The sequence below is a fragment of the Symsagittifera roscoffensis genome, chromosome 9 (assembly GCF_963678635.1).
Source record: "Symsagittifera roscoffensis chromosome 9, txSymRosc1.1, whole genome shotgun sequence".
Taxonomy (NCBI): Eukaryota; Metazoa; Xenacoelomorpha; order Acoela; family Convolutidae; genus Symsagittifera; species Symsagittifera roscoffensis.
This window is the reverse complement of record NC_087070.1, coordinates 49,654,904-49,726,992: the sequence shown is the minus strand read 5'-3', so window position 1 is coordinate 49,726,992 and position 72,089 is coordinate 49,654,904. Positions and strand designations below refer to the sequence as shown.

Below are 72,089 nucleotides of genomic sequence, written 5' to 3'. Positions count from 1 at the left end.
GTTAGTGTCGATGCTGAGTGTATATTGTTCCAGGTACATGACCGATTGGGACAGATATACTCCACAGGTGATGGGAGCTTACAATAGCACGCAACAATCCACCACCGGAGTTAGTCCACACATTATGCTAACTGGACACGAGAAGTATTTGCCCTTGACTTTCTTTTATCCGGAGTATGAGGGGAAGAAAACATCACCACAAGTCTATGTAAGGGATGTAATTAGACGTCACCAAGAGTTAAACGACTTGTGTAGACGGAAAACTCAGCAGGCACAGGCAAGGCAGAGGAAAACATTCGATAAGAAAGCAACTGGTACAAAAGCGTACTCGGTAGTAGACTATGTATGGGTATTTCAACGTCATACCACCGAAAGGAACGAAAAAGTTCCTAAACAAGTAGAGGGGACCCTTCATGATTACGGAAGTGCACCAGGAGGGACGATTTTATAGACTGAGTACAGGCAGAGCCACTCACTATGAGAACATCAAGCCACACAATCCATCGACAGAGGACTGGTGTATACCTGCAGACATGGAAGAGAGGGATTATCTGATGATGGACCCTGCTTGTGAGGTCAACGAGAAGGGCACCAGGGGAAAAAAAACGATGGAAATGAGGTCGTAGAGGAAGGAACAATTCCACCACTGGACCTATATCCCAACGAAGTCATCGAAGCAGATGAAGAAACCTTACCCTACGCATAGGAGGACTGGCAAGACCCCGAACAAATGGAGGTCCCCAAGAATTTGAAACCGGACCTTCCATTTACGATACAGACTCAACAGAGTGACAGGTCAAGACACACGAAGAAATATAAACCTTACGAAGACAAGATCCGTAGTGGACAGGATAGATCTAAAGAAGATAGTGGAAGAAGTAGTGGGTCAATAAGAAATAACTGTGTCATAGCACATTGACATAGTCGATGATCACGACGAGGAGTGGGTCGATGACCGGTCCAAGACCGAAGTAAAATTCGACGACGAGCAACAGCAGTCATATGAACAAGACTTGTCGAATTTGCGTGTCTTGGAATGGCTGAACGAAATGACGTCGGACCCAAAGGAGACCAGTGTCACCATTCAACATGTAGATCGTGGAAGCATGAAATACGTAAAAACCGAAAGGGATGATCCCTCCTGGGCCATTACTCATTCCGGCTTCCAACCTCAATTGATATCCGGTATGCAATCGACGGGGACGTCGATGGATATTTTGTCCGGGGAGTGGGGGTACGACTTACCCACACTGAAAATTTGTTAATAAAAAAATTAAGAATAGCAAGAGAGACAGGTGATCTAGAAGCAGAAACAGACGAGGACCCTAAGAAACTGGACATAGAGAGGGTAGTTGAGTCATATTTTAGCTTACCAAATGAATACTCAAGTAGCATAACGTTGACAGATGGTGATTTTATACTCACGAATAGAACATGTGCGATAGCGATCACAGCAGACATGAGTTTTAAGACAGCGTAAGCAGCGGATTTTAAGAGAGAATATAAAAACATAGAATTCCTTTGGAAGCAGAGGCCAGGAATAGGAGGCCGGCGGCGTCACAGATACCGGGAAAGTGCTTATGCTTCTTGGTGACGAGGGCGTCGGAGAAGCGGCACTTCGACCCGGAAAATCTAATCTTGTCCTTGACGAGATTGAGAGACTTCCTGGTGGAAAGGGAAATGAAGGAAATCTCGCTTCCAGTGTACGATCCCAATCGAGGACGACTGCATCCACGGTATCTGTGTGCACTGATACACGTAACCTTCTCCGATACTAATATACAAGTATACTTACATAAGAAATATTAATTAAGTATAGGCTGAGTTTAGGTTGCATGCAGGAAGACGTCATACTAAAAGTGTTTTGTGTCTGATATGTGTGTTATGCTATGTCATGTGTTATGTTATTAAGACCCTGGGTAACGAGGAATTAGTGACCATGAATAACCGAATGACAATCTTAGGAATAGATCCGAAGTTTGGACTGTCCATTCTTAGGTCAAATTCCAAAATTTTAGCAACGAATTGATTTTAATAAATTTTAATACAAAATGAATGTAAAGTTGACAATTGTGACATTCGCGACCTCTTTTCTGGATCCTGATTGATCTTTTAATCATTCACTTGATTTCAGTTTGTCAAACTGGTAATACGGCGAACGAGCCTGGATTGGGAAGTTCGAGGACCTACCAACCAGGTGAGATGCCTTTGCCCACCAAGCCTAGGCCTGGATTGAGGAGAATGCATCAAGAAATGAACAACGAGGCTGCCTCGTCTCGTTCACAATTGAGAGCAGCTGTGCCAACAAAGAGGGCGAAAGTAGAGGAAAAGGTTCAGACGAACGAGACTATGCAAGATCTTAATGGGACGACAGAAGAACTGGAGAAGTCCAGAAGGGAGCTGGACGAGATGACCAAGACCATGCTCAGTATCGAAGAAGATAGAGACATGTGGAAGAAATAGTTTGAAGATTGTAACAAGAAGCAGGGTGAAGAAATAGAGCGCTTGAGGCGAGATTACAAGCAGCAATCGGAGCGTCTGGCGTTAACGACAGCCGTGGAAAAAGTAATACCTACCGATGAAACTTTCGACGCCTCGAGAGTTGAGACAGACGACGGAGACGCAACTCCCGGCCACAACCGGTCGAGTGACAATCCCGGACCCGAGTGACACCCTAGATGACCCAGTCGTGGAGCAAACGGTGAGAAAATTGATATAGACAACTTGACGATTGGTCGCTAATAGGAAAGCGCCAGGTTCCGGGCTTTACTGCACCCTACGGAATAATAGATGACACGAGCAGAGTGCAACTGTCCCAACAGATGATGACGAGAACGGGAATTAGTGATACAACGTTACCGACAAAGAGCTCCAAGGTTCCAGGTAGAAAGATACGAGAAGTACCACTGAAGAAAGTGTCCCGAGTGATTGACGTGCAGAAGAACAATCAGTTGAAATTTAGCTTCATGGGAGTTCCGGACACTGATTTGCGAGCCTACTTCAATCAATCAACTTGAAACCCAGCAGTAAACCTGAAGCAACCCCCCCCCCCTTGGGACATCACATCTGATACTGGGTGACAGTCTAGTCAGAGTGCTCCAGAATTTGAAGACCTCCTGGATCACTACGGTGATGGCCTTTGGAGGTGCAACGATAGCCCAGCTATTTCAGATGGTGGAGCTGATGAAACCAGGGAGGATCCCTAACATAATTATCCTAATGGGGACGAATAATTGTCAAGAGGCTCAGATGAGAAAGAGGCACTATGGGAGTCAATGATGGTGTGCCTATTTACTACTCTCTGGGATAAATTCAAGTGCGCGGTGCTGATTGTCTGCACCGACCGTACCAATGAGCACCAAAACGTTGACAGCGACAGGAAGAAGACATAATGAAGGAGTCATCAGGTGGAACAACATCCTGAGAAATCTTGCGAGTCGGAATGCTGGACGGTTGATCCTGATAGACATTGAACAAGAGCTGAGAGCCATGGATCAGGCCAGACTAACCACTGATGGGATCCATTTTGACAGCATTGAAGGACAAGCCTGGTTGAACCGAGTCTTTCAGGAGCGTTTGGATGAAATGGAAGTTGAGCTCTTTGACACGGGAGTGCTGAAGAAGGAGGAAACTGCGAATGAAACGGCGATTTTCCTTTGTGCCCCCTAATTTGGAAAATCGTTTGGGAACGGTCCCAGCCGTGACGACCTATAAGCCGCAAAGCTTTAGCGAGCCGGGGCAAAGGACAGACGTACAAGATTGACTGGAGGAAGCACAGATGAGAAGAACCATCCATCGTAGGCGAAGATTAGGACCTGTCAATACGACTGCGGAGACGACCAGCACCTCTAGATCGGATATAAGGTCAGAAACGACGAGCACCAGTCGAGAGGAGCGAAGCCCAAACAGGAGCTCTTTGATGTGGTCGAGACCCACACCTTCTCCTTGGAATATGTACAAAGAGGATCTGATGAAATTGAACCTTCAGACGATGAGCTTTGCAGCAGATGCCATGATGATGTTGAATGGAGCGAGATTGTCTGTCAATGGACTGTACTCATTAACAGGCTTGGACTGGTTAATAGCCGCTGGCATAAACTTCAGCTCTACAACCACCTTGAGATTTGCCGATTTAGAGGGACTGCCCTCAAACAGTACAATGGGTCTAGTGAAAGCAAGACCATTGCAAGATGTGAAAATGAACCACGATGAAAGAAATTGAGAGTAAAGACCCGGAAGATTGCTGACGACGAGGGCGCCGATAGGACAACATGTAAAGATAATCAGGCAGGTGAAAACAACCCCAGGACTTGTAAAAGAGAAAGCGTACCCGAAACAAGTGAATCAAGAAGGTGATGTTCCGAGATACGGTGGATTGAAGGCGATCAAGAAAGATGAGACAATCTTTGCTGCGTATGACAAGGCAGAAATGAGGAAGGCAAAGATTGTGGTAGTCGCGAGTTCAGACTTCGTGTATACCTCCAAGTCTCTGTTTTGGTCTGATGTTGTAATGTTGGCAGCGGTCGACCTAGACCTAATGCAATCTGTGTCAATGACAATCGGGGTACAACGGCAGACAGAAATGAACCCGATCACAAATGTATTCGCTGGCATCAATGACCATCTACATAGTAGGGGTTTCCTGAGCAGAGTCAGAGAGCCTACGACAGCCGAACCTGCTGTATGGTCAGCTATAAAGGATATCCTCGAATCAATGGGTGAAGTAGTGGACACGCTGAAAGAAGGTGCCTTCACTAAAATTACACCGAGAGCCGTGTTTGCACTGTCTCCGGAATATGCACATCTCCCGGATGGACTGAAGTTCGTGTATGCAATGGTGGCTTTGCTCTTGGAAGGGAAATATGATCTAATCATAAATGCCCCAAACCGCGGAATAGGGATGGAGAATCTGCGGCCACTCAGGGCTGAACTACCTGGTGGGGTCTGAAATCTCGAATGCGATGCGAGGATTTAAGAACCATTCACTACACATGTTGGTGTTAGACGAAGTGCTGGGTTTGGAACTGTCCAACTTCAGTCGACAACCCAAACTGAAGCCGAGAATTAACGATGACCATCCAGTAATCATAGCGATGTCAAACGATTTATGGTTCCGAGGAATGGAAGTAAATGAGGAAGGAGAGAGAAAGAACAACTCGTAGGAGACTAGAGCTCATCTGGAGCCATTTGTTTTTAGAACGAAACCAGAGGCTAACTAGTGGCTGCACTTAACCCCTAGGATAGCAGCTTTGGGTGCAGATGCTTTCGAAGATCAGGAAGATCCATGCTTATTTTGTGAAGGAGGTAAACCTGGCCGAAAATGCTGAAGAGAAATGAGCCGAGTTCGTGAACAGAGTGTGCCAAGTAACCCTGGTGAATTTCTGGACACAGAATGTGAAGGGAGAAGAAGGCTTTGAACGAACTGACAGGTTGTTGGAAGGGCCAGGAGCCGGATGGACAGCGTCCTTCTTGGCGAAAATATACCCTTCACTTTCTCGATACCTGATAAAATAATTCCTCCAAGTAGTAGTAGAAGTATCAATTGTTGAATTACTAGCTCTATTTGTGACGTTTGGAGCGGAAATTTTGTGAAAGGACCAGCGATACTGCTCACTGAAGGAGTACAGAATTTGCGATTGGATGGACTTCTAACGTTGATTGCGATAACGCATGGAAACATGGGAGGGTTGGTGAATTTGACACGCTACCCGGAGCAGAGGAGAGAGAACGTGAGGATGTTCGACACGAAACGATCTAAGGATTCTTGGAACAAGATAAGAGATTTGCGACTTACTCTTATCCAGTACCTCCTGCAGCAGAATCGCTTTAAAACAGGAGAGGATGAAGCGATTGAGAGGGAGGAAGACGTGCGACGTCATGCTGGGGGCATGCCCCTACTAACTGATCTGAGCTTAGCTATGAGGACGGATCCCTTAGCATTGATCAGAGGGGCCACGGAGTTTTTGACAGTGATCTATGGACCAGCAGTCACGTTTGCGTTCACTGATGTTAAGGTGGAAGCGTACAGGAGGTCGGTGCTGCACCTGAACCTCATATCAGCAGTGGACGGGAGTGTGCTGAACTGGCGTGAGCAGCATGTTTTGCGAGAGCTCATGAGTGAAGACCTATTGTTTGCAAAGATATCGGAGCCAGAGATGACGGTCGTCAACTTTGATGATCATTTCCGTGATCGAATGGGAGAAGTGGACAGGGGACACTTGAAGTTTTCCCTAAACTCTGGAATCTAAGACCCCATGACAAAACAAACGGAGAGATCACAAGAATTCCTCGACTGACTGCAGCATATCACAAGGTGAGAGAAGAGACGAAGGGTTGGGGCGATTATAAAAAATTGCCGGAGGGAATCCCTGAATTCCCTGATAAGAAAAATGTTGCTCGGAGCAGTCTCCGCAGTGCAAACTCCTAGGTTGAGAGGAGCTTTTGAGACCAATGAAAGGAGGATGGCGAAATTCTTGGAATTGGTGGACCCGTGTTTTGTGGGCAGAAATGCCGCAGTGCTGCAGTATACGCAGTTTGCTTACACGGATGAAGCAACGAGAAGACGAATGAGCAATGAAGCGACTCTAAAGCCTGGGAGGTTTGATGAGGAATGGGCGAAACTGAATCTAGCGGCTATGGTGATGAGAGGCCAGGCTGAATTACCAGAAGCCTCCCTAATCGTAATGAGCGTAAAGCCAGGGTTAACGGTGGGAGGAACCCTACAGACCAGAACCATGCTAGCACCCTTCGGACACGAGGAAGTCAAAGTAGTTCATGGAGAAGAGGAAGATCAGTCAGCTGGCAGGCTAATGGTACCGAAATTTCCTGATGGGACCAGGAGTGAAGAACAAGGGCCCTCAAGGTCAGGTAAGAACCTGGAACGAGACGATGGGCAGGGAGGAAGCCGTCGATCCGAGGAACCTGTGCAACGGGATCCCGATCAAGCTGGGAAAGAAGACGATAAGGCTTCGACAGCAGGAGTATCCAGCCTAGACTTTGAAAATATCCTCAGTGATTTTGAGAACGGCATGGACGCGATGGAAGTGATGAGTGAGCCAGCAGATGAGGGTACTTCCACGCTCTAAACCCCGTCGGCCTTTATGGGAACGAATCGGAAATTGCCGGAGAGCAGCTCTTCGAGCAATTCTAAAAATACCGAACAAAAACTCTTGATGGAATCACCAAGGAGCAGAAGAATAGAAGGCGCTGCCAGAGTACCTTTCTTGGGAATGTTACCCGAAGAAGAGTGGGAGGTGCATCATAGAGAATATAAAAATAGGACGAGATGCAGAATGGATAGAGTGGCCTCCATGGAAGAGATTTGAAAAGTAGTTCAGAGCTACGGAACCCAGTTAATTTTGAAATTAGGTCTCAAACAACCACTGATATGGGAATTCCCTGACAAATTCGACGAGTGTGAAGGGAGATTGAGCGAGTTGTTGATCGACTCGGCCACTGACGAAAGTGAGGCAAACTCTCCTATCAAGATGACGCCGCAAGAAGACAAAGGAGAAGTGGTATATCTGTCAAGAACCCGAGGGGGAACGATGTGATCAAAATTGGTGATTGACAAAATTAAAGAAATGAAAATGAAACTGGGCAGCAAGGTGACATTGAGGAAGGCGGGAAAGACAAAGGTGGAATCCGAAATCTCGATGAAAACTGTCAATTCAGCGAAGAGAAAACGCGTCGAGGAAGCTATGGACTTGGGACAGGGTGATGATCGATTACCTGGCACGGACAGGATGTTGACTGATGTAGCGATGGTGCCACCCATTCTCATGGCAGGAATAAAATCAACCGGTTACAAAACCAAGAGGAGTGACTGCACTCTGACTGTAGCGACGTTAGAAATGGAGATACTTAGCCAATGTGGAGAGAGTACGCTTAAAGACTTTAAACCGTCTCCCATGAATCACGGATAGTGGAATATAGTCCCAGTGGAATATAACGTACTGACAGTGTCGGAAACTGTATCGATTGACGATCCCGCCGTACATGGAGAGGTTAGAGTACAGAAATTCGGCCAGAGGACACTCAATGGCTCTAGAAGACAAAAGCGCCTTGGAAAGTTACTTGGAGGTGATGATGCAAGGCACCACCCTGAAACAAAAAGCATACGGGACTTTGGTATTGTCCAAAATGCACGCAGAAACGATCGAACCGTTGGTGAGCCTTCCATGGAGAGCGGTAGTGTTGCGGTACTTTGAAGAAGAGATGAGAACCATGCCAAAATTACACGCTCTGATAGCAATACCTTACGTGAGGACAGAGCTATAACTGAGGTTCGCTTGGTGTATGATTGGACTGACTCGCAGGGAATATGATTCGGAAGAAAGAAAAAGATCGAAAGAGGAAAAGTGTTCTTAATGGCGAGTGTGAGAGATCTGATGACCCAAGAAGGAGCAGCAGTAGCGTGCGCAAAGCGGAGAGACGCTCTCTGTTTCGTTCGATTTACGATAGAGCAGATTTCAGTGCCAGCACTGAGCACTTGTGTCAAGATGCTAAGAGAAGGCGATGAACGAGCAAAAGCCTTGCTCTTGCTAGCATTTTTGGATATATATCAGAGCAAACCAATGCGAGTAAACATGAAAGAACCCGTGGAACTAGAACCGATGAAGAAAATCGACGAAATATGGAGGTTCTCAAACAAGGAACTGAGGCTCTGGAAAGAATCTATGGGAGCACTGCCGAAATCCAGTGAATACTGTGGACCAATCAGAAAGAAATCGTATATTTACGTATCCGGAACCATAGGGATAGCGTACAAACCTTTCTTGAATGAAGACATACGCAATTGCTTCTTTGATTACGAGCAAGCAGTGTTGCTAAGATTCTGGACGTCAAGAATTGCAAAGATAAGAAGCGCTGCTAATCAGCAGACTAAGCTGGGACTGGTGTTGGAAGAAAAGGTGACAGCACCTTCAGTGCCAAAATCGGACAATCGAGTGGAGTTTGGATTGGGATTCTCAGACGAACTGCTGAGAACGAGTTTAATGGTAGTGTTGGAACTAATGAAACAATCATGGTGTCCGAGTCCCAATGCCGATTCGATATTACGAGCGACACAAGATGTGCAGAGGGAACTGAATTCAGACTGTAACTTGCGTGACCTGAACATCATCCATAATCTGATGACAACAGCCTCTAAGAGCAACGGAGAAGACAAGGTAGAGTTGCCTGGCTGGGAACCAGTGGACTGGGTCAAACCTGGTAGCTGTCTGACAGAAGTCTGTGGACTAGAAGGTCACATATGTGGCGGTCTGGACTGCGTAAAGACCCTGGAGAGGCAACACAAGCAATTGATGATATTGTTTGGGAACATTGTGATGAAGGCGAAAACAGAAACGGAACTGATTGCAGATTGCCATGGAGGGACCGAGGTGAATCTAGTGACTGCACTAGAATTCTGCAACATTTTTGGTTCTTTAGAGTCACTATTGAATCTAGATCAGAAGCATGAGATGGTCACGGCCATCAGTGTAGAAGTGTTTCCAGGAGTTTTGCAGACTGAGCAAAAGCACATAGGAAAGTGGAGGGAAGCGATGGAGGCGGAAATGAACATCCGGCACATTGAAACTTATTGCAGACTGTCAGGAGCGCGATATTTGGTGGGATCGACATTGACTCAAATGTGCAAAAGCAGATACCCGGCGCATTTCGTAGCGGTGGATGTGAAGAGTACGAGAACGATCGTGGATCAGGCCTTCTCAGTGCCAAAATGCGTAAGACTAGCAAGAATGTCAGAAAAATCTGACGAGTTACTGTGCAAAATGTTCTCAGCAGTTCCGGAGAGAACCAAAGAGGAGTTAGATTCGTTACTGGGAAAGAAGTTCATGGGATACGCCAGTGGGAACTTAAGTGACTTTGAAAGACAGAAGCAGAAAGGATCAACAGTCACGGATTACAATGCAGTAGATGAGAATGATGAAGTCCATCTGTGCCATTCTGCCAGATGACACAGCATAACCTTCCCGCGACAGAAATAAAAGTGACTAAAGGCCTTATGAACAGAAAAGTGTAGCGACGGAGGGTCAGAATGTTCTAGAATTTTTATTTTTAAAATTTCGATCGGAAGAAGAACATTTCTGAGAAATAGAAAAAAGACGGCCATTTTGAATAGAAAAGCCGAAAATCAGAACCACGATAGAAATTGTGAAGAACGGTTGTATCAGAGACAGAAAAATTACGGAGCCTCTTATCGTGGCAAGAACACACGATAAGGACCTTAGCGACGGATATTTGTGGAGACGGAGGCTTCAGTGGGGGGAAGAGAAATACCACGGAACCCTCCCGGGACACGAAATATAGGAGATAAGAGTGTTATCTCAAGAAAATCACGGGAGCGGAGGCTTGGTCCCCCAGAGACTGTTATATGTGAAGGGACTGGGTAAACTAACTATAACAGCTGCTGTAATGTCCTAGATCGTAATTAACACCGTTATTATTTAATATTTCAGAGCATGAGTAGATAGAAAAAGGAAAGGGTCAATCCATCTCCAATGGATTTAATATAAAACTGTCACACAAAAACATAATAAAATAGGTTGTTCGAGCCGTGTTTTTAATGACAATCACGTAGTCTGAGGATCCGAGACTCAGCTATGTGGTTGTGTTCGCATGCAAACGAAAGCTGATCAAAAGTCGTTTGACTGATGGCCTAAAAATGGTAACTTTTTACTTTGCCCTAAACAGACCAGAAAATCAACTGGCAAGGTCGAGACGGTGAAAAACGAGTAGAATTAAGGTAACTGACGCCTGCCAGTCGTTGATAGGTACTTTTTCTACGCTCCGTCGCTGTGTGATATTTGGGCGAATGTTACAATCGAGTGATGATGGAAGTGGAACCACTACTGGAAGCTTTGGGAAAACGTAATTGGAGGAGCATCATGTCAACACATGATGAATTTTTACCTGCCATTGCTTACTGCAAACATGGTGGTACCCCGGTCGTAGTAATCTGGTGTTGATCTGGGACTGTGGAAGCTGCTCTCCATGGGTTTACCAGACTCATCAAAGCCCATAACGATAGTGATAGTGGGAGTTATGATGGCGATACGATGGCTGGAAGCTCATGTAAAGGAGAACAATAGACAGCAGACGCCGACGAGAGAACAGTTACAGGATTTTGTCTAGAAGATTTGGATCTTTTTGAAACTACGTGCAAGATCTTGAACATTCCGATGGGAGTGAAAGAGATATGGGCCAGAAGGAGACTGATGCTATGGTTTAGAGCCAACATGAGTGCATGGTTGTACGAGTATGCCAAAAAACATATGTCAAAGCATAGCAGAGTGTATAGTGTATATCTGCTGGACATCGGAGCAGGAGCTTTCAAGCGAGTAGTTGTAACCCATCGGAATGCAGTGATCACCGCCGTGAAGAGAACTTCTGGAACAGGTGAATGTGACGGAAGGGAAAAGGAGGAGATGTTGAAGGAAGACTTGGAAAGAAACGTGACGTTGTGTCTCTACAATAGCTTCTGCCGAAACAGAGAATCCAACGTTGATCTTCTACCTTGTTGTAAACAAAGAGTAGGAGAGCAAAAGTGCTGGATGACTGCTGCCAACAGCGTCAGAATAGCTACCGACGTGTTACAAGACACAGAGACTGAAAGTGCGGAGTCAATGTCGCAGGAGGAGGAGATGGAGCATTGACAAATGGCCGAAAAACAAGATGCAAGAAGAAAGAAAATTAGAAGAATTTAGCATTTTTAGCACTTCTAAACGAAGAACAAAGGAAGAAACAAAGAAGCCGCGAAAGAGAAGATGTTAAAACTCAGAATTATTTTGTATGTGACGAAAAACTCAAAAGAGAAACAAAGCAACTAAGTTTGCAAATGAAACTAAAAAGAAAACATTTAGTTGAGTTTTGAAGATTAAAGAATTTGTTGCATATATTATTTTGCATTTTGATTTTAGTTAGTGGCTTTAGAGACACTTAGTATTTATTTAGAAAGGCTTGAGTGGAGAATATATTAAAATATTCCAGCCTGAATTATTGTTTTTAATCAACTAGGACAACTGATCACTTTGTGGTCACATGAATGGCTTGGGTAATCTCTTGAAGAGGGAGATTATTTCATTATTCCTTCTAACCACAGAGTTCCTTAGTTTAATATTCAGGAACACTAACAACTAAATTTCCGAAGGGAAGAAACATAGTAGGAGAATTTTAGTCTGTGGGTTGGCAGGACTGTCCTGCGTTCCTAAACTTTCTAAAACTAGGAGAAAAAATTTTAAATCAGGACATGGGCGTTGGAAGTCTAAAAAGATGTTTTATCTTAAGTCATATCCTTGAAAGTGCAGATTAGTGAAAGAATTTGGAAGGCTATAGTGATGTAGTATGATGCCATTTATATTCTGCAGTGAGTCGATGTGACGTGGATAAAAGTGATTTCGTGCATTTGGTAAATTCTGTTCAATGGCACTGTACCATTTGGATGACGACTGCGAGACTCAAAGAGGACATTGACCGGGATGTCTGGGGAGTATGTGACATTCGACCAGAATGGAAAAAAAATGCAATTTCGATTTCATAGCCGCTGGCCTGGAAGATTGACGGTTTTAGCAGATTAACGACGTTATTTAAATGATTAGGCGAATCGTGAAGGTCAAAAGCTTCTGGAGTTTTTAATTTTTTCTTTAATTTTTGAATGATGACGTCACACTTCTGAGAAACGTCGAAACGGCCACTTTTGGAGAAAAAAAAGCATGAAGAAAAACACAACAGCAATAGTTGCGATAGAATTAACGACGAGAAAATAACGAGATACAAATGGGAATTATCAGAAACCGCTACAATCGTTACAGAGCAATTCACGCGAAAGGGGAAGGGTGTTGGGACAGCGTGCCCAGCCTTCCCGAAGGAAAAAAAACGTTATTTTCACTGATTCCAAAATCCGGAGGGGTCTCGAGACCTGAACTCAAACTCTTTTATACAAACCTTTATTTTCCTGGTTATGTCCTGAATTGAATTTAATAACATCCAGATTCATTCTCAGATAAGGAGAAGCTAAGAGTTGAGGGAAAGGGTTGATCAATCTTCGATGGAGATGATGATTTTTTTCTTTTGAACAAAAACAATAGTAGTATAACAAATAGTAGTAGCCCTGTATTTAGGAGTGACCTCGTGGTCTGGGGATACTGAGACCCAGCCATGAGCTCACTATTCTTGCATATAATTAAGTTAATTTGAGTGTTTTGATCGAAGCCGAAAGCAGTAACGTTTTTGTCGACCCGATGTTAGAAAGATCACCAAAAAGAACTGGCTTTGGCAAAGACGCTGAAAAGCATGTAGAGCTGTGTTTAGACGCTAGCCAGTCGTTTTAGAACCTAGCTTTTTTTCCGTCGATATGTACTTCCTGGCGAATGTTACAGTTACGCTGTGTCAATCCTGCGGATTCTGGATTCCGGGGAAATAACGTCCTTATTTCTTTCCGGAAAGCTGGACACGTCGTCCCAACACATTTCCTTGTTCTCGTGAACTGCTCAGTAACGATTGCAGCGATCGTTACAACTCGGAGTGGTTTCTGACAATTTCTAATCACAATCTCAATCTTCTGCCGTTTTTTCGTTGTTGTCGTCACTAAGACTACTGTTGTTCTCTACGAATTCTGTTGTTCTGATTTCGCAGTTTGAGTGTGTGCGAAATAATAAAAGGTTACGTGTCGTTCACGTCCAAATCGAAATTTTAAAATTTAGCATGTCAGTCAAAACTAACCTTTCCCAATTTGTTTGATCATTCAAATAACATCACTAATTCATCAATACCATCAATCTTCTCGGTTAGATGTTCCAATAAAAAATCGAATGCGAAATTGCATTTTGACCATTCTGGTCGAATGTCACAAAAAAAACTCCCAAGATTTTTTTTGACTGCAAAATATGATGACAGATGCTTGATGTATTTTTTCTTGCCTTGCTGGCATGACTTTCTAATTTGTTTTGAGTCAGTTTTGAAAAAATAAGAAAATGTGGGTATTTCTTGGGAATCTCATACCCAAACTTAGCAGCCAAAAGCTAGAAAACTGGCATTTCTCTTCAAGAACTTTAATTCTTCTTAATGTCTTGAATTATTCAACAGTCTAACATAAAAACATGTTTTTTCAATAGTTTACTGTTAGTTTGCTATTTTCAAAAATAACATACAATTGGGCAACCCTGTGTCAAAATGATATTTAAATATTCCAGATAAGCTCATGACTGAAGGTCATAACATCACAGGTTTCAAGCCTAGTGGCGGTGGATTTGGAACACGTAAAGGTCAATCTGCGTATGCAAACAATGATCCGGAAATATTTGAGCTGGACAAATTACATATCCAAAAAATTGAACCATCAACGACAGAGGTGGGCTTGATAATTCTGTTAAAACATTGGATTAAACATAGAAGATTTGTCGGAAACCTGTTTAGGAAGAGTTCACGAACTATGTTCTTCAAGTGAGCGGAGTGAAGCCAGAATCGACCAAATTTATCCATAGAGACGGAATCGACTGGTGGTTCTGGTAAATTTTTCATACCTTAAAATGTGTTTTAAAGCTAAGTTGGTTCAGGTTTGCTTTGGTTACCTTGCGGGAGAAAGTGTCTTGTAATCACGAACAAGTATTTTTTCCCGTTAAACTAATTTTCTTACTAATCTGTAGGAAATGGAACTTGATTTAATATTGAACCAACATCCAGTCCCCTTCCACTTTGTCTGGAGGTAAAACTGGCTGCCTTGTATTGAATGGTCTGGCGTTCAAGTCCCGACCGTTGCTTGTTTTTTTTTCGGTCTACATGATTTGGTTTTCATTTTATTGGCTTAATACTTTTCTTTCTCATCATTGTGAAAAACAAGATAATGAAACTTGTTTATTTCGGAGTACTTTCGGCTATACAGCCATCACCAGCACTGAAAAACATGAATTTTGACATAAAGCAAACCACAAAAACCAAACACATAGAAACAAAATACAGAAACACACAGAAGAGATTCCAGCCAGATGACTCTGGGACAAAGAAACTCGAGTTGCTCACAGCTTCAGCGTCAGTTGCCTGCTTCTGTACTCTTTATTGGCTTAGTCTTATTTGTCTAGCTCGATTGGCAAAAGTTGATGATTATTTAAAAAAATATTTCAAATCGACTGTGGTTTATAAGTGTCAATCATTCAATTTTTTTTTGGCTCAATGGCCGTCCAACCACGTATTGTAGGCTTAGTGGCCGCTTGGTAAATACTACAAGCTTTTTTAAATGCAGGTAGTGGTAATTCTCGACATTTTTCTGAAGTTGATATTTGCATCTATTCTCAAGCAAGTTTGCATTTTTTTTACTTCATTGTTGTTCTCAATACACGAGCAAACGCTGGTTATATTACGAATTCATTTTTTTCCAGCCTATCTTATACATTAGTATTCAACAAGTTCTCTCTGTTTTGCTGCAGATTCTTTTACCGTTATCAGTTTAGCATGAGTTTGTTGCATCCGCTTTATTGGTAGCAAATGTTGGAAGTTGGTGAGACCTTAAGCTTTTACATTAAAGCTTTTCGCTACACGAAATAGGTCATTTCTTGTTTTCAAAAATCAGTCGGTTTTGAAAAGTCATCTACATTTCTTTATAAATGTATTCTTGTAATGGATGTGTACTTTTATGAACAATCACGCAATTTTTGTCTTCACATTTTTCAGCTCCTGTAATTGTTGTAAAACTGCAGTGCCAAGATTCAAGAGAGGTGTTATGCTTGAGCCTATAATCAAATTTTGTGTTTCATAGGAAAGTTTAAAAGCTTAAAACTCACAGATATTTTTCAGAGATATGTTTCAATATCTATAAGATTGAAAGAAAAAAGTCTTAATTGAGTCACCATTCCTGGTTTTATTTTTATTGAGTCTTATTTTTGAGTCTTATTTTTGAGTCACCATTCCTGGGACGGTGCTGGTCCAATGTTAATGTTTTAGTGAAGGAATGGGAAATTTGGTTCAAGAACCTTTTACCCCTAGCAGTACCCATTCGCACACGTCACCGCGCATCTCTGTCGCCATGGATATCCTCAAACACCTCGTATCATTTGAAAAAGTTGAGTACTTTGAAGCGAAAATTGCCTACTAGTCACTCAAAAGTTGCCGTAAAGGAACTTGAATGTGTTAGGCTAATATCAAGAGACAAGCTGGAATACCAGATTTCATTGGCAGACAACCGTAACACAAATTCCTTGTTCAAGTATTACAGGTCGTTCAACAAATCTGCCTTACCGTCTAAGATTCATTTCAATTCATTAATAGCTCAAGGTGACTCAGAACAAGCTGACTTATTCGCCAATTATTTTTCATCTGTATATAAGGTTTCTACAGAATTTGACCCAAGCTCATTGTCATTCGAATCCGAACTGCCAATCGTCGACAACATTATTTTTGAAGACAGCAACGTAATGCAGATTTGTAATGGCTTACATGTTAACAAAGCAAGCGGACCTGACTCATTGCCGGCCTCCATATATAAGCACACATCTTCATCTATCTCAAAATCTCTGTCAGCTGTTCAGGAAAATACTACAGACCTTGTATCCTACAGCGTGGAAATTAGCGCATGTAATCCCAATATATAAAAAAGGTAGCAAGGCAGATGTCAAAAATTATCGGCCGGTATCACTGTTACCGATTTGTTCAAAAATATTTGAGCGTTGTATCTTTATTGATTTGTATAATCACTACAGTGGCTGGTTTCATGACGCACAGTTTGGTTTTCGGAAAAATAGGTCACCTACCATACAATTGATAATTTATCTGGACACCGTTTACAAATTTGTCAACAACGGTCAACCTGTAAACGTTATTTACACTGATTTTGAAAAGGCCTTCGATCGTGTAGACCATGGAATCCTACTACGCAAACTGTATTCAACAGGTATTAGAGGAAAGTTATTGTCTTTGCTACAGTCATATCTTTCTAACCGCACTCAAGTTGTCAAGGTTGGGAATTCGCTTTCAAAGGGGATTTTGATATCCAGTGGATTACCACAAGGAGCACTTTTATTAGCACTCCTTTTTCTCGTTTTCATTAACGACCTTCCGAGCTCGTGTTCCTTTTCATATTCCTTGCTTTGTGCAGATGACGCAAAGTTTATAAGTTTCGACCGCTCCCCTGAAGCATTCCAAAGTGATCTGAACTCTGTCTTCGACTGGAGTATACAGAACAAAATCCCTTTTAATTTACAGAAATGCTCTCATTTATTGTTCAGTGGCTCCTATAGTGGTATTTATTTTGATGATAATGTTATTCCTCCTGCTCTTGTACATAAAGATTTGGGGTTAGTCATAACAAGTAACCTCGACTGGACACTCCACATTACTACTATAATTAATAGTGCCATGCGAGTTTTCCAAATGGTGAAACGTAGCTCACCTTTCTTGCCGGTATTCAGTAAGCTGAACATCTACAAGAGTATGATTCTTCCCAAGCTGCTTTATAGCTCGAGTGCATTCGGTCTTAACGTTACAGGAATGAAGCGAATTGAAGGCTTTCAAAGAAAGGTATGCCGATGGATAACACCAGGCATGAATTATAAAGACGCTTTGAAATTTCTTAATATCTTACCTTTGCCTTTCTTTATTCAGCTTAATGACTTACTGCTTTACAACAAAATTTTAACTGGTCGTTATGATTATGATTTTTCTGATGTAATATCACCATTGTCTACCAGAAGCTGTCGGTCCGCTTCGTTCCAGGTGACTCGGCCAAGGAGAAGACAATGTGAACACAACTTCTGGTTCAGAACTGCACGCTTAATTTCTCTAGCACCGCCTATCATTGACGTCTTCAACAGTGACGGGTTTAAGAGTCGCTGTCTCAAATGGATGTGGCGCTACTTTGACCAATATTTCAATCCTGACAACTCATGTACCTGGAAACTCTACTGTGACTGTACCCGGAACAACTGTAGACTCATTTCCAATCGACTTACTTAGGGGAAAACCCCTTGCAACTCTGTTGCTAAATCTATAATAATAATAATAATAATAATAATAATAATAATTGAAATCAGTTAAGTACAACTGATTAACAAATACATTTACAAATTGTAGTTTCTCATGGAAAATTAATTAGAATCCGAAATTTCTGATGCAAAATTTGTTTACAGGCTGAAGCATAAAATTTTGATTGAATTTGATTCAGAAGTATTTTCATACAGGGGCAAATACAACCCTGAAAAAGTAGAGGTGCTGAAAAATATGAGAAAAAAGCGTGATTATTCAAGGCGATACAAATATAGTATGAAACATCAAGTTTAGATGATTTCTTAATACAGTAAAAAGAGCTTTTAAACATTATACAGACCCAAGTTGCAAGCTGCGGTTTTTGAAATTATTGATGCTGATAGTGAAAATAGTGACATTAAAATAGTGTTTGCGAAGTGCAGCTTCGCCTCTGTGTTTAAATTTGATAGTTGTAGAAATTGCTCCGTGCCGTTATTGCTATTTAGTGTTAATTACTTTAGAATACAATTTCTGAGCTTATTGCACAGCAACCGGCTACTCTTGCTTACTTAGCGATCAGCAAGGGTTGCTAAATTGTGTGATGGTTTTTCTGTTGTTATTTTATCGTATTTATTTTCTAATCCAATTTTCTCATTTTTTGACCAAATGATTTCCATTGGCTCGTGTGCCTAAAAAGCCCCGATAAAACCCAGTTTGTTTGGTAATGAGTCGTTGGTGTTTCTCTTGAAACTTTTCTCATCAAAATTTAAGAAAAAGTGGATTGCAGCAATTTTGTCGCAATCATTTATTCTTTTCAACACTGACATCCTTACTCTATCTTTCTGTGATGAAAAAGTGTTTTAGCTTCCAGAAGTTCGAGAATGATTCGGATGCGGCAACTGCTCTGGGGGTGCTCAGAGATCACAATTTCAAAGGCATGATTTTGAATGCGATGTACTCGCGACGCAGAGAACACATGAGATCGTGAGTTCCAATTTATGCCCTTGTTTTCAACCCCGCTTATGATCCTGTAAAATTTATATCTTGTTGGGTGAATATGAAAAAAACTGTAACTGAGTTGTTTTCAATGCACATAATATACCCTTGCTTCTTCGAATGCTTTAATTTGAAAAAACAAATTGAGTTTAAACACAACAAAAAAAAGAGTTTAAAATCAGATATAATTTAAGCGCAACGTGCATCGTTGGGTGCTAGTTAAATAGGACGACAGCAAATCAAGACATGACATTAAGACATGATGTATGCGCATTGAAATATTTAAAATGAACTGTTTGAACAGCTGTCGTCTGATTTGCTGGACACCACATGGTTTAGAATAATGAACAGAATTTTTTAAAGAAACCCCCGTATAATTGTATTGTTTCACTTATTTGCGCAATTTTTTTCAAGTCAAACCTTTAAAAATGCCCAAAAATGACATTATCGGCACATTTTCATTAATATCGTTCGTTGGTCTCTTAGTTGTTCGATCAAGTTTTCGCCCCTCGCCAATACTTAAAATTGAACTTGAAATTTGCAGTGTTAAGTTTGAAAATTGATGCAATATAATATAATATATCTGGAAGCTGCTGAAACTCCCAAGCTTGATTAATTTCTAACTTAACAGGAAACTGCTTGAAACATGCGAAGCATCGGTATTTCATGATTTTCCTTTTCTAGCAGCTAATGTTGCTAAAATTTGTTTAAGGCACCGCGAGAAAATGAAACAGCAACAACAGTATCAATGTCAAAACCAGTTTGAAAAGCCAGCTAATAATGTAACAGCACAGTACCAGGATTATTATCAAGACCAGTCGTTACCGCACGCTGGATGTATGCCCCCCGCAGCAAATAAATTCGGAAGAGGTGGGGCTAATCAACATTTCAACAGGGGGGATCAGTTTCACAGAGGAGGAGGAGGTTATCATAACTCATTTGGCGAGACAGTAAACAGAGGCGGTGCTCATCAGTATAAGACTATGTCATCAGGTGGCAGACCCTTCGATAGAGTTGGCAGAGGCGGAGGCGGTGCTTTTAACAGTGCTGGCAGGGGAGGCTACGACAGTGCAAACAGCAATCGACCAAGTAAGATTCCGTTGTTTTTGGAAGGGGTGAATCTGTCATTCGTGAGCATTTTTTACACTAACTAGTGTAGTGGGCTCTTTTTCCTTTCTCTCACCTGCAAATTTTTATTATCCACATTGTCCGATTGTTCTGAATTGACATGCAGGCTAATTAGCCCATGAAAAACATATTTGGTCTTCATGGCCAACCTTGTAAAACCACTCATTACATTAATGCTCGTGTAAGGTGGGGGAGGGGTAACCGGGTAGTGTGTTAGTATGACTCTACTTTTTTCAACCTAGCTCGCAAGTAAAATTATCATTTTGTGGCACTTGCTATAATCACAATCTGTAGCATCAGAAATTTCATAGCATCAGTTCTCTGCTTTTTTGGCTTGTGTTTGACCATTGCTAAGCGTCCGTGGCTGAGAAGGAAGGACGTTTAATCTCGAGGCAGCAGGATCGAATCCGTTACTTAGTAAATTTTTTCTTTATCAATTCGAGGCTAATTTCTGGCGTTGGCCCCCACCTTTCATTTTTTCAGTCGAAGAGTAATAAACGTAGTTATATAGGTCTTGGTGATTTTTTGTTTTCTTTTTCAGGCGTAATTTTTTTATGAATGCACTTAGGTATATATGCAATTTGGAGTTCAATTGAAACTCATCTGCTGAACGTTACGTAAACAGCACTCTCCAAATACGAACGTTGAAATGACGCGAAAAGGCGTGAAAGATTTCTAGTTTTTAGTTTTGAGCGAAAAGGCAGGAAATATTTCTAATTTAATTTTCAGAAGTTTAATTAAAAGATTTTAATTTTCAGAAATTTAATTAAAAGATTTTCAGAATAACAACTTTACCTATTGATCCATTTTTCTCAAGTTGGATTAATGTTATCAAAAAAAGCGCTAATCATAAATTGTTCTGGAAATTCAAAGAACTTAAAGGGCTTCTATTTTTTTTTCAAAATTCGATTTTTTTTTTCAAACAAAGTCCGTATTTTTTTTCAGTTTAATTGCGTTCATTAATCTTTTCGAATTGTCAGTTGGCTACGTTTTTTCTGTTGTTTTACTTTTAATTATGGCTAAACGCGTTAAGTTACGATGAAAGATATGATAAACAAATCTGTTACCAATAGTCGGGTTTTTCACAATGCCAAGTTTTATTGCAAGTTTTTTAGTGTATTATTACGAACCTTCTTTTTTTCCAACCCAACTCGCAAATAAAAGTGTTCATTAAAAGTGTTCACTTACTTTCACTGTAGCATTAGAAATTGCATAACACTTGTTCTCTGCTTTAATTTTGGCTAGTGTTTGGTGTCTATTAAGCTTCGTAGTTAAGACGTAGTGAACGTAGTGAAGACTCTTATATAGGTTTTGACATTTTTTTTGTTAAGAGTCGATGAACGTAGTCGCGATGATTTTTTTTGTTATTTTTCAGGAAGTTACTGTCGCTCAGTTGTCGAGTGTAATGGTATAGCTTATATTGATGCAGGCCTAGAAATATACTGGCATAAATTTCATCTGCTTAAAGTTAAGTAAGTTGCGCTCTCCAATTACAAAAGTCTAAAGGTCACGAAAAACGAGATCGACTTATAGTTTCAAAAATGGTTTTACAGTTTCGGATTTCCCAGCCGAGTAAAAACACCTGTTCTTCAAATCGAGTTAATTTTTTCATAGAAATTTCCATCATTTACATTTTTGCGGTATGACTTTGGGTTGCAAAGTTTAGTTCGTTTTCTTAGTTTAAAGGGAAGCAAACTCCACTATCCAACAGCAAAAAAGTAAAGGTCACGAAATACGTGATCGACTTCGTTTTCGAAAACCGAATTTAATCATCATGTTTCCCAGCGAAATGAAAATTTTACCTATTGGTCCACTTTTCTCAAATTGGGTTAATTTTTATCAAAAAGTGTCAAGCATGAAGTGTTCTTGAAACTAGGGAAGCTTTGGGGTCATTTTTTTTCTGTTTACTTGCGTTCATTGACTTTTCTAACTGTCTTGTTGGCTATTTTTTTTATTTTTGTTTGCTACTTATCTTTTTTAGGTTTGTTTTGTATCGCTCCGCTTTTTCTCTGTGTTTGAGTTTGAGGGTCGATTCAAACAGATTTAAAGTATAACGGAACCACTCGCTGCGTTTCCTCGATTTTAAAAAAACTAATCGAATGATTATTTCTCAAATTATTTCAGTGGTCTATTCTGGTATGCAGTCTCGTCTTGGACCACCTGCCAATCAACGAGAAGGAAGCTCCAAGCCTCATCAACCTAAAGCTCATCGAGTAAAGTTAGTTTAACTCGTCTAAAATTTGAATTTTTGAGCCGCATTGAAAGAAAGTTTGGAATTATGTAAAATGAAACCTTGTTATTTACCGTTCTGTTAATTAATGAGTCAATTTAAATGCAGATTTTACGAATCTTAACGAGTAAATTTTGAATTTAATGGGTTTATGTTTTCTGTTAAGGAAAGAAAAGCCGACAGCTGCGCGTGAAACTGGCGACTATTTCTGCATTTCGGATCTGCACTTCGTAGATGTTCGGAAACCGTTCAAGGCCGAATGTGTGCGAATTAACTCCCACAAAGACCTCATTCTACAGGTGACGAAATTGCACAACGATGAAATTGTTCACTCGGAAGATTTCAGCGTCCAGATGCAACAGAGCTTCAATTCTGCCGGACAGACAGCTGAAAAGTGAGTATCAAAACACAGGATTTCATTTGTGTTTTATCCCGATTTAGTGAACGTTTTTGCGCGCATAGAGATTCATGATGGAAATCGGTTGGGTTATGATAAAAAAGCGTTTTAGATTAATTAATCAATGTTTAGTTATACTTAAGTTATATTTATTGTTTAACTCTGTTTTTAACATTAATTAACAATTTTAACGGTAAAATCTGTTAAAAGTTCAGAAATTTTTTCAAAAACAAGTCAGATTTCGTTTCTTTAGATGCCTTGACTCAGTATATATTTTTCGTTTTCTTTTCTTTTTTATTTGTTTGCCTGAGGGTGAAAAGGTTTCGGATTATACGATATTGGCTTAGAGGTCTCTTTTTAACTAGTTAGAGCAAAAAAAAACATTTCTTTTGTCGGCGCATCGTGTTTCTGCTCAAGAATTGCCTGCTTTGTTACCGCTTTGAAGTGTTTTATCGATGCTTTTTTTTCCATCAATGGTCTCGCTTATTGCCATTTTTTCTTCAAAGGAATTTTTTCAAGAGAAAGATAGGAAAATTTTTGGTTGATCAATTTTTCAATTTTAAAAAAATCGAATTGTTTTTCTGCGGTTTTCATCTCTAATTCTTTTGGTTGGTTTGCCATGCTATGTATGTGTTGTACAAATCCTCGCTTTGCCTCTGTGTTCAATTGATACTTGTGAAACTAATTTTTAATGAGGCTTTCCATTTTTACTTGGTTGTCATGATAATTAAATTTTATTGAAGTTTTTAGTAAACCTCCTATTTTAGCCTTGACGTGCTTACAGCTGGGACAGTTTGCCTCGTCAAAACTGAATCAGACTCGGGCGAAGATCTGTTCCGTAGAGCTGTCATCATGTATTCGCCGAGTGAACAAATCTCCTCTTCCGCTCCAGCTCCGACTGAAAATGAAAAGGACGGAAAAGAGTCGAGTGAAATTTCGGTTGAGTTGATCGATTTCGGGGAAGCGAAGAAAGTGGAGCCTTCGAAGTTATTCAAGATTGCCCATAGCTGTATTGTGAAGTACCCGGTGTCGCTGTTCCATGGTTGCTTCTCTCATATTGAGGTTCTTTTTCTCGCATTATATCATAGTTGACTGATTCGCTTTATTAGCAAACGTAATCAACCAGAAGAGAGAGAGAGAGAGAGAGAGAGAGAGAGAGATACATACAGATTCAACCATTATAAAGGGTCGTGAAAAGCAGTACATGAGAATCGCAGAAAAAAATGAATTCCTACATTTAATTATAGTTCAGATTTGCAGTTTTTCAAAGATAAAGTATGCGCAAACTTTTCTCAACTTTTCTGGTTCCTTCGGAGCTATAATTTTTACTCTTGTTTCAGTTTAGTTCTCGATTTTTTCTCTCTGGCGACTTAGTTTTTAAGCCATGAGCGTTTAGCAGAGTTTGAGTGACAGTTTTCTGAAGTGTTCATAAAGATGTTGTTAATAAGATATTTGGCTGATTTAGCTAATTCGTTTCCAAGTTTATTGTCGGCGGTAAATCTACTGAGCTAACTACCCCTTTATCCTATTGTAAATGAGAAAAATGCATAGAGGTACAAAGTGTATAAATTTAACATGTTCATTGGCTGTTTGTGTTTTTTGGCAGGTGGAAAAAGAGCAGTTGGATGCTATTGTTGAGAACCTCCGAGAAGCGTTGATGCATGACCCGACTGCCAAAGACGAGGTGCTCTACTCTGTGATGCGCAGAGTCTACAACAGAGTGGACATTGAGGCCCAATTGGACGAAGACTACACTTTGACGAAAGTGCTGTACGAGTCGAATGATGTGTTGATCACGGAGGCCTCACTGCAGTGGAAAAGATACCCACAATTGGCCCCTATTCGCATAAAAGTTAGTGGGTTGTAGCAAGGGTTGATTCGACTCGGCGCCTGTTTTTATATGCAAAAGTTATGCGATTTGTCCATTTCAGCGCAACGTGCAATACACAGGCAAGATCACTCAAGTCACATCGCCTACGGACATGTATGTCCAAGTACAGTCCATAATCATGCCCGAAGAATTGAACCAGAACGGTGATAATGGACAAGATGTTCATCAACCACAAGCGACTAACCATGTGGCGGCTAAGATAGAGCTGGAGTGTGAAAAGATGAGACAAGAGGGTGTTTTGGCTATGTTGTATGAGACAATGCCTAATTTTGAGATGCCGGAAATACCCTACTATACTCCCTTTGTAAGTTGAGCGGAAAGTAATAATTTTGAGCAGCTATTTGGTTTTGAATTTCAATAGGAAGTATATCACAAAAATTATAAGAGAAATTAAATGGGGCTTAGATGGTGGGTTTTAGCTTTTGTCGTCCTTTTGTTGATAAGGGGCGGATTTTGGGGATACTAATTTATGACATCCGTTTTCGGCCGTCCAATACAACTCTTTCTGAAGGCGACTTTATCTACTATACACTAAATTTGACGGGGAGCGCGCTTCAGTAAACGCAATTTTGTTGTTCAAAAACTTGCCCAAAAACAGCGTTTTGACCTTTTAAAAAATTGCGTGATGCGCATAATATTTTGTCACAATAGCGTCTGTACAGAACTCTGGAAGCGCGCGGAAAATCAAATTGGTCGACCTAGAAAAGTCGTTAAGTGGCTTGCGTTCTTTTCAAGGATCTCGGCGTTTTTATCGCGAGTCTAATCTTTTGGAGCTCTCTCGAAGTATTTTCATAAAATCACCCAAAATTACATTTTTAAATGCCTAAGCTCTATAGTTCACCGGGAATTGGACGAAAGGAGGAAAAACGTTTTCTGATGTGCTTGTTTTGTTCATTGCGAAGGAAAATATTCAGCAGATGTAAAACGCTTCCTTTTTCATCCTGTAAGGGTTGTTATTTAATGCTAGTGGCAAAAATGGATCCTACGCAAACAAAAAAATGATAATAATTGGAAGATTTCTAAAAGTTTATAAATCTAAAATGTTAGTAGATTGATATATGCATTGAAATTGAACGTATAGGGCAAATCAGTACCGGATTTAGGAAGAAGCGTCCGCCTCCAAACCCCCCCTTCAGGAATTCGACCCCCTGCCGACCCAAAGGGTCCCCCTTTGTTTTATTTTGAGATATCCATTTTTGGCTGACTGACTATCAAATTTTTCTAAAGGCGCATTCGGCGCCAATCTATACTAATTTTGAGGAGAGAGCTCGCGCCGAAAAAACTCGATTATTTGGTCGAAGTTTTCCAAAAAGTGCCTAAAAACGCCTTTTTGTGGCCTTTTTTCAAAATTTTGCTTGCGGCGCAGAAAATTTCGTCAAATTAGGGTCTTTATAGTGGTTTGGGAGAGCTCACAAAATCAATTTGGTCGACCTAACAAAAAGGCCCGGCAAATTGATTTCTCATGAATATTTTACAAGAAAAGTTGGTTATGTTTTGTAAGTTTCTGTTCTGAGTTCTGACTAATTGTGGTTGCAGCCTTTTGAGTTGGTGTGTGTGGAGACGAATGACAGTGGGTGGTGCAGGGCCAACATCGTCCAGTTCGAACCTCACCACGAGTCCAAAAAAACCACTGCCGACGTCTACCTGGTGGACTCGGGACGCACCATGCGAAAGGTACTATTTGCTAATTTTGATTTACTCTTGAGGAGTCCTTGACAGGCTCGACTGCCTTTTGACGTCCTCTTTAGTGTACTAATTAGAAAGATACTTGAAACAAATTTAGTATTATTTTAACTCTGATTCAGCGAGCATCTGTTTTTGGAACTTCCGGAAATGTATTTCTGTTTAGAAATATGTAATATTAAAAATTGAGTCCTGAAGTAGTCTAAGAACTTAATGATTTTAAGAAATTTCGGACGAAGAGTTTGATAAATCTAATGAGTGAATGTGTAAGAAATCATGATGCATTTTATGTGTATTTGAAGTCTCAATAAATAAGACGTTATTAAAGCTCGAATCAAATTTACATCTTTTAACCTAATATTTGATTTGATTAAATTTGCTTAGCGCAGTGTGAAAATAACGCAATTCTGGTTTTCCAAAAATTCCAGCTTAGAACCAAGTTTACATCCTCAAGTGCTTTGGAGCAGGATGTGCGGGGAAAGGATATTTTTTGGGGGAGGAGGCCCTTAACAAACAAAGGAGGAATGTTATTTTGTTGCTAAAGCTCTAGCATCTGTTTGTAGGTTTCGGTTTCTACATTGAAGCCAGTTCCGAGGGAGTTCGCGCTGACTACGGATGTAAAGTCGCCGACATCGGATATCTCTATCAGTGACCCAACCTCGATGGTCATTCCGGCACAAGCCATCAAAGTGTCCTTGCCTGGTGAGAAAAAAAACTTCAACTATCTAATACCACGCCATCTGATGAGAAATTACGCTAGGTTGTGTTAATTCATGCTAAAAGTTTCAGTTTCGACGAGAAAGTCTTGCTGCTAAACTTAAAACAGCTGATGGTGTGATTACATGTCACTTTGAACATAAAATTACCAGGTGTGCGTATGTTAGTTTTCAAGCGAATAACCAGTCTCAAAGTTGCGGTAATCAAAGCTATTTTATTCGGAAAGTTGGTCAAATCAATGGAAACAGTTACTAATTTTTTTTCAGGTGATTTATTGGAGTTAAGTAGTCCTGAAATGCTGGATGAATTCAAAGGGCTTGTGATAGGCAGCTGTGTTCAGCTGAAAGTTGTCTCGATGCCCAGGAAATTCTCAAACGATCCCTTCTTATGTAATCTGCAACTTGTGTCTCAAGGTTCGTCATCGTATTTACGCCAATTTTCACTGCATGCAATGCTTTTTAATGTTTTTTCATCCACATTGACTGTGTCACCCTCCGAGTTTTATTGAGATGGGCCAACTAAAAATGAAATAAATAAGGATAGCCGGTTGCTGTGAAAGTAGCTTAGAATGTTCCGACCATATTCATGAAAATAAATACAAAAAAATTTTCTTTTACTTTTCAAATTAGCGTCGGTTTTTGTGGGTAGTGTGATTTACACTCGCGATCAGCGTAGTGATTAGTACGAACCTTCTTTTTTCTAGCCTAACTCGCTAATAAAAGTGTTCGCATATTTGGAAATTGCATAGCATCTGTTCTCTGTTTTATTTCTGGCTAGTGTTTGTGAGTAATTAAGCATCCGTGGCTCATAAGTGCGTGAGTCTCATAATCTCTAGGTCGCAATCGGTCGGAGCAAATGAAATAGCTAATTTGCTTGTAAGTTTGCTGCATAGTGTTGGCAATTTAATAGCATCTGTTCTGTTTGTTGGTGGCTAGTGTTTGTCTATTTTCAATCGAGGGTGGTGCAGATGCGAGGATGTGATACTCCTAATCTACAGATTATTGGTTCGATTCCGGCTCAAATATTTTTCGAGGCTTATTTCAAACTTATATCACCTTTTGCCTCTTTTCGCGGTTTGACTTTTGCCCTTATATCACCTTTTGTCTCTTTTCGCGGTTTGACTTATGATGTCTTCTTGATTTCAATTCAATTCGTATCCTTTTAAGAGTTGTGAATATAGTGAATACTCTTAATAAGTCTTGGTTATTTTATTTTGTTTTTTTTTCCAGGAAAAAGTCATAAAACGCTCTAATAACTACAGATGTGCGTTCATACTCATCAATGCATTTATGAATTCACTTATGCATGTACATTTTGCGTTCAAATAAAATTCATCTTTTGAAAGTTACGTAAATAGCTTTCTCCAAATACGAACGTGGAAATGGCTCGAAACAACATGAAAAATTTCAAGTTTCGAAAGTGGAATTTACTTTTTAGATTTGCAGCGGAATAAAAACTTGCCTATTGATCCAGTTTTCTCAAGTTGGGTTAATATTATCAAAAAAGCGCCAATGACAAATTATTCTAGAAATTCAAAGGGCATCTATTTTGTTCTTTGAAATTTGAGATTTCTTAAACAAAGTCGGTGTTATTTTTTCTGTTCACTCGCGTTTATTACTCTTTTTCTAACTGTCAGTTGGCTATGTTTCTTTTTTATTTTTCAAGTTCTGAATGCAATTTCCACTATCGAACAGCTAAAGCTTAAAGGCCACAAAAAACGTGATCGACTGCTGGTTTTGAAAGTGGAACTTAATGTTCAGATTTTAGCGAAATAAAAACTTTTCCTATTGATCTAGATCTCTTAAATTGAGTTAATTTTATCAAAAAAGTATCAACCATAAAATGATCTCGAAATTCAAAGAGCTGTAAGGCCTTCTATTTTTTCTTCAAAATTCGAAAGTTAAAATTCGAAAGTTGAAGCTTTTCAAAAAAAATCAGTTTTATTCTATGTTTTTCCGTTCATTGGTTCTTTTCCAACTACATTTTGGCTGTATTCAATAATAGCGTTGTAAAGGAAAATCGAATTTAAAAAAATACCAGGAATAATCATCATTATTCATAATCATTGCACTTGCGAGCAGTCTTATGTATTAGTACGAACCTTCTTTTTTCCACCCTAACTCGCAAATAGAAGTGTTCAGTTATTTCGTGGCACTTTTGCTATAATCATCATCTGTAGCATTGGAAATTTCATAGCATATGTTCTCTGCTTTTTTTATAGCTTAGTCTTATGATTTATTAAGCATCCGTGGCTGAGTGGTTAGTGCGTGAGACTCATAATCGCTTGGTCGTAATGGGTCGCAGATCGAATCCGAGACGCAGCCGAATTTTTACTAATTCGAGGCTCACTTCTACCTTTTCTTATTGCATTTTATAGATGTGCTTTTTGTCGTGTTCCCGTTAGTGTTTGCGAAGCCATATATCACGCCATTTTTGACAGTCGTCGCGAAATGTTTGCTTATTCTAATTAGTCTTTTGTCTGGAAAAAGTCCTGCATTTTTTCATGCTCAAGTTTGATTTAAAGCGTTTTTGAGTTATTTTTAAGTTCACTTTTTTTACTTTGCTTAAAAAAAGGCGAAGTCCGACATCGAACAGCAAAAGTGTAAAGTTCACGAAAAACTTGGTCGATTTCTAGTTTCGAAAGTGGATTTTTCATAATTTTATTCAAAGACTGACAATCATAAATTGTTGTTGAATTAGTCGCTTTCGCAGATGCTAATTGATATATTTTTCTCGACGATCAGAGATTTAAAAAAAACGAAAGTGAGAGTTGTAAACGCTACCGCAACAATTTGCTTTGCAGTTTTATGTACCGTCAAGCCTCGGCTGCCTAAACACCACTTGTGAAAGTTCTCTCAGTACACCATTAGTTCATCTCATTTCATTTGACTCATCTTTAAATAATTCCGAACCTCCGAGGATGCTTGAGTAGGATCAAGACTGGGTGTAATTTACCGTAGCTTAACTCTTCACTCGAAACTTATTTGTAAACTATTCGGACTTGCGAAAATTTGTTGATAAGTACAAATTGAAGCTTCTATGTTTGAAGCAAATGTCAATATACCGCTTACGTCTAGGGCTTAATGACATTTCAAAGGAATTTGTTATGAGGAGCTATTCGTTCTTGTGAATTTGATAATAAATTATTATTTTATACTCAAGCCAGAAACTCATAACCAAACAGTGTGTGAAATTGTACTTTTACCTTTTAGTTCGGCTTGGGTGAAATTCCATCACATTTGCTTATAATTTTTATAGGTGTCGAACTATTATTTTGTTATTTTGAGAAAATGTTATTATTTTTGGTGTTCTAGATTTTGTTTATTTGAGGGTTATGAGTTGAATGAACGTTAAACAGCATAGCTTCTAAGCTGTATTGTGGAATTGGTTATGCCTCGTGTATTCCAGAGGACCAATTGTTTCCAGCAGTTGATTCGATAACGAGTTTCTGAAGATGATTCAGTTGACGTTCAGACTTATCATAGAATCAAGTTCAGACATTAATTAAGACCATTTATCCACGAAGGACAAATATACGATCTGTACAGCTCATCACGGCGAGCCGCTGTTGTTCCCTTGTTGAAGAACTACGTGCAATTGTTTGGTTTTTTTTCTTGGCTGGGTAATGTTGCCTCACCCTCAAGCATCGAGCACGGAACATGGTGGGCCTCGAACATCCGACCTGTTGATTTAGAGGCGGAGACGTAACCACTTTGCCACAGCTCCCCAAGATGTATGATGTATTATTAAGTCGCATCCTAGCTTTTTTGATCTATTATTAAGCCACATCTCTTGAAAATAGAGGTAAAAATGTAAATTCAATCAAAGTACTAAAATAACTAAAACTTTGTTCAATTTATTGAAGTCTAAACTGAAAGTATTTATTAGCAGTTTCGACTGGCAAAAAGTGTTTGTCATGTTGTCCGAGTCGAAAAAGAAATTTAAAGGCCGTTTTTGGTGTAAAGAGAAAAAATTACTGTTTTTATAGCTCTTTTGCAACGTCATGGGCCAAAATTTGTGGTTACACTGCTTTTACAAAGCATTCACTGTTTTTTTTTTTCAACTCAGCGAAGCCGCCTTGCTGGCACTCCATTTTTTTTCATTTTTGTATTTTCGTGTTCTTAGAAAAAAACTTGCGCCCTGCTAGTGATTCGAACAGTTTGCTCGTCGAAACTGCTCTCCGTAAGAAAAGGCTAGATACTTGCCTTATTGTAATCAATAATGTATTGCACTATTAGAGTCTTAAAAAGCTGTCTTCTGAAAAATAAGCGTTCGGTGGTGATGTAATGAACCTCATCTCTCGGCTTATTAACACAATCTGCAATTTGCACTTGAAGTTGACATCTTGATCCGAGCTGGCACAATTCTGTTCTGATAATGGCACATTCGGGCATAAACCTGTTGGCGCTAGTGGTTGCGATATGCATTGGCAATTTACCTGATAGTGGATTCGGCATGCTTGACACCTTATGGATGCGATATGGTCCGAGGAACCTCTTGAAATCGACTCTGTTTCCCAGAAATTACCTCCAGAAAGCGTTCTTATCCGGCAACCTTCAGATGGGCTCAATATTAGAGCGTTGTATATACTGGGTGTCATTTTAATGTCAATCAGAGCTGCTAAAATTGGAGTTTCCTTAAAAATGAATGGAAACTTTTGTAGTTGATATAACGTAATAGACCCATGTCGAAACTGTTATTTTGCTCGTTCCTGCTCGTAATAACGTAATTTCTATATCCTTAAACTGCGAATAACTCCGAATCTCTTGCTTTGAAGTCGAGGTTAAGTAAAATATCGACAATAGCGAGCATTAAATAACTGAAATTTTCGTCAGTGATGTCACGGGTCACAAGATACGAGTTGTTTCAATTAATATTAATGTAGTTTTTCAATTTTTTTGCCCTGAGGTTTAGCAATTTTTGCAGATGATGGTTCTGGAGCAAATGCTGTTACGGACCTGGCCGCTTTCTGTGAGTCGAAAGGACTGATCAAAGCAAAGCCTCCCCCAAAGGACGCCGCTGAGATCTTCAGTCCGAATGAAACTTCCTCGTCCATAGAGATCAAGCGCGAGCCGAACAGCGAATCGGGATCCGGAGATGGTCCCGGAAGAGTAATGGCGAATGGAAACGAAGGTATCCCAAGGAGTCATTTGATATCGGCATTCGACGAAGATTCCAGCACCCAGATGTCAAGTGAATATATTGACATCGACAACACTGCAAGCGGTAAGAGAAATTGAAAGGTTTTGAAACTTCGCGAGTTTCCTGCCTAACACACGTAAACAGTAAACGAACTTGCAAACAAAACAGTTTCAAAATATATTTCAAATGTAATTCTCGATCAATATTCTTAAACAACAAATGTTTTGTATAAAGAGGTTCCAAACGCCATTTTAAGGACACTTGGAAGTTTCTCATCCCATAACTATGTTCAAGTATTTTTGAGCTTGAGTCTTTTTTTAAATGCTTTATTTATACTAGTGGGCTTAGTGTATTAATGCAACTACTTTTTCCAACCTAATTCATTTGGTGGCATTTTTGCTTTAATCACTATATGTAGCATTGGAAGTTTATTCTCTACTTTATTTGTGGCAAATCTAGGTCGATTGTTAAGCTTCTGTGGCTGAGAGGGGAAGGCGTGAGTATCTAAGTTTTGAGCTCGGGGGAATCCGATACATTGCAAAGTTTTGCTAATTCGAGGCTTATTTTACTTTATAAAGCTGCTTTTTTTGTCGTGATCTCGCTAGTGTTAAGATTGCGTCAAATACATTGTAAAAATCGAAAGCACGTTGCAGTCTCCAAAATAAAAATTGCAGAAGGCTCTCATTAAACGTGAAAGTGGGTTTTTGTTTTAAAGTGTGAATCAACGAAGTGAAAAGACGTATTAGTTTTTTTGTATTTTTTGAAGAAAAGTCCGTTCAAATTGAATTTTTTAACGGCTGTTTGACTTTCAGTTCTTTACGCTCGCGATTGGCAAGTGTTTTCAAATCCGGCCTTATCACTGTCTGACCGAATCTTTGAATCATTTGGTAGCTTGGTTCATAATCAGCTAAATTTTTGGGTCTGATGCTGCCCGTTTAACCAGAGTTAACGTCCATGCCAGGCACACCGAAGACCCAGAATCTAGGTTCGAATCTAGACAGGACCATTTTTTTGAAAAAAAAGTGTTCCGCTTAAAAGAAATTGGCGTAAGTTGAAAATCCTTTTGATTTTATCAAGAATTGGTGTTTTAAACCTGGCACATTTGATATGTTTCAATTGAATCATATTTAAGCCTATTTAGGCAGAATCAAGTTAAACGCATACGTTGCTGCTAATTTTTGGCTAGTGTAAGGTCCTCTTTGAAAGAAACAGATATAATGAAAAGTATGGGTTTTCTTATTTTTCGTTGTTTTTTTGCCAAATTGGACAATTTTTTCAATTTCGCAGAAATATCAATTTTTCTCAAAAATTACTGAACCGATTTCCAAAAACAAGGTAACAATAGAAAAACCGGCTGCTCTTCTGTGTGCCTGTATTTTTTGCTTGTCTCTTTTCATTTTATCCCACGTTCTACGGCCTTCGAAATTTTCAATACCGGGATTTTTGACCTATATCTTGCGAATTCTTTCATTTTCTCAAATAATAATTTCCAAAATTTGTGAGATGAGGATTTCAATCAATATAGCAAATTATGGAAATCTCCCCTTTCCAAGCGGCTATTCCCTAATTTCAGTAGAAACAAGTTATGGCCTCAAACAAGCCCTTTTTCTTATTTTGACATTTAATTAATTTTTCTCAAAACTAACTCTGTCAAATCGGAGATTAATGGTTTAACCGAAAGAGAAACAATCATTTATGCCAATCTTCACTGCGAAAGCGGCTTTGCCCTTCGTTTTGAAAAAAATATGGCCTTGATAGTGTCAAATTTTTTTTCGTTTTGAAAGTAATTTTTTGTTTCAAAAATTAACCTGCTGATTCTTATATTGAAAGTACATACAAACAAACATAGTACTTAGATTTGGTTTGCGTAATCTGCCAATTTGTTTGATGAGAAGCTGACTAAGACTTCGAAAAACTCCTTATTTTGAAATTTTTACCGTTTTTGAAAGAAATTTCATCACTTTTCTCGAAAACTACTAGCTAAATATGATATCAAGGGTTCAATCTAAAACTTAAGGTGTGGAAGTCTTCCATGCATAAAAGGATTCCCCAGACTTTAGGAAAGAAAAGTTTATGGATTTAAGAGAAGTCCAGTTATTGAATTTTTGGTCGTTTGTGGAAGTTTTTTCACTTTTTGAAAACTACCAAGCCAAAGCTGAGATGGAGACTTCAATTGAAAGAGCGAGTAGTGCTTTTTCTCCTTTAGATAAGCGGCTGATCCACTAATTATACAGAAGAATCACTAGTTTTGCGTAAAGTCCATTTTCCATATGATTACACTAGTTGGAAAAATCAGAAACATGTCGCCAGTTTTACAGTTTTTTTATGCCTGAAAACTGGCGTAGATTTATGAGTCGCAACAGGAGAGAAGACCCGCTTCACCTCCCACTGTGTTAAAGTCCAACTGAAATTCATTTTTAAAAAGGGGCTGCAAATGGTGCAAAATTTTGAATTTTTGAAAGTGGATTGCCCAGTGGAATACAATAGTTTCTCCCCACTCAATTATGGTTGCCAAATTTTCCCAAAGGGTCCACCCTTTGGTAAAGTTTAACGACATCCATTTTTTGCAAATCAACCCCCCCCCCCCCCCCTAAAAAACTTCTGCGCACGCCAGTGGATAGAATATGACCAAAAATTTTAAAAGCTTGTCTTCCGCTGGTTTCTTTCGAATGTTAATTATTGAATTCTAATTCCTGTATGATAAACACTGGTATTTCCTGTTTGATAAAAACAGATATTATGAAAATGCATGTGATGGGTTTTTTATATTTTTTTGACGTTCTGGATTTTTTCACTTTTTTCAAAAATTTAGTTTTTCTCAAAAACAACTCTGCTGAACCAATGGAAAGTCATCAATGGGAAGTCCGCCCACTCCCCTGTGGGCCTGCGTAATTTCCTAGGCTCTCCTTACCCAAATTTTTACAGCCTTCGAAAAAGTGTGTGGGGAAATTTTTGACCCATATTTTTGGATTTTTTTTCTCAAAAACTACCTTCCCAAATCTACGATTTTGGGTTCCATGAATTGAACAGATTCTGGTAAGCCCACCTTCATTATCGGCTACGCCCCATTTTTTTCACAAAAAGTTATGATCCTCGGAGAAGTCAAATTTTAGATTTTTAGTCCGTTTTTTGAAACTTCTTGATTTTTCTCGGAAACTACCCTATCTGAGGTTTTGTTTTCAATGGGTAGAATGGGTTGTGGGAGGCTCCCCTGCATCAGCTGTTGCTCCCGAATTGTCGACCGTTTTTTAAAATCTTTTTGACTTCTCTCGAAAACAGCTCAGTCTGATTTCAAGGGTTTCGTCGAGGCAACAGGTTGTGGGACGCCTCCGTGCATAAGTTGTTACGCCCTTAAGTTTATTCAAAAGAATTATGTTTCTGAGAAAATTCCAAAATCACAAAAATTTTACTCATATTTAAATAGAACCATAACTAGGTTTTGGGTGAAACCCAATTTCAAAGTTTTTGAAGTAACCTATTTCATCCCGCATCAGTACAACAAAATCAAAAATTATCAAACAGGTACCTCCAGCTTTAGCTGTGCCGCTAGTTGGCTTGTATAATTTTCAGGTATGATGGTAAACCCATTTTGCTTGCTCATTATACAAACTTTTTTCAATAGACTTCACAGCGTTTTTTGTTTACCTATTTTATTTGGAAAAATACTGCCTTGCAAATAGCTTTTGAAAGAAAAGATTCTATTGAAACATTGTTTCAGAAGCGCAGCACGATGAAGCATTGCGGGAAGAAGTGGCACATTTGCGAGATAGAGTTCAATGTCTAGAAGACCAGTTAGCCGAAATGCAGGAGTTCAAACGCTCAGTGGTGAACCAGTTGAACAAGTTCAAAAAGGTCTTCTCCGACTAAATTTGATTTGAAAAACTGAATAAAACTTGAAGAATTTGTATTGAATATTTTTCTAAAACTTCAGTCTGATGGTTGATAATTTGTCTTGAGTTTTGTTTCTGGTCAATGTTTCTGTTTGTTTTTGATTAACAGGAAATTTAACTTATAAATTGCACATGATTATCATTTTGTCCTGAATTCTGAATTTACTTTTCTGTTCTGTTTTTGAGTAATCATTCATTAAGATTCAAATTATAATATTATTTATTTTGTTCCTGTGTGCTATTACCCTTGCGATAAGCCAGGGTATTGCAATCGGGTACTATACTTTTTCTCGTAAACAACTTAGTTCACGGGATGATCTCCAATTTCAAGATCTCCTTTTCCAGCCCGCTTGACACCTCGATTAATTGTGCGTAGAGTGAATGCGGGCTCTTTCTCCTTCCCTCTTCCTGCGAACTTTTACTAGTATATTCTCTGTTCACTTGGTCGACTCTTACGAAAATTGGCATGCATACTAACAAGGATATTTGGTCTTCATACTTAACCTTGTAAAACCACTCGTTACTCCATAAAATTGACGTTCATGCGAGGTAGGGAGAGGAAAAAGAGCCTGAATGCGTTACTGGATCTACTGGTAAAAAAAATTCACTTGTAAAACCGGGTTTTTTGTAGGCTTAAATGATTTCAGCCCAATTTTTGTCGGCTTATTTGCCGGGTGTTTTTTTTTTAATTCTATTTAATTGTTTTTAATAGAAAATACAATGTCTTTTAATCTATTAATTTTAAGGTTACACAATGAAAGGTTTTTTATAAATGTTGTTTAACGCGCTTTTTAAGCACACTAAAATTTTCAGTTTAAAAAGAAAAAACTAAGCGATTTTTTGTTAGATTTTTTTTTCGTTTAATTTCCGTTTTATTTCAAATGCATGTTTTCTGTTTATAAATTCAGTCAACCATCCGGCGCATGTGTCGTAGAGACAACACAATTACTTGAGACGGCAAAGGCCTGTGTTAAGATCCGACTGGAAATTGTTTTTTACAAACTTGGTTTTTGTGCTTCTCCGGGCTACCGTACATCTCCCTACTTTTGTCGGCTTGATTCCGTAGCCCAATTTTTTTAAAGTTTCTGTAACACTCATGCCTGAGACGACAGAGAGCAGGAGTTCGATTCCAGTCGGGACCTGTTTCTTAGCACATGAAAACTTTCGGCTATTTTAGATTTTTGTGTCTGCTTATTTTTGCTGCCTCAATTCCCACAACAGAGTTTTTTGAAAATTCGACTTCTTTCTAGCGTTGGGAAAGCGCTACCAAAGTTTTTAAGATGCAGTTAATTTTGTTCCAGATTTTTTGGCCTTTTTTTGTTTTTTTTTTGACAAACGATTTTTCCGAAAAATTTATTTTCATTTTGAGTTTAATCATAGTCATTCATTTTTTCATCGCATGAGGCGCGAAGCGCAGCTTCGTCTCTGTCTTGATAGAACCACCACCATACATCTGTAATACTAAATAATTGAACATCTAAACCTATTTATAACATCTAAAATTGGGCAAACCACGATCACAATGGCTTTTATCACTTTTCCATTTTTGAGTCTATATGAATATATTGAAGATACTTAGTTTTATAAATAGTGTTTTTTGTTTTCAGGAAAAAGCGTAAAATTAGCTAACGTTCAAAATTGATTTTTGCCTCAGCTGCGAAAGGCATCACTCGTCTTGATTTTTCCAACATTTTTTGCTGCGACTGCCTGCAAAATATGAAATATGAATTAATAATGGGAGTTGACGCTTTGCAAACGTTCTCTTGGCCAACTCTGGTTGTCAATCTTTTTGGTGGAGTATTTCTCATTATACACTTTTTCTTTCACAACCTAATTTTTACCAAGCCATATCTTCTAATTGTCTCCAATTCTATTACAAAAATATGCATCAGTCAAGGAAATATCAAAAGATACATCAAAACGATCGAAACTAGCCAATTTTGTCGGTTTTTGCGTTTCTGACGACCCCGGTTTTGTGAAGTCATCGTGAAAAATATGCCAATTTTCAAATTTTTTGTGATTAAGTGTTCTGACTCGCAGTTCTTTGAACAAACTCGGATGGGCTACTACTGTGCTGATTTGAATTATCCGCATATAACGCATGAAACTTGAAATTTAAAACATTTTTTTTTTCGAAATGGGTTGATTCAGATAAAAATTGTTGAAGAAAAAACTGGCTTAGTACTTAGCAGAAAAAATGTGGTGCAATTTGTTTTGCGAAATTCGGGTCCAAATGTTACCCCCAAAAAGAACTCTTTTGGCTTTTTAGTCAATCAAAAGTTACACAAAACCACCCAAGTGATCTCTGACATAATTATATCAAAGTGAGCCTCCTCCGTAGCCCATTAAAGTTTAAGAAGTTTTATAGCTCCAATAAATTGCGCAAAACTTTTTAAAAATGTTTGAAATAAAAAATTTGAAATTGAAAACTTAAAAAAAACCTATTTATTCAATGTTTTGGAGGTTAAACCCTTCTTGAATTCTGTTGGACTACGTAGAAGACTCACTTTGATATTTTTCTGTCAGTGATCACCTCGGTAGTTTCGGTATAACTTTTGATTGCCAGAAGAAACCAAAAAATGGTCCTTTATTGGGGTCAAATTTGGGCCCGATTTTCGCAAAATAAATTGTACTATATTGGTGCTGTTGAAATTCTAAGCAAATTTTGTCGTCATCAATTTTCACTTAAAATCAACCCAAATTGAGAAAAACGCGTTTTAAATTTCAATTTGAAGCGTTTTGTTCGGATAACTTAAATCAGCACTTTATGCATCAGTAATGGTATTCTACGTAACGCAAAACTTAAAATTATGTTTTAGTTGCTAAACCTGTAGCATAAGTTGTCAGAGGCAAATTTTTTTTTCTTCTCTCTTGGCTGTTACAATATGCGACTGAAAATCTGCGTTCTTGGCAAGAATTCTGTAGAATCAATATTTAACTAATATAGAAAAATCGGCTTCCAGCAGCAAATTTGTTAACATTTTGCTTATTTTCAACGCTGTGGTTGTACAAATGTATCAACCTGAAATGAAAAAAGTTGATACTAAATTTCCGTTGGCTATGTTCAAGCATTTGAGATCACTATATTTTTCCTAGCGTGTTTTTCCTTAATTAAAACATCATACGCAATCAGTTTCTTTTATCAAGTTAATTGGTTCCGCACGGAAATTTTAATTGCTTCCGCACTTAGATTTAGCTGCCTAGTTTGACTATCCGCACCGACTTTTAATTGCATTTGCTCAAAGCTAGCTGTAAAAACTGGCTACCTGCAGTTTCTAATCAAATAGCTAGAAAGTTGATTATTTTCACAACGATTATACTGCATACCAATCCACCAAAATCAAATTTTATCTCCAATTCTTGAAAAATCTTTTTTCTGTAGCGATAGAATCTCAAGATAAATCTTTATTGCCATATAGTTGCAATAAAAATTTTTTTTTATAAAATCTCAGTTTTCTCAATTTCAAAATATAATCAAATTTTTTGCTAGAAGTGTTTCTGGAAAATTTTGATAATTTTCAGTTCCAACACAATTTAAAGCAATAAATTGAAGCATGAACAAGCATTTAATTCAAAAAACAATAGCATGGATTTTTGCGACCATGAAACAACTGAAACTTGTCAGTAATAAGTCAATTTTTGTTAGATTTTTTTTTATGTCTGAAAGCTTCTAAAGCAATAAAGTGAAGCGTAAGCAAGCAATTCAATTTTAAAAAAAGCAATAAAAATGGAATATCACGACTATGAATCAACTGAAAATCTTTTTAAAAAATTAGTTTTTGCTGGAAAATTTTATAAAATCCTGATCATTTCAAATTTCAAATACGTTAAAGCAAAATTTGATGCATAAACAAGCAACTAAATCTAAAAGCAATAGTAACAAGAATAAAACATTGCAACCAAGAGCTAGCTGAAACTCTTCCGTGAAAATTTTTGCTAGAAACGTTTGATAGAAGTTTTTTCGGATGTTTTTTAGTTCTAAAAGAATCTAAGACAAAAAAACTGAGGAGTGAAATGAACGATGAATATGCGCTGATATACTGAAAATTAGGAGTAAAAAAACTTTTGTTCGGAAAATAATTTCGCTATACTTTTACCATCCTTTAGTAAAAAGATTTTATTAAAGCAAGGATTTGTATTTCTGTTTCAAAAATGAAAGTCATGCTAACAATGAGTCATGTTTTTATTGCGAATATATGGCGAAAAATAGATTTTGTTTTCCTTGTATGATACATCAATTGATTCACGTTAGGATAATATGGAGAAAAAACAATAGATTTTATTGCGATTAAACAAAAAAAAATTTCCCTTGTATTAAACATAGAAAATGAAGACCTATAATAATTCCAATAATTTCAATAAGATTGGCACAAAATAAAAATAGTTTAATAATTTTTTTGACCATATAATATATTTTTTTTGTCTTCGAACATAAAATTGTCAGATAATCGATTGTTAGAGGGTTTGTTTTTTTTTGCGAACATATAATCGCCTAATAATTGATTAATATCAGAGAAACTTCGGTACGGGAACAAATAATTATGCAAAAATTATAAATCGACTCATTATAATGAAAGTAGAGCTTATCCAATAAGATGAAAGTTTGATGTTTTTTTTGTTCTCAAAAGACTGTTTGGATTCTAGTTAAAAAGGGGCGCTCTTTTTTTCTTCAAATCATTGGCTATCTTGTTTAAAACACGAACTTTTAAAAGAAGTTTTTGGTCTTTTTTAGTCATGCTGGGATGAATCCACAATCAGCTGTTTGGTTCAATTACTCTCTCAGAAATTCCAAGTCCCCCCCCCCGCTTATAGTCACTTAATTTGAACGTCAGGGCAAGAATTTAAACATACAGGGGCGGATGTAGGATTTTCTCGAGGGGGGCGGATTTTCAAAAAAATTTCGAAAATTTTGACGACCTTTTTTTTTTTTTAGGTCGACCAAATTAATTTTTCGAGTCAAAAAACAGTCAAAAAAGCCGGTTTTGGGCTCTTTTTGAAAAATGTTGACAAAAAAATCGCGTTTTTTTGGCGCGCGCTCCCCCTCAAAAAATAGTTAATATAGAAAAATTTTAGAGTCGGTAGGCCAAAAATGGATTTCTTAAAAAGTATCAAAGGGGGACCCTTTGGGTCGGCTAATATATTAGATAGTGTTACACGTTACACAGACTAAATTTTTGTGGACATTGAACGCACAGACATCAGACATTATATTTTAGATTATAAAGTTGAGTCTCTATAATGATATTTTTATGTGTTTTTTGGCAGTTTGATGATTCTAAAACAGTTACACGTAATGATATCAGAATTACTTTTTCATTTTCAATAGTGTATGCAAAAAAGACAAAGAAAAATCAGCTAGCTTTGAAAAACAATAACAAATTACCAAAAAACAATAACAATTACGAAGTCACAAATACTAAAATGATAGAAACAATCCTTCATGAACAAATTTAACTCATTGACAGACTTTAATTGCTATAAGCTCCAACTAACCATCAGCTCTGCAGAAGTTGTTTTATAGTCAATCATAATGCCGATTGTTTTGAATTGACGCAAATTAAAGCTGACGATATGTAATGCGAGTTTTGCTTGAAAAGTTGTAAATCTTATTTAAAATGCTTTGCTTTTGACGTTTATTGTGGTATTATCACAGACAAGTTATAAATTTGGGCCTTTTTGTTATAAATCGATCTGTTAAGTTATTTTTAAATTTTATAACGTCTGTTTGAATGGTATGAAAGATGGCGGATCAACTCACACAAGCACAAATTGATGTTTTCCAGGAAGCATTCAAACTCTTTCATGGGGTAAGATGAAACAAGCTGCGGTTAAGGATTAATTTGCCCCCCCCCCACACACAATCTAAAACCCCTTATTTCTTAAACCCCAACTTTCCGGACTTAGCGCAACCGTTGCGACCCAAGTCACGACATTGCGCGACTCAAAAATTTTGTTAGCGCAATCCGCTATAGGTATACTATTATTTTAACGCAGCCAATTGGTTTGACAAGGTTATGTTAGGTAACTAAGTATGTAACTGAAGTGTAGGAAAGTGTTTTGTAACTAGTTTTGATCGTTTGAATGTTAGGAAGACACGGAGAGTATATCGACGGATGAGTTGTCGATTGTGATGCGGTGTCTGGACCAGAACCCCACAGACTCCGAGTTGCAGGACATGATTAATGAAGTGGACGCAGACGGCAGTGGCACGATAGAGTTCCCGGAGTTCCTCACCATGATGGCCAGGACCATGCAGGACACCAGCACCGACGAGGTAACCAAATCCCTTCCTCCCCTGGAAACAAATTTTGACATATTGTTGTATAATATAGCAACTAAGCGGATTCCTGATAAAAACCGTAATAAAAGCCTCTTCTCGAATTGGAGTGAAATGTCAGTGTAATCATCGTCAACCTGTTAAGTGTTATGCATTGGACTCCGCTGCTAAAATTCTAGTACATGAACGACTACACGTTTGTACTTAGTAATATTATCGGTAAACGCGGTAAAGGGGTTTCATACAGTGTTGATTCCGAAAATCGAGCAGAATAATTCTGATACTCAGAAAAGCAGCCAATTTGTGACTCAGTAATCCTTCAGCTAAATTCTCCAAAATCCGTCAAATTGCTCTCATTCAACCTTTTTTTGAGCCACTTGAGCAGTTTTTGAAGTTTTAATTAGCAACTCCCTAGCAAAATTTTTTTGAAAAAATCGAAAAAATCTCAAATTATTTCTCGAATCTCAAATTATTTTTTTTCTGTTTTTTAAAATTTGAAAACAACTATTTGCGACAATTATGACATTAATTTTAATTTTCAATTGGAGCTCGCATCTTTCCTCTCATCACACCACGCTCAAATACACAAATTTGAACAAAAAAAGAAAGCTTCCCGCACTGAAGTTTCATGGATAATAATAGATTATTTTGGATTTTCATTGTCAGTCTCTATAAAATAACAAAAATAATCGATTGTAATCAATTGAAAATGGATTAAAATCATAAAAATTTTTAAACAATTAAATCCCAATATAATCAATGATAATCAATTATTTTCAACTTGTTTTCAAAAAGTTGTATCAAAAGAAAATAATCAATTTTAATCAATTATAATGAATTATAATCTATTTTTTTAAACTCTTTTCGTGTGTTGTTTTCATTCTTAAATTTGTTAAACTAAAGCTAGTTTTTATCTATTGGACTTGTTGAAATGTTGGTCTTATCGATATACCTAAAAACACTAGCGGATTTAGATGGGCGGACGCCTCCCCCTCAGGGGTTCGAACCTCTGCCGACCCGAAGGATCCTTCTTTCTACTACTATTTTGAGATATATAGTTTTGGCTGACTGACCTTAATTTTTTTCTTAAATGAGGGGAGAGCGCGCCGAAAAAACGCAATTTTTTGGTCAAAAATTTTCAAGAAAGTGAATAAAAACGCTTTTTTCGGCCTGTTTTTTGACAACTTGCCTGCGGCGCAAAAAATTTGTCTTATTAAGGCCTGTAGAGGGATAGGTGAGCTCAGAAAAAAAATTTGGTCTACCTAAAAAAAATGGTCGACAAAATTTTTTGTCCCCCCTCGAGAAATTCCTTGATCCACTCCTCCCTGAAGATCGGTGGTAGTTTTGCCTGGACATGAAATTAAATTGGTTGGGTCGGCTTTTGGATTGTTGTTGTTGCGTTGGTTGGAGATTTCGTCCCGCTGGGTTTAATGTCGATGGTCTCTTAGATTCTCCCATGCTCGCGAGTAGTTATTCAGGTACTGCGTTAAGTCTCTGAGTGTAGCGTAATCAAAGCACGCAGTGTTCTTCCAACTACATTAGTAGTTTTACTGGGAGCTTTGAGCGAGCAAGACAATCAGGCTACTTGAGTACAGATCAGCGGTTCAGCCGCTAAGTTCGAAATTGTGAATTAGTATCCGTAGGAAAGCAGCGTATCCGATAAAGCCCTGTGGTTTGCTTAGTATCGATTTGTCAAACATTTTGAGTTCCCTGATGAACACTGACGCCACATACCCGAGGTTACCGTATCTACGCGATAATTCAAGTATTGCCTGTTCTTTTGAGAAGAGTTGGTTCCATAGCTCTCTATCAAGGATTTAGCCTTATCAGTGCAGGTTGACCGCAGGTAAGTATTTTTCTCAAACGGGCTTAGACGTATGTTGTTGCCTATTTAGTCGGAAAGAGTTTGAACCAATTATTCCTCTCATGTGGTGGCCAAATTGTATCTGTATTTTGTATCCGGTAACTTGAATCCTTTCAAACTGTAGTTCAGGCCAGTAGTCGGATGATTGTTAACGAGTTTGCTGACTTGTCTTTGATCATTGCCGAAAAGACTGTTGCGTTGATGATTGTGTGATTGCGAGTTAGTCCTATGGTGGTCGTTGAAGTGGTTAGCAACGACTTGTTCAGATGTAGTAACAAGGTTTTTCGCAAATGAAGTTGTTAGCAGACCAGATCGCTTATTGCCAGTTGACATCTGGGCTTCGTGTGTTGAGTTGTAATTCGAAATGGGGTATTCATTGGAAACTGGTGGAGGCGAGAAGTTGTATCGTATAAAAGCGCGAAAGTTGAAAGCACCCAAGTTTCGAGTAGGTGAGTTTGATCTGAGATCAGCTGCAGAGGTAGCGGTTACACTGTTGATTGTCTGATCTGTAACTATGTTGGTTCCTGGTAGAAGTTGGAAACTGTAGCGTTGAAGAGCGTCAAAATCGAAAGTACGCAAACCGTATGTGGGCTTGTAAGTTGAAAAGTCGGCAGCCCTATCGATTTTACGAGATCGGGTGGTTGATGACGCTGTGGGCCATGTTTTCAGTAGTATTTGAGCTTCTTACTGGTACACTGGCTGTTGCAGATGTGCTTTGCACTCTAGTGAGCTGATTGATCTTATGGAAATTGAACCAATGTTTGTTAAGACCTTTTTGTACTTCCGTAATGATGAGTAGGTCGCACTTCTGTTTTCGTAGCGTTCAAGCAGTGTCGAGGCATTCTTGTGCTTCCTGGAAGAAAAACGGGGCCATGTCGTCTGCGAGTTTCTCGAGCAGATCGAAACAAGTGGTTATCTCCACAAAATTAAGCTTAACGTACTAGATATTGCTTGATTTGGCTACTTGTCTCGTTACTTTTTGCTCAAGCTCTTCTAAAGTACTGTATCGGCGTGTCTAATGATTAGGTAGTTGTTGTAAGGTTGACTTTGTTGAAGCCATTAAGGAAGGTAGTTTGAAGATTAGTTTTTAAGAGCTCCGGTCGTAGCGATCGCTTAGTATTTCCGTTACGTGAAGCTTTGTGAGCTTTCATAAAAGTGTTATTATAAGTTACGACTACTTTTTTTGTTAAAGACAACCGGCCATAGAATTAACCCGGTGGTTAATTAATTAAAGTAGCTACAGCTCACGCAGTCATGAGCGCATTTAAATTTTGTTAAAGCCAAAACGGGGGAACTTTTAAGTTTTTTTTGGTGTTCAATTAAAATAGAAAATTTTGATTTTCAAGAAACTTTGTAAATTTTTTCGTAGATGTGCTCAGTAAAACCATTTTTAGTTGTAAGTTAAACAAAAGGCTACGGAAATAATTTGGTTTTTGATAATTTGAAGGACAAGTTTTGGGCTAAAAATTTTTGGTTATCGGGTTCTGACTTGTAGTTTTCTTTTGTATATGGGGAAACCTGTTTTTTTGCTCAAGTTCTAGCTTGGTACCCCGAGGACAAAATTAACAATTACAAATGTTCGAATGAGAAACACTTCACATTCAAAGTTGGAGATTTTCTGATTTTTGTTGCAGATCTATGTTTAATATTTTAACAAGTGTGGATTGGATTTATAGCACGAGTTTGAGTAAAACTTTTTAGCTCAATTATGGGTTTAAAATGTTTTGTAGCAGGACCTTGAATTTTTTGGTTTGAGCACAAATATGGATTTTGAGATGAAAAAAAATGTTATAAAAATGGATCTTGCCTGATTTTTTGAAGTTGGTTGTGCTGTGGAACCGTTAGTCGGGTCCCGTGTTATTCATATGAACCTCTGGAGATGTTGATTGTCACGTGGAACCTTTGGTCGGGTTCTTTCTGTGTTCTGCATAACCATTACTGAGTTTTTTAGTATTTCAATATCAGCTTTTCGAGCATATAACATATTGCAAAGTTTTCCAGGTTTATTTTAAAAAGTCCAGTGGTTTCGGGAAAGTTCTACGTAGTCACTAGAATTTCCAATACAATTCATGCTTCAAACATTTTGACAAAATGTTTCAAAAAAGCAGAAAAGCTTCTCAAAGCGAAAACCTTACTTTTGCAGATCTCAGGAAAATACATGCAGCTCAAAATTTTGGACCAAGGGAAAACTTTTTTTAATATATCGAGAAAGTTGAGAAAGTAAAAGCTAATTAATTTCCTACTCAAAATAACACCAAATCATCTCATCCTCCTCCAAAACCTACCAATATGTATAATTTTAGGAATTGCGTGAGGCGTTCAAGATCTTCGACACAGATGGAGACGGGAAGATATCAGTGGGGGAACTGCAGATTGCCATGGCCAAATTGGGTGACAATGCGACAGAGGAAGAGATCAAAGAGATTATGCAGGAGGTGGACCTCAACCAGGACGGGGCTGTGGACTTCGAAGAGTTCGTTAAGGCCATGATGAGTTCCTGATGGTTGCCAGATGCATACAAACTGTGATGCTAAAACTGCCTAAACTGTTTGCTCTTTTTCCTCTCCTCTCCCCAACTCCCTTCCCCTCAACTCATAAGCATCGATTTTCTATGGTGTAATGATTTTTTTATAAAGTAATAAATGAAAGCAAATATGTTTTTAATAGTCTTATTAGTCCGTGTGCCATATGCCATTTTTTGTAGCAATCGGGTTTTATGAGCTAGTTTCACAATTAGAAATTTGCGGGTGAGGAGGTGGAAAGGAAGAGGTCAAACTGCTCAGCTTATTTTCGAGAAACTCTTGGTTGATATCTTAATTAAATCATGCGTAGATAATAAATGAACTGAAAACTCACAGTTATTTTGTCTAATTATGTTTTTGAATGGCATTAGTTAAGTAGCATCGAAAGTAGCTGCAGGTTTCCTAGTTAGTTATTGCTGTTCGATTTCTAAATTTTCTTAAAGATAAGACTTTTGACTGAAATAAAGTGTTTATAATATTTTGGAAAATTGAGTCGACCTTTTCTTAGGTCGAGCAAAATAATTTTTGAGGAGGCCTCCCATTATACTGTAGAGACCCTGATCTGCGGAATTCTTTCTACAATACAGTCGAATTTAAAAAAATACAGGCCAAAAGAAATGTTTATGGCACGTTTTGAGTCACGTTGACCAACAAATCGTGTTTTTTTGCTCCTCTTCAAAATTAGTAAAGGCTGACGCCCAATCCACTCCTGATTTGGAACTCATTTGCTATTGTGGCAATGAACATCGATAATTCATCGATGGCGATCGCTGTTTTTTTTCACTTTTTTTTCGCTATTTTTAATATTCTTTAAACCCCCATAACTTAACAAAAAATGATCACAGGTGAAATATCTTTTCAAATTTAAGCTCAAAACAACAATACCTTTTGAATTAAAAATTCCGTCAAAAATGGTTAGTTAAAAAGTCGAAATTTGTCTGAAGAAAAAAAAAACCCATCCGAGCAAAAATATTCCGTTACTTTTGTTTCAAAAATCGGAACAATGAGTAATGAAATGTGAAACGTAACAATGGCCTTGTCTGATCTCCCGAATTTAAATTGCTGTTAAATTGATCCGGATCGCAATAATTTTCTGTGTTTTGATAAAAAATTAGAATTATTTCAACCTAGCCTGTTCTACAATGCTGCTTTTATTTATCCGGACTTAGCGAAGCAGAATAGAAATTATTTTCTCAACTTAGTTGGCTTTAAACAAAAATCAATAAAAACAAAAAAACTTAAAATTTTACCAGAGTTTTTATAGTGCAATTCGTATTTAGCTAAATTTTAAGTCATATAATAGCGATAAAAACAAAATGCTGTAAATTTTACCAGAATTATTAAAGTGCAATTATTTTGGAAATGTGTTGCCAAGGTTAAAAATATTTGCCAAGTGTAGCAATTTAAAAAATAAGGGTCGCAAACTAGGAAACCAACAGTCACAGTTTTAACTACCCTTGGCTTTTCTTCACGGCAAATGGTCGGTCCTTTTTTGCTAAGTTAGTATTTAGCGTTAGCTTCAGTCGAAGTTGATTACAAAGGGGATGCATCAATGACTTGAGTTGAATAAAACTTGAGGATTTGTTTATAGATGTGACTTAACCACAAACTATGGTTAGGTTATAACTTAGATTGTAGTATAGCACCTTGCTGTTCACCCCCAAACTGGCTCTACTTGCCTCTGAAATATTCACACCCCAATTCTTGTTGAATATGCTCACAGTTTGCTTGTTGAGTATGCTACACTTTGCAAATCCGGTTACATTTTGCCGTCTGCTTCAGTTTGCGGAATTTCCAAACCCATTATGGAATCAGCTGACAATTCTCTTTTGCTGACTTTGCCAAGATGTTGTTTGCTTGCACTAGTTGCCTAACGGGATATATGCATAACGGGATAGTTTGCTTACACTAGTTGTGTAACGGGATATTTGCGTTACGGGATATTTGCTATAACATTTTACGATATCAGAACATTTTTGAATAGACCATAGAACATTAAAAAAGATTTGTCGAAATTTAAAAACCCATAAGTGAACAAATATCAAACACAGTTCCCCATCCTAGCCAACCATTTTATGTCGTGCGACGCATCCAATTTCGGAATAGGTGCAGCACTTTTAGAATCACATCAAGAAACAAATAAAATGAACCTCACTTCAGCAAATTTTGGACTATTCACTCAAGCAGAATTGAGACTCTCCACTTTAATGAGAGAATGTAAAGCTATCATATATACATTAAGAGAACATGGATTTTTAGTCCTTGTAAAAAAAATTCCAACTGTTCTATTCACAGACCATAAGCCAATAATGTTTCTTTTCACACAAAAATCAAACTCAAATCAAAAAGTATAAAGATTTCATTTATTTTTAATAGAGTTTCCCAATCTCCACATAGACTGGACAGCAGGAAAAAACCTTGCTCTTCCATAAACTCTAAGCAGAAATATACCACCAGAATTGCTATCACGAAAAACTACATTTGAAATTCCACAAAACAAAAACTTTTCTTAGAGTTTCAGAAAAAACTCACAAAAAAGTATTTTTAACGTTCTGGGAGAGAAAAAAATTCTCATTTGGTCAACCCACCAAAATTAACAACCAAAATGCTTCTTTTGAAAAAAACCCACCTCTTCAAGAAGATCTCAGATCCGTTTTTGTCTCAATACCTTTTATCTTCAGCGTACTCACTGGGCTCAAATTTAGCTTTTGGGTATTTTCAAGTTTGTAACTTGTTTTTACCTTATAGCTACTTCAAGAAGTTTATTGGCATTAGCCGACATAGTTTTTCTTGCCAAAAAAAACCTGGCAGTTCCTAGAAAAAGTATTTGAAAACCAGCCCTAGACTCTTAGACCAATCCAGGAAGTCCAGGGCAATCCCTGCAAGACTTTGACATGGGTTTTCCCTTGCCAGTGTTGAATTTCCATGGATAAGTAACCCGTGTGCTATCATTTTTTTACGTTTTCTCAAAAAAATGTCTAAAAATTCAGCAAACGTTTTTCGTCATAAAAACATTATTTTTGATTATTCCATAAGTTAAATCTAATAATGGCAGATTTTGCACAAGACTTTTTATCCCAACTATAGATTTCAACCTTTTCAGCAAAAAGCTATTTTTAATTTTTTTTGGCAAATTGGAACGAAGAAAGGGTCAATTTACACTCAATCTCCTCCCAAGTAAAACCTTCTGCTCTTTTAAAATCTTTTGAAAATGAATCAGCATAATTATGACACTATCATTGTCTGATCATATAGCTAGCAGACTCATTAAATTTACCAAATTGACCCTAAAGGTATTCACTCTTTGTTACTCAATCAATAAACTAAGGAGAACAATGGATATTCTCGCTATATAAAGGAACAAAGTTCCCTGAATTTCATTATCAACTTCACAACTCGTAACCGAAACCTATTAATTAGCCTAATTAATCCGGTACAAATCAGTCTAAAAAGCAATCTAAAATGTCTTTCTCGTCCAAAAGCGAAGTGCAGCAGGAGCAGAGGTTCTCAGTGTGTGGAGGTGGCTCCGTTGTGATGCTTCCGGAGGCGACTCTGAGCGGGACGAGTAGCGAGGTGGTTCCGGGGGTGTTCTACCGACACCAGAGTGCTTACAAGACCGAGAAGGCAGACGCACTCGGCAGGAACTCCAGAGTCGAGGCGGTTCGCTTTTTAAAATTATTTATACCTTTTTAAAATTAATTTAGCTTTTAAAAATTAAATAGAATAATCAAGTTAAGACGATTTATCCACAAGGGAAAGGAACGAGGCACTCGCTGTTCAGATCTTTCACGGAGATCCGCTGCTGCGCCCCTGCTTAATAATTACAAGCTATTTTTTTCTGAGCTAGTAATGCCCCCTATCCTTCAAGCAACGAGACGTCCCCTAACCCTCGGTTAATCAAAGTGAAGTATAGTTTAGCTTTTGAAAGGACATATGAAACTTGCTAAGCATTTTGAGAAACTATGACAATAATGGAAACTCAGCAAAAGTCGAGAGGTCTTGAAAACAGATTATAATTTAACGTTCTGGCTGCTGAAAATGCCAGGAAACTTTGACTTCCAATTTTTTGACGCCAAAATCAGTTACCCCAAAGAATAGTCTTAGGAAATTGAACGACTAGCATATTAAAAGCCTTTCAGCTTGGAATTAATCTGTGGTGAAAAATTTTCATAAAAATTTTCTAACTATCGAAAAAAGAACATCTAAAAAGATGATTAACTTTTTTATTTTTTGTTTTCGTTTCAATACATTGTTTTATTCTTACGTCAAGCAATGGAAAACTAAAAGTTAAAGCTGTTGCTTTATGTATTGGCACCAAAAAAAAATGTTATTTTTGTATCGTTTTGTTATCATGATTAGTTTAGGTTGGCATTATATTCAGAAAGTTAAAATGACCTAATCCTATTTAGACTCGATTTGAAAAGAGGGATGTTGCAGGTCGCCAACTCGAAACTGTAAGTAACCTTCGTCCAAGAAAAAAATTGAACAGCTTTGACCAATTTGAATAATGATTGATTTTGCAAAGTATTGAGATAAAATAATTCCAGTCGTAATAATTTGTTCTTTGCTGAATACTTACTTTTGCAAATTTTGGCGGTAAAAAAAGTTAGCCGTTGTCCATCCGCATTGACATTTTAGGGTAAAAAAGATCGTAAAAAATCTTCGAATTCATAACCGAGTTCCAAAATTTTGATTGTCGAAAAATTTTTGATCTGAAATGTTGACTGAGTTTTGTTTCAGAATCACCGAGAACTCATTACTCCCGGATGCTAAGAGATCCGAACTAGAAGCTTCAAACACAGTCGCTACCTGACGAAAACCTCGATCGTGAAAAAGTTGCTCATTGGACTGTCACTTATTGATTGTTGCTATATGCACGATTATTACACTTCAATTTAAATTTTTTTCGAACTTTTAAATAAACAATTAAAAATGGAACAGAAAACCAAACCAACTTTTGTCTAGGCAGAATTTAATGCTGCAAAATTTCAAGTTTAACTTGCAAAAATGTAAGAATTTGAGAAATTTAAAAGTAGTATCAACTGAGTACTCATTGCTTGAAAATTAGTATTTTAAGTTGCCGGGTATACATAGGGTACACAAATAGTTTTTTTGGGCCTTCAAAAAAGAACTTAGGTACTCTAACTGAAATTCCTTCACAACAAAGCAAATTTTCCCGTATTGCATAGCACATCAAACCTGATCTCGCGAGATTGATCTTTATGGTAATAACTAATGGAAAATTGTTAATTCTAATGGGTTAATTGAACAAAAGACTTCGGAGATTGATAAATTAAAAATAAATTTGGAGGTGAAATTGGACTTGATATTTGCACAACTTGATTACAGATACCAATAATGAACTTGGAATTTAGGACTAGTGTCGTCAGTGGAAGAATTCAGTTAGGACCTTGCCAAGGGGGTACCAAGTAATTGTCAAGACTTGTAGGGACGACCATAACTCTAACTATAACTGAAGCTCAAATAGAAAAACATTATAAAGATTAACAGACAGCTTACTTTTGAAGAGCTGCATGCAAAAAAATTTTTTATAGTCTCCTATTATTAGACACGTGAGAGCAAGTATCTTGTAATTGGGAACCAGACTTTTCTCTTTGCTTACAAATCCTGCTTGCTTTTCTTACTTACTTTTTTATTGTATCTTAACAACTTCCGGGCTCAATTCTAATTGGCGTAGATGTAATGCGTTTCCCTTTGTACCCTTATGCCTGTGGGTTCGACTCCAGGACGTGCTTTGCTTTTTCAGTATGTATGAAGTTTCAGTTTTTTCCGGAAAAATTGAATTGTGGGATTTTTTTGTTTGACAGTTTTTGTTTCGTTTGCTTAGTTGCAACGTCAGGGAAATTTTTTGCATCATTTGCTTTTTAATTCAAGATGTAATTTCACTCCTGTACCTTGTAAAAGTTTGAGCCCTGAAATTGTATATTTTCTTTGGTTATCATTTTTTTGCCGGAAACTTCTTGCTCAGATTTCAAAAACTTTGATTTCAAAAAAATTGACTGAAAAAACAAAAATGCCGACGATAATTTCTCGCAAATCTTTTTCTCCAAGAAAGAGAAAGCTGAATGTTAAATTTGTTTTCGGTTTATTGGGGACTGAAGATAGTCAACAATCAAAAAATTGAAGTTCACTTTTGAAAAGCCGATTTTTTTTTACTAATGCTGAGGAAATCTTTGGCGACCCACATGAGCGATGCCGTTATTTTTTTAAATTTCATTTAGAGTTTTTGTCGAAAGTTGGCGCATAGTATATAAATAGGCGCCCAAAAAGCAGTCAGGTCTAAATTTTGAAGGAATTGTTGGGCTATTTTACAAATAAAAATGTTTTGTGTAAGTGGGCGCGAGTAGAGCATTGCCTCGATCTAAGGCTACAACAGTAGAGTGTAAAATTTCCTTCAGTAAATAGTCAAAGTTTTAAAATTCAATAACGTTGCTTAGGAAGGAATTGAATGCAATTTGAGATAATCGATACAAAACCAATGAATTGAATGATAGTAATTGAATGAAAAGATGCCGGACTTTCATTTAAATTTTCTTTATCAATTTCAAAAAACACTACCTCACTTTGAGTTTAATTTTACTCATATTTATTTCTCTTTGAATTTTTCGCAATATTAATGAAGGTTTTTTAAAGTTGTAAAATTGATTATTAAAAAACCTTTAATTGCCATCCATTATTTTTTTGCATTTGTTCCACTCATGCAAAGTTGTCATATATTTATGATTAAAAAGCTTGTAGTTTAAATAGCCTCATATTTTATACGTTTTTGATTTTTTCGGTTAGAGTTTCAATAAATTCATTGAAAAAAAATACCTTGAAGAAAAAGATTTTTGGAATTAAAATAAAGCAATTTTTTATCGGAAATTTTTATTTAAACATTCATTTGATGTGCCCAACACGTAAGACAACATGTCGTCCGGCTCAGATATCATTCCAAACTGACCGATGGAAATTACTCAATTTTGCTTGTTAAGTGCAAAGTTACCATAAGAAAAAAATCCCCAAAAACTATTTTAGTTTAAAAGTTTCGAGAAAACGAAGAAATCTTTGAGACGCGTCAAAGAGAAATCTGATCAGTCTTGCAGTCTCGTTTCGCAGTCTCGTTTATTGTTCATGTTTAATCTTGGTTTCTTCAGTTTCGGCTCTGATAGATTGTTTATTACATGTTGTAACAAATCTGCCACTAGCGTCTGTTTGTCTTCATGTTTATAAAAACGTAAGCTCAGTATCATTATGGTCTTAACTTGAACACAGTTACCATTGCACTAATTTGCACGCTTATCACAAGTATCGCTCGCTGAAAAAAGTGAACTTAATTGCATTCTTACTAGAGTTTTTACTCTTTCAAAAATTAAATTTCCAAAATGGATAGAGCAAACGCGGATTCGGCAAGTCATTGTTACCAACGAGAATGGCTGAAATATCCAGTTTTTGCAGTGACCGAATTGATAGGCGTAGCGGCAGTTGTGTTTGTGGTTGTCTGGGTCACAAAATACCAAGAGGGATTCGCGTGGGATGGTTCTTACTCTCAGTTCAATTGGCACCCTGTTCTGATGATAATTGGACTTCTGTTTCTGTTCGGAAACTCGATCGTCATCTTCAGGGTACTCAGTTCGGTTAGTTAAAAAATTAATTATTTCCTTTTCAGTAGTATTGACAGATCGCATCGTTGTATTTCACAATAGAAAAGTAAGAAATATTAGGGAGATTATTCATCATGCTCTATAGCTCATCAATTGAAGACGTATCATATCTTTGGTATATACGTTTCCAAAGATACTTGTCATCTTGCAAGGATCCAAGCTATTTAAAATCTGTTATAATAAAAAAGTCTCAAAAAGTTTGGTTTTTTTTGAAAGAAAAAAACAAAGTACATAGAGCCGAAAAAGATCTTGATAAAAATTAGCGAGAATTTTGATTTTGATTTTGCTTAAAAAATATACAAAAAACTGCCTAAAATTTTGCGACAAAAGCTAACTTCGCTACAAGAACATGCTACAAAAATTATTGAATTTGAGCTATGTAAGCTGATAGGTGAAAAACTGAAAAAAAAGCAATTCATTCAATAAAATTAAAAGGAAGAGTTCTCAATTTTTGATATTATAATAAATGAGTTTTGATAAAAATAATTAGTTTCAATTAACACATACTTCAATAGCAATATGGTTCCTCGATTGAAAAAATTCCTCGAAAAATGCAAAATTCAGTAAGCTTTCGATACTTAATTTCCATTTCTATTTTTTCCATTAACAACAAAATTTAAAATTTTTAATTGAAAGTAGATTATAAAGTAATTTTCACAGTCAAATTCAGGCATTGAGAAAATAATTCTACGTATGTTTCTTTTTGAGCGCGAATTTGACAACGTTTCCGGATTTTTTTTTCAAAAAAAATATTGAACGCTTAAAAGTTTTAAATGTATTTCTAAAATTTTGCATGCGTTCCTTAAATGGATTGTATTCAATAAGTTTTCTAATCATTATGTTAAACCTGTTCATATAAAAATAAGAGATGAAATAGATGGCTATATCAAATTTTTTCTGCAAAATTAAGCAAAAATCATGTTGATGCAATCTAATCTTGGGTCCTTGACAAAAATGAAGAACCCGTTTCTCTTTAAAAAATGAAAGAAAACCATATTATGGGGAATTATGATCTTACAAGCGTATTTTGCAAACTAGACTTCGCTTGCCGTTTATTAAAAACCCATCCCTAGTGGTTGGATGCTATTAGACCCACATTATAGCGTTGTAGTATGGAAATTTTGCCCCTACAATTTGACCAATCAAACGTAACGTTGATAGTTATCGAGAAAACAGCATTTTAACGAAATTGGAGAAATTATTGAACAAACTTCCTTAGAGCCGTCATCATAAGATGGCTGGTCTAATGCTATCATACCATCTTCACGGTTTGGGAATCTAGCACAGAAACTGAATTCTTCCGGCATGGCTTGTTTTTTGAGATATCAACAATTTTGTGACTTTTGATAATTTTTTTGTATTTTTGTCAAAGTATTTATAATTTATTGTTTTAAAATTTAAGTTTTAATTTTTTTCAAGTGCGTATTGAATATGCCCTTAGTCTATCCAAAATTGTGATGTTGTTCGCATTAAAATTTTTTGCTTTTTTTATTTTCTCTTTTAAACTACAAAATTTCGTTGGAGCAAGTTTTGATTAGCAAATTTAACTTTATTTTCTGAATGGGTTTATTGATACCGAAGCCGAAGTTCTCGAATTATACAGAGACACTGAATTTCAAGAAAGTGCAGTTGTGCAACTAAGAGTCTACGGTGTACGAAAATCACTGCCATTAATTAGACTTTGGTCAAAATGTTTGGTTGAACTAATCTCTCCTGCTAGCCCCAGTGATCGAGGACTGCAACTCTTGCAAAATATCTTGCAAGAAAACTTGCAAGAAATACTTTCATTCTAGCTAGGATCTACTCTCATTCGTAGACTTTCTACTCTCAGTAGACCTTTTTTTTAGGTCGACCAAATTGATTTCTCGAGCTCTTCCAAAGCACTGCTTTGACCCTATTTTGGCCACATTTTTTGCGCTGCAGGCAAAATTTTGAAAAAATAGGCCGAAAAAGGCGTTTTTAGGCATTTTTTGGAAAATTTTGACCGAAAAATTACGTTTTTTCGGCGCGCGCTCCCCCCTCAAAATTAGTATATATTGGCGCCGGCGCCAAAGGCGCCTTTAGAAAAATTTTAAGGTTGGTCGGCCAAAACTTGATTTCTTAAAAGTACCAAAGGGGGGACCCTTTGGGTCGGCAGGGGGTCGAATCCCTGGAAGAAAGCGTCCGCCTACCCCCCCCCCGCCCCCTTCCTAAATCCGCCCCCGACTTTGCATTCTTTTTCAAAGTAAATCGCATATCTTTTTTTAGTTTGGTATGTTCTGTGCCTTTAAAATTGTCTGCTAGGCTCTCGCAGATCCTCTGCAAAATCTCACAAAAGAGATTTCTCATTGTTTTTCAAAGCGAGGGAAAATGAGAAAAGCATGAAAGCATAGAAAACCAATGTTCTTTAAGATGTACCTATTGCTATTGCTTACCAAAAAATATATTAAAATAAAAAATGAAGTTTAAATAAATTAGTTGTGTAAGCATTCAGAAGTCTGTAAGCAACTAATTAAATCTAAAATAAAAGATTGTGGACTTTGGTTGTGCTTGTGTTTAAAGTTCGCTTTTTTCACAAAAAATTTGGCGATCGAAATTGTAATTTGTATGAAACATTAACTCCCGAACAAATTCAAACTTGAACAAAAGAGTTTAGACAAAAATGACAATAAATATAGAATTTTCGTGAAAAGACCAATTTCACATTACTCGTTGCGCTTTGACTTTTTTATTTATCGTTCTGACTTTCGTCAAGAAAGTAACGGAATATTTGTGCTCGGGGTGGATTTTTTTCTTCAGACAAATTTCGACTTTTTATCTAGCCTTATTTGACAAAATTTTTAAAAAACATTCAAAAGGTATTGTTGTCCTGAGCTTAAATTTTAAACAATATTTCACCTGTGATTATTTTTCCTAAAATTATGGGGGTTTAAAGATTGGCATTTTAGCCAATTTGGGAATGATAAAATATTTCTTTATTGCGGATAATTCTACTTAGTTACAAATAAGATATGTTTAAAAAGTGAATTTATCGCTGTATTAAAACATTAAAAACTGTGAGATATCATTCTCTCCGCCGGAGAGAATGAACTTACCAAGGTCAAATATAAATTAACCAGTCAAAGTAATTTAAAACTAATTAAATGAAGTAAAAAGAATGGTATGATTCGCAACAGGGACAATTAACGCACGATATATTTCGCGCTATTAACGTGTAAGCGGAGATTAAATCCGTCTCAGAAATCGTTCCAAATTGTTTGAAAGAATTTTATTTGCCATTGATTTCTTACAAGGAGCGAAATCTATTTTTTATAGTTTATATGGCGTGTGGGGATGATTTTCATAGAAAATATTTCAAATTTTTGAAAAAAAAATTTTTTCATTTTTTTCTTATATTTAATATGTTAATGATATTTATGTTATTACTGCTCCATAAACCTTAAGAGGCAGTCGGAATCTTAAAGGCTTCACCCTGATACGAGCAGTCTTGTTGAATTTTTTTTAAATTAATAATTTGCTTCCCTAAATTACGCTTCGGCCATGCTCCCGATATTTCTCATAACTGTGCATCCCTCCATGTCAGCCTCAACTGGGGCTCAAAGTTGACGAGGTATTGGGTTTTTTGCGGAGCCTGGTTGGTTTTCGTTCTCATCTATAATATCTATGTACAAACGTTTACCATAAAATTGGGGAGGTCCGACATTTCGACTTGAACGTTTTAATTTAAAGTCATTACCGGTGATAATAGTCTCCTTAGGATGCCTTTCCTCAGTAATCGCGTTTTCATCAGAGGAGTCTTTTATCTCGAAGACTGGAAATTCAATAGGATTTCTCCCTCCGATTCCTTCGTTGTATCCAACGGAGCGTTTGGTCCCTCCGATGTCGCAGTAGTAGGAGGTTTGTTCGCTGAGTCTGAAGTAGTTTGGGTGGCTGGTTTTATACTGATTGGACATTCCGCTGTGTCCGACGATTGAAGTTGTTTGTCTAAAATCTCACGATTGATATGTTTGAGGATCTAATGATGAGGTAGGTTCTTCGTTAAAAATGGGGTTATCCGAAATGAAAGTTCTCTTAACATTTCCCTGCATGGGAAACCACCCGCGATCCACTCCCAATCACTAATGTCAGATGTATCCGACGGAATGAACATGAATTCGTCACCTGCTAATTATCCAGTGTTAGACGTCGAGGCTTTATTTCGGGTTCGTTTTGACTTGTTGGGTTTAGTTGGTTGGTTTATCCCTCTGGACCTAGTGGAGACCGGGGTAGGAAGCTCTATTTGTCGTCTCGTTTTAGGGCCTAGTTTCGCGTCTGTTGGGGCTTTGTTTTGTTAGTCTTTCTTGAACCTACTTGTAAATCAGTGTTAATAAAAGAAGGAAAAGAAATATTTCCTTTGAATGAACGGATTGTAGAGGATTTAGACTTTGGGATGGCGATGTCCGATTTTCTAATGATTTTTCCGTTGGATAGTTCGACCGTAGATTTTGTTGAGTTTATTACTTTCTGACCCAATTGTTTATAGAAGGGATTTCCGTTAATACTTCCATTGGTCTTTTGGAGTAAATAACCTTTAAACGGGCTGTTTAGAGACACTCGGGAACAAGAAGATTTTGAATCTGCAGGATGGTCTGAGTCGTACCCTTTCTCAAGCGGTGACTGGTTATTCTTTGGTACTAAACAGTCTTTGTACCCGTCTTCTATCCGATCGTCCGCGTTCCAGTCAGGGGCCCTTTCTTTGCTTAGGATTGACTTCCCTTTGTCTAAAAATCCACCGGATAAATTACTAGATGCCAAATGTTTCCAGATCGTGTTCGGTTTTCTATTAAAATGTATTTCGAATGGTGAACATTTTATTTTTGATTGGAAGGAAGATCGTAAGTTCCAAATAATTTTCGAGATAGCGAATTGCAAGGTAGGTTTTTGTTGTTCTAGTGACATTGCTAATAATTTAATTTTTACAGTGTGAACAAGTTTTTCTACAAGACCGTTGGAACGATGGTCCCCGACTGTACAAAATATTAATCTGATATTAAAAGAATTACAGAATAATTCAAAATCCTGACTAGTAAAACAGGATGAGTGGTCGACACGAATAGAGTTAGGAATCCCATGGAGGTAAAAATAATCTTGAAGAAGTTCGATTACTGTGTTTGATGACGTTGAAGATGTAATTTTAGCTGACGGAAATTTTGAGAAACGATCTATACATAATAAAATGTATTTATTCTTCCCCCAGTTGTTATCTAATGGGCCGGCAAAATCGAGGTTAAGTTCCTCATTGGGTTCGGATAAAGCGGGAAGTTCGCTATTTTGTGATGTAGGTATAATGCTTTTTATATTCTTACCAGTTTGGGTGCATTGTGTACAGTTAATCCCATGGAAGTAGATCTGTCGATTTATGTGAGGTCACCAAATATATTGTGCCAAGTATTTCATACCGAATTGGCCAGGGTGAGATTCGTGTATTTTTTTTTAAAACGGCGTTCCGGAGTGTAAAAGGAATAAACAATTTTCCATTCATATATAATAATCCGTCGGATTCGTGAAGGTCTTTCGCAAATTGGTACAGGTAACGGGAATTTGCATTGATGCTTTTAACTTTGTTCTGTAGAGCTTTTACGATTGGGTTTAGCACTTCGTCGTCTTCCGTTAGTAATGCGACCAACTTTGCGTTAAATAAAGTGCTTAGATCCAAAGGTTTTTCAGGTAACTTGAGATTTTCTCGATATTTTGTTACTAATTTTTTGTGTTCTGAAGAAATTTGGAAATCGATTGAGACCTGTATTCCAGAGGTAGAATGATTTACTACAATTTGGTTATTAGACATATTTACACTATTTATCCGAAGGATTACTAATTAAATTACTATTAAGAATTAAAAAATAAATGAAGGCTGAATTTGATAAAATGATTTTGGTAGGGTCAGTGTTTGAAAAGTCCGAGGGAATGCATTTGGAGTTATAAAGTTCTGTTCTATAATGTTTTTGATTGCATGTTGGAATGGAAGAATTAATGAAATTCAACGCTGTAATTATTACGTGATTTCGTAATCTCATGTAATTGGAGTTTTCCGAAATTGAACTAATTGAATTGCGTAATAAATTTTCGTTATCCAACGGATTGAGTGCTTTATATATTTTTTTGGTCGTTGCAACTACGAATTCTTCATCGTAATGTGATGGGGGGATTGCTTTTTCCGAAGGGGATCTTGAAATTAGGTCAGTAAAACCCATATCTTTTCCCGCTAAATGCTTTAAAGTAAAATTAAATGGTAAAAGACGATCTACCCATCTTGTCAATCGACTATGATACGTTTGTTTCCGTGATTAGGTGACAGAGTGGAAAGGAGAGTTTTGTGGTCGGTAATAATTTCTAATTCTGAGCCGTAGAGATAGTTTTTGTAATGTTCTACCGCCCATACAACTCCTAATAACTCTAATTCGTTTGTTGAATATTTGGAATCGTGAGGATTTAAAAATCTTGAAGCGAATGATACTGTTTTCCAATCGTTCCCGTGGAGTTGTTTGAGGGATGCACCTAACCCGTTTTGTGAAGCGTCAGTTTTTACTCTCGTGGATCTTTTAACGTCGAAGTGGGTGTTTTCTGTAAGATTGACTATTTCTAATTTTATCTTATCGAACGCTTTTGTGTGGACTTCATTCCAAAGGAAAATTGACTTCTTGTTTAAAAGAGGTCTTAGCGGGCTTCCGGGGGATGCTAAATTTGGTACAAATTTGATGTACTGATTAGTTGACCCGAAGAATGATCTTAGATCCTTTAGATTTTGGAATTGGGATATCTTTAATCGCTTTGGTTTTATCGATTAGTGGAGCGATTCCCGATTTTGATATTTTGAAACAGAGCCATTCAATTTCTTTTTGGAAAAATTTGCAATTCGCCCATTTAACTGCGAAATTGTAACTATCTAACGTTGATAAAATTTTATAGACAATTTTCTTGTGGTCAATAAAACTTCCTTCGGAAGCGACTAAAATGTCGTCAAGGTAACAATTTGTAATAGGAAAATTTTTTTTTGAGTCCATGACTCTTTGAAATTCGTTTCGCATATCGCCGAGTCCGTAAAAACCGGTTAAGAATTGATATGTGCCCGTTATATCTCCGCCAACCAAACTAAAATTGCATTGACTGCTAGCAAAATTTTCTAACGAAAGTTGACTATATGCATTTTTTAGATCTAGATTAGTGAACCACACTTCTCCGGCAGAGTTGTTGGAAATTTGAGCCGCTACGTTATCCACTAATTCGTGTATGTTGGGCATCTGGTATTTGTTCTTGTAAATTTGTTTGTTAATAAATTTTGAATCTAAGGCTAGCTTTATTGATTTGTCCTTTTTACAAGTGATAACTATCGGACTAATAAATCTGTCCTCGTCGCAATTTTCTAAATTTTTGATATGTCCTTCAGATTTGAGTCTGCACAATTCTGTTTTTACTGAATCCAGTAAATGTAGTGGGACTCGCCTTCCTTTTAGTCTTATTGGCTTTAGTGGTTCGTGAAAATGTGTTATTTTTGTTTGATTTTTGATTTTTCCAATCCGAAGGAATAGTTGTTTGAAAGTCTTGGAAATCATGTCTATTTCGTTCTCTTTGTCAAGTGATGTAATTGAATTGATAGACTTACAAGTTTTCTTGTTGGTGTGTAGTGGGTAGTCTTTTTGTGAAACTTCAATTCCCACTTTTGGCAAGTTGTCATTCCCCAAGATGTTTCTTTCATGTCCTTGTGTTAGGAAGAAGTGGCATTCTTTATGAGACAATCCATTTGAGAAAATGGGAACTATTACTTTTCCAGTGATGTTTATTGCATTGTTCGTGAATCCGCAATTAAGTTCTTTAGTCGCTTGGTCCACTGGATATATCTTCACAAAAGGGTCTCGTAACTTCAACTCGTGTAGAACGTTTTGTTTGAGGAAGCTCACGGGGCTAGCTGAATCCACCTGTATATTGAGAATTACTTGATTTTCACTTCCTAAACCGATGTTTAGTAGTTTCTTCAATTCCTTTCCTTGATCGTCATAGATAGTTCTTACGTTTAATACAGAGTAGTCATCGTTATCGCTCTGTCCGGACTCCGACCATGCGTTGATTACTCCACAGCATTCTCTATTAACAAGGTCATTATTTACATCCGGTTGTTCCGAGGGATAATTACAATCTGTATTATTTAGTATCTGACTATCCACAATATTTATGACGTGATTTACAGATTCTAGTAAAATGTCCTCGATATTTACAAGTTGTACAGGTCGTATCTTTTGCGGGGCAAACCGCCAGATGTCTTTTGGTAAAACTTCCGCCGCATTTCATACACGTGTTGTTCCTTTCAATGTTTAAGGTGGGTTCTCTTTTTACATTAAAATGATTAAGAGGTTTATTGGAAGAGTATCCGTTGGATTTAAAAGTACTCGTCATTTTGATGTGGTTTGTTATTCCTTTTTCATCGATCAATGCCACATTTAAAGCTTCTAGTGGAGGTAGAGTTTCCGTAAGGAGTTTCCGTTGAATGTCAGAGTTCTTCATATTATTGATAAATATATCTCGGATCCACTCGTCTTCTCCTGTGGGAATGTCACATCTTTTTGCCATTTCTGCTAATGCCCCCCAGAATTGTTCTAGCGATTCTCTGTCCCTCTGTTTTCTATTCAGCAACTTGTGTCTTTCGAAAGTTATGTTTGTCTTTCTCACAAAGGCTAAAGACAAATTTTCCCAAAATTCTTTGAAAGAAATTTGTAAAACTTTAACTCTCGTGAACTTTTGGCCGAATATTTTCTTTCCTTCGTTTCCAAGAGCTAAATAGAGTATGGATCTGAGTTTTTCGTCTGCCTCTTCTAGTCTCATGCCGTTAAATTTCTTGGTTTCTGACTTAATTGAGGCCATTTTTTCATCGTCGAACCTCTTTTGCTCGCGGATATTTCTCTCGATGCGAGATGTTTTTTGAGCATCTGATTCGTTTTCCGATGGATTTTCTAGTATTGGAGGGAGTGGATGATATCGTTCCGTTGGATTTAAGAGATTTTCGATATCAATGTTTTCCTTTACGATTATTGCTAGTTGGAATAAGTCGCTCCACTCTTTCCAAGGAATTGGTGGGTCCACTGTATGGTTTTGCCAGAATGAAGGTATACCTGTCACGTTTGATTCGTTACTGTTTGACTGCGCCATGATAAAATATTTCTTTGTTACGGATAATTCTACTTATTTCTAGTTACAAATAAGATATGTTTAAAAAGTGAATTAATCGCTGTATTAAAACATTAAAAACTGAGAGATATCATTCTCTCCGCCGGAGAGAATGAACATACCAAGGTCAAATATAAATTAACCAGTCAAAGTAATTTAAAACTAATTAAATGAAATAAGTAGAATGGTATGATTCGCAACAGGGACAATTAACGCACGATATATTTCGCGCTATTAACGTGTAAGCGGAGATTTAATCCGTCTCAGAAATCGTTCCAAATTGGTTGAAAGAATTTTATTTGCCATTGATTTGTTACAAGGAGCGAAATCTATTTTTTATAGTTTATATGGCGTGTGGGGATGATTTTCATAGAAAATATTTCAAATTTTTGAAAAAAATTTTTTTCATTTTTTTATTATATTTAATATGTTAATGATATTTATGTTATTACTGCTCCATAAACCTTAAGAGGCAGTCGGAATCTTCAAGGCTTCACCCTGATACGAGCAGTCTTGTTGAATTTTTTATTTAATAATTTGCTTCCCTAAATTATGCTTCGGCCATGCTCCCGATATTTCTCATGAATCTGCATCCCTCCAGGTCAGCCTCAACTGGGGCTCAAACTTGACGAGCTTTTTACCTCATTTTGAGTCCTTGTCGAATAAAATAATCCATTTGTATATAACTGTACGAATATTTTTGGTTATTCGACTAATTTCAAATCTTCATTGAAAAAGGAAACTTTGAAAAACGAACCCAGCTGAAAAAATTGAGCCAGTTGTTATCTTTATTCAAATGTTCCTTGTTTGCTGATTTTTAGTTGCTGCATAAAAATTACCAGTGAAAAATTTGAATTTCTTGTTTAAATCTGATTAGAATAAAAGTCATAAGCAATGTTATCATATCTTTCCGCGTAAAAATTGAAACTCAGCTGAATAAGTCAGAAGATTATCCTTATTTGGGTTTAGTGTAAAATTGTCTTGATTACAAAAAATCCAACATGGCTTACTTGTATTAAAAAAGATAAAGCTTTTTAGTGAGCCAACCCATAAGAACACCGAGTGAAGCTAAAAAACGACAGATGTCAATAACTTCTGCAATCCTTAAGACTTTGTTTTTCAGCACACCTGTTGAACATCACCCTCTTCAATTTTTTTATAACAGAGTTCTGAAAAGAGCTATAAAAAGCAAGTTCGCGCTTTCTAATTACTTGTAAAATGTGCAAAATAAAATTTTTAAATTTATTGTATGTAACTTTTATAAATACTGAAGGTTTATTGAAATTCACTTCTCAAACTAATTCCGACTTTTGGTTACATTTTGCTTTTCAGGTGAATAAATTCGCCGTCAAATTAGTTCACGCCAGTCTTCACACCACCAGCATCGTGTGTATCATTCTGGCACTATACGCAGTGATCAACAATAAAAACTTCAACAACCAACCACACTTCTTCAGGCTTTTTTTCACTCTAAGCCCACTTCCAAATTCTTTTTAGAAAGACAAATAAACGGTGAAAGTTTTGGACATAGTTATGACCCTCACCCCTAAGCAGTTTTAACACCCCCACCCCTAAACAGTTTGGAGGGGAGGATGTTAACTTGGTTCTGAGCGAGAATTTTCAGCCAATCAAAATCGAGCATTTTACACGCAGCGCTTAGCTAATTTAATTTAAATTGAACGCTGGGGTGTAGGATTTTAGTCTACTCGGGGGGAAGATGTTCTCTTGACCCAAAGTTTTTCTTTATAAAATTTGTCGGAAATTTGGATTTAATTAAAAAAAAATCGGAAATATTTGTTTTTTAAACGACACATGCAGAAGCCAATTTTATATTAGGAGCATTGTTTATAGAAAAAGAAAAACGTTCAATTTGAGACTAGGGTGGGGTAGAAAAAAAGCCCGTCTACAGTCTGCACAGCTGGGTGGGGATCACGACCGTGGCCTTGTTCGCCACCCAATTCTTCGTGGGTTTCGCTGCATATTTGTTCCCACAGGCGAGTTTTCGGATATTGAGAAACAATAAAAAATTGATGCAAAATTCGCACAAATGACGTAACTTTTCAAATGACGTTTTATGTTTCGCTCATTTCAGGTTTGCTGAAACTTCGGCTGAATTATTTAGACTCGGTTTTTACTGGTAACATCTTTTTTACCCATGAACTGCTAACGAGTTTTCGTATCGAAAAACCAGTTTTTTTTTAACGGTGGGATTATTTTAAAAAAAAGAATATCATCGCATAGTACTTCATAGCAAACGGGGCCTATTCCTGTGGAATTTTTTAAAACAAAATTATAGATTCTTTGGGCAAAATGCTCCGCCAAGGAACTTTGACAAATAATTTTTTTGCTGGTCAAAGAAGTACAATTTCGATTATTTCTATTCACATCCACATAATTGATATATTTTTAAATTTTTTTTTCAGTTCCCACAGGACAAAAAAGAATGGCTGATGCCCGTTCACAAATACCTGGGAGCCACAATTTTCATAATGGCCATAGTGTCCATAGTATCTGGAATCCAAGAGCAGTTTTCGTTCATCGACACACCCCCTAAAAACCCCTATGCATCTCTACCCGCATATGGGGCTGTGGGGAACCTAGTCGGCGCCAGTGCAGTTTTGTTTGGTCTTGGAGTTGGCTTGCTTTTAACTAATTCCGCTTTTGCCAAAATAGAAAAAGTCCCATACGTTCGATTCAGAGAGGATGATTACGAAAGCGAGGACCAGTAACTCAGAGAAAAAATATACCTTTCTAGTAGTAAATTTTGGAATGGAAAACGTAAAAACATTATAAAAACATAACTAAATGCGAAAATTTTTCAACTATTTTTTAATTTGCTGCAACTCAGTTATAACTAACCAATTTTTAAACTTATGTAATCAATTGTAAGTTTCAGTGAAAGTGTTTTTATTTCAATTGATGAAAGAGATTCAAAAAATAACAACACTACCGGAGCCTAAAATTGAGTTAGAAAAGTGTTTTTCTAAATTAATCAATTCTTGGCAAATCTCGATGCGGACTTATTCCGAATCGAAAAGTTGATTAAATAGCCTGAAACTTGCGCCGAGATCTGTATGATCTGGATTGAAACAAAAAACCTTACCTTTCAATTCTTATGAGTGTGATGGTGTTCTGATAATAATATATTGGCGAGAGGTCTTGACTATATTATGGTTAAACATTTGAACAACTGGAACCAGTTCTAAACTAGAAATTATTCTTGGTTATAAATATAATTCTCTAAATCTATAAAATTTTCTTAACTAACCAAAAATTTTCCATAACTAACAGTTACACTTATTTGTAAGTGCTGAAACTACTTGTAATTTCAGCACCAGAGCAATTTGAATTAAACTTAGAATACAGTTGTTCTCCTTCTGTAAACTAACTCGCATAAAACAGTATACACTAGATCTATTGAGACTAGGAGATATAAGAGTAAGATTAAGATTGATATTAGACTAAGAAGTTGCACGAATCTATCCGGCCGAAAATAAGATGCAGACGGTGTACCTTGTCTGAAATTACTCTATGAGTACATTCATTCGAAAATAACTCATCTGGTGCAACCAAAAGTCTGGAACAGACCTTAACTAACTTAGACTTAGAAAAAATAGATTAGAATTAGACAATTGCAAAATTGCAAAAATGTTGCATGAAATAGACAATTTATTAGACATGTCTCTCCGACTCAATAGATCTCCGCCAATTTTCCAAACAATACGAGAAATACCAAAAATTGCGAGAAGGACAAGGACAAGGCACGATCTACGATTAGGAAGAAATCTACCGATTGATTTCATGATAGTACAACGGAAACCTGAACAAACCTTCAAGGAAATAAGATTTGAAAAAATCCCTCAGTAACCTTAATGGTGCTAAGCCTTCAAGGAAATAAGATTTGAAAAAATCCCTCAGTAACCTTATTGGTGCTAATCCTACTATTTATACAATAACGGCTGATAAAAACAACACAAGTCGTTCCCTCAAATCTGCAGTAAATTAAAACATTTTAATAAAATAATTTGTTGAATAAAACTACAAAAATTATTTAAAACAAAAAGCATCATTAGTTTTAATAATCCATCAAATCATTTCTTCAGCCCAGTTTTATCACCTAAAACTTAACAGAAAATCATAAACCCACTAACATCATCAAAAACTAATAAATCAAAACTTTTTATAAATTAAAGTTTAACTTGAAACAAAAAGGCCTATCCTATCCTATCCTATTTCTTATTTTTACTTAAATTAAGCCTTTTAAACTTAATAGATCATCAAGGTTTTCCTTGGATCTTCAAACAGTCACTTAAATCAACTTTCTTTTTTTCTGATCATCAAGATTTTCCTTGGATCGAACGGAACAATTTTGTCCCCCTCCCCCCCCCCCCCCACATTTTCAAAAGTGTCTAACGAACTCAAACGTCGATTCACAACCCAACCCTTATCAAAGGCCCAGGACTAATAGAAATGTTTGAAAAAAAACTAACCAATCTAATTTAGTTAAACAGTGAAGAACTTCGGTTACTCATCCTTCACTTGATTCCCTTCCTCTTAAGATAACCCATGCTAAAACACTTAGACTTAATAAATCATAAAATAGTACCTAAGAATCTACTTGCGTTCGAATTATACCTGAACCTTGTGGATTGATAAACTCCAACCCTTGATCACAAAACACAACTCCTAAGTAAGATTAGGTAAGTCTGTCTTAAAATAGAATTAGTCACGAGAAAGTAAAAAATCATCCTCACGAATCGATATACTACTCTCTCTCTCTAACCCGTCAAACCACGACAACCTATGCCCCAAGATAAGATAACCACACAAAACGCGTAAGAACTAACAGTTTAGGGAAAAAAAGCACAAACCCAAATATTGCATCCATCATCCTAAACCTTATGTCAAGAGATAATCTAGGTTACAAACAAACAATCGTATTACATAACTGTTTAAAAAAAGACGAAAGATACGACCTTGTAATCACACCACATAGACAAAAAATAGGATAAATAAGATCAAAACGATAAACACGAAAAAATACAATCATAACAAAGCAAAAACCAATTATCAGACAACAATTTTCAAAACAAAGAAACGCAGTCTCAGAATCAGACACAAACACAATACAGGAACTTAAGAATTAAAAGATTTCATAAGTAAAAATAACCCGATCGACGACCAAAAACAATTTTCCGACTCAGAAGCCACAATACCATCGTCAATAAAAAACGCAAAATAAAACAGTCATATATCAACAAACCAATACCCCTATTCAATTGAAATCAACCAATAAGACATATTGAATGTTACACACTAACAGTTTTACAATATAAAATATGATCGAGTACGGCAAAAATTTTGACAATAACTCAGTACTCCCATTTTTTATAAAACCACAAAATGATCCCTCCGGAGGACAAGTACAATTTTGCCATAACTTAATTGTAAATTTATTTGAAAAAGGAATTAGCCCATGTAAACAAGAATTCCCTGAAGTACAAATAAAACGAAAAATCCTTGATCACTACCTAAAAGATATATCCAATATCACATCACATTATGGTATATACACAATCGAAATCGCATCACCAAAACAAAATCACCTTAAACACCAAATACAAACAGACGATATAGATATAGAATTCTCGAAAGTTTTACAGAATACAAAAAAAATATAGAACATCAAAATTCACAAAAAGCAAACTCCATATTCACAAACGATGTTTTCTCAATTGTTAATAGCTATCTTTCTATACTAAAAAATGAAAGAACCACAAGGTGACTCACTAATTCAAACATCCCGACATACAGCTAAGAGACAAGAAATAAGTATTTTCTCAAAATTCCTAAGCACAATCCGTGAAAATCTCACTAATAACGAAATATCACATATGTTAAACATGATCTACAAAAGATACTAGCATGGTTTATAATTGATTATTTTGAACATAATCTTGACCTGATATCAGTAGCAGGAAAAATTTCCAACCACAAAAATCAGATGATGAAACTATATTGGCTGACGAAACAAATTATGTTTGGGACACTGGATGGTCTCATTCATTCTTTAATAATATAGCAACTGACATCTCAAGTCAAGCAGTCACTACAATTTCCATCAGTAGAGATTGAGTTACAATAAGTCCACTTACTATTGATGCAACACCTATAAACTATAATTCAATATTTACAGATAGAGAAGGAAATGATAGTTTAAAATTTGCTTTTTTTAACCAACAAAACTACATGGAACAAGAAATCTTACACAGCAAGATATCCAAACCCCATCACACTTCGTAAATGAAGAAATAGTTGAAACAATGCCAACAACAACACAACAAAGCATTTTTCCTATTCACCCAACACTTACAAAAAAACACTGTATTTCCACAAACAACTATACAATCGACAGTGAAACCTTCAGTTATTCCAAAATAATCACAAATAGACTACCAAACATTTAGACCAGTGACAGCATCAAGACAAACAAATAAGCAAAAACATCAAACAGAAATAACTTCTCAGACCCTAACTATAAATTTTTCCAAAAATCCAAAACAACAAAACCCCCCAATACTAGTCAAAATCAACCGCAATCACAAACTTAAAATGTACCACAAGAAGCTTCTCAATCAGTATTTTTCTCAATCAACTTTTTTTTTCAATCAATTTTTCTCAATCAACAAGCTTCTCAATCAGAATGACCAGCCACGAGCTACACTAGATCGTAGCAAAAATTACCCATTTTTCCAACAAAACAAAAACATAGCAAAAAAACATGTTAGAAATCAACCACATTACTCAAAAGACGAAGAATATTATTATCAAAATCAACGATTTAACACAAATAATCATCACAATAACTGGAACATCGATCAACCAGATCCTTTCTATCAATCAGATCTTTTCGAACTATATACACGAAATGAACAAAGGCAAACAAGACATCACCCAACCTCAAATAAAATTAATAATTTTCAACCACAAAATCAAGTGAATACACAAAATTATCAACCAACTCAAATGCAAAATGAAATTCTACTACCATATTATCTACAACAACATCAAATAACAAAGACTCAACTTACAAATTTCTCCAAATTAATAAACGCCGCAGAATCACTACAAATGACAATGAATCCATACCTTATGGGTGGATCCTTCAAATAAGCCATTAATGGTATTCACAGAAACAGATCCCAAATACTCCGTAGAAGATTATTTAAATGCAGTCACAGCAAATTTGTATTTAAATATATGACCTGAACCAGTAAACACACCACTTCGTCAAAATTGGATACATAGACGCACAGCTCTAACCCAAACCACACTTGATGGCGCAGCCCAAAATCGTTTTCTGTTATAACTACTAAAATTAAGTCCAATTGGAAACAATTCACACACAAATTTTCAAAATGTTCGACTCCGAAAGAAACAAACAACATCCAAGAGTTTTATGCAATTAAATTCGAAGAATCCCAAACGAAACAATTAAAAAACTGGCAGTAAGAATTGAAACACTAGTAAAAAAAACATATTCCCTTAATACTCATGATTATAAAAATACAAAAATGACAGAAATTTTAATGATGACTCTAACACCTCCATTACGAAAAATAGCAATAAAAAAGAGAGCATCACATCCATTTCCAATCCGAGAACCCGATATAGACTTCAGAAAACTAGTAGATAAACTAGAACAAGCCGAAATAACTATGAAATTGGAAGAAATAGAAAATTTCAAATTACATTATGTAAGTAATATCCAAACCACTCCTTCACAAATATATAATGTTCACGACTCTGACTTTGAACTAGCTGAAAAAATTACTCAAATATTAAATATGTACGAGAAAAATCCAAAATTTAAAGGCAAGCCATCATTCAAAAAATGGTGTATTTATTGCCGTAGATACGGACACAGCATTGCTGAATGTAGACAAAAACAACAAGATAATCAAAACAAACCACAAAAAGACAGAGAACCAAACAAATCACTTTACCAATACATGAAAAAAGACCAAAACCTACCAAATAAAAACTTTCACAGTAACAAAAGCTCAGGCAAACCTCTCCCTGACAATTACAATGTCTCTAGACAACAATCATTCTTCTGATATAACTATCGAGGAAAATCTCCGGATCAAAAAAATTCACGAAATTTCTCACAGAATAGATATAGTCGATCAAACAGTCAAAACAATCGATATCAAAATAATTGTTCAAGACCAAATTCAAATAGAAGCAACTGTTCGAACTTCGTTAAAAACAGTTCCCGTTCAAATTCTCGTAATAGATACTATTCAAACGATAGATCTAGAAACTCCTCATACATTCGAAACTCCTCAAACAATAGAAACAGAAATTATTCAAATAATAGAAACAGACAGTATCAAAATAACAGATCACGAGACTATTCAAACAATAGATCAAACTACCATAGATCAAACTACAATTACTATCACAATAGATCACGTGAAAATTCCCAAAACAGAAGTTTGAATTATCAAAATCGACAAAAAAAACTTTTCTCAATAACCGCACAGAAATAATACA

General features: G+C 37.0%; 3 protein-coding genes across 3 annotated transcripts; all 3 read left to right on the top strand.

Annotated features, from left to right (window-relative positions):
* Positions 1-14,196: 14,196 nt before the first annotated feature.
* LOC134853868 (uncharacterized) lies at positions 14,197-36,170 on the top strand. Its single transcript, XM_063869820.1, has 14 exons — positions 14,197-14,350; positions 14,416-14,507; positions 18,817-18,936; positions 19,661-20,037; positions 22,201-22,294; positions 22,473-22,700; positions 23,471-23,765; positions 24,310-24,555; positions 24,635-24,898; positions 26,131-26,268; positions 26,841-26,979; positions 27,261-27,407; positions 31,921-32,220; positions 35,855-36,170. The coding sequence occupies exons 1-14, from the start codon at positions 14,201-14,203 to the stop codon at positions 36,001-36,003; spliced, it is 2,739 nt and encodes a 912-aa protein (XP_063725890.1). The 5' UTR covers positions 14,197-14,200; the 3' UTR covers positions 36,004-36,170.
* Positions 36,171-41,475: 5,305 nt separating this feature from the next.
* Positions 41,476-46,810, top strand: LOC134854670 (calmodulin-like). Its single transcript, XM_063871019.1, has 3 exons — positions 41,476-41,833; positions 42,115-42,300; positions 46,471-46,810. The coding sequence occupies exons 1-3, from the start codon at positions 41,768-41,770 to the stop codon at positions 46,666-46,668; spliced, it is 450 nt and encodes a 149-aa protein (XP_063727089.1). The 5' UTR covers positions 41,476-41,767; the 3' UTR covers positions 46,669-46,810.
* Positions 46,811-53,858: 7,048 nt separating this feature from the next.
* Positions 53,859-66,431, top strand: LOC134854242 (lysosomal membrane ascorbate-dependent ferrireductase CYB561A3-like). The gene is made up of 4 exons (XM_063870417.1): positions 53,859-54,326; positions 64,863-64,987; positions 65,440-65,524; positions 65,954-66,431. Exons 1-4 carry the CDS (start codon positions 54,075-54,077, stop codon positions 66,257-66,259), a joined length of 768 nt encoding a protein of 255 aa, XP_063726487.1. The 5' UTR covers positions 53,859-54,074; the 3' UTR covers positions 66,260-66,431.
* The last annotated feature ends 5,658 nt before the right edge of the window (positions 66,432-72,089 follow it).

Bases quoted from the DNA above. Each gene is read 5' to 3' on its own strand.
- LOC134854242 (XM_063870417.1), top strand. From the start codon at position 54,075: ATGGATAGAGCAAACGCGGATTCGGCAAGTCATTGTTACCAACGAGAA. The intron at 64,988-65,439 runs GCTTTTTTTCAC...GCCCGTCTACAG, and splicing joins AACCAACCACACTTCTTCAG to TCTGCACAGCTGGGTGGGGA. The intron at 65,525-65,953 runs GCGAGTTTTCGG...TTTTTTTTTCAG, and splicing joins CTGCATATTTGTTCCCACAG to TTCCCACAGGACAAAAAAGA.
- LOC134854670 (XM_063871019.1), top strand. From the start codon at position 41,768: ATGGCGGATCAACTCACACAAGCACAAATTGATGTTTTCCAGGAAGCA. The intron at 41,834-42,114 runs GTAAGATGAAAC...TTTGAATGTTAG, and splicing joins CATTCAAACTCTTTCATGGG to GAAGACACGGAGAGTATATC. The intron at 42,301-46,470 runs GTAACCAAATCC...GTATAATTTTAG, and splicing joins AGGACACCAGCACCGACGAG to GAATTGCGTGAGGCGTTCAA.
- LOC134853868 (XM_063869820.1), top strand. From the start codon at position 14,201: ATGACTGAAGGTCATAACATCACAGGTTTCAAGCCTAGTGGCGGTGGA. The intron at 14,508-18,816 runs GTAAATTTTTCA...AAAGTGTTTTAG, and splicing joins GGAATCGACTGGTGGTTCTG to CTTCCAGAAGTTCGAGAATG. The intron at 20,038-22,200 runs GTAAGATTCCGT...AAATTATTTCAG, and splicing joins TGCAAACAGCAATCGACCAA to TGGTCTATTCTGGTATGCAG.